This window comes from Amborella trichopoda, chromosome 12 (genome assembly GCF_054954075.1).
Source record: "Amborella trichopoda isolate Santa Cruz 75 chromosome 12, AtrichopodaSantaCruz75HAP2 v2.0, whole genome shotgun sequence".
In the NCBI taxonomy this organism is placed as follows: Eukaryota; Viridiplantae; Streptophyta; class Magnoliopsida; order Amborellales; family Amborellaceae; genus Amborella; species Amborella trichopoda.
The window spans coordinates 10,874,713-10,946,801 of record NC_142347.1 but is presented as its reverse complement, the minus strand read 5'-3'; the positions used below and the strand labels follow the sequence as shown (position 1 = coordinate 10,946,801).

Genomic DNA, 72,089 nt, shown 5'->3' with positions numbered 1-72,089 from the left:
TTGATAGTAGTTCAATTGCCCTAGTAGTATAGACGAAAAATTTTCTTGCACAACACTTTGATATGAAGGATCTTGGAGAAGCTTCATATGTGTTAGGTATCAAGATAATAAGAAACGAGAAAGAGAAGACTATTCAACTTTCCCAGGAAACCTATTGTAAGAGGATACTGAAAAAGTTTAATATGGGTATGTGTATGCCCATGTCTACCCCTATAGACAAAAAGATGAAGCTAAGCAATAAAATGTGTCCTAACAATGATATCGACAAGAGAGTCATGGAGAGAGTGCCATACATGAGTGCATGGTCCCTTATGTATGCCATGACAGGAACAAGACCTGACTTGTCTTTCGTCATAAGTCTGGTGAGCCATTTCCAAAAGAATCAAGGAGATGAGCATTGGAAAGTAGTAAAAAAATTTTTCAGATATTTAAAAGGAACCATGAACTATGCGCTCACATATAAAAGGGGAACTGAAATAACAATAGAGGAATATTCATATGCAAGCTATCTTACGGATCCAAATGATGTGAAGTCTACATCTGAGTATGTGTTTATACTTGGAGGGGGTGCGGTTTCTTGGAAGTCAAAGAAACAATATATAATGGCATTATCCACCATGGAATCCGAATATGTGGCATGCTGTCTAGCAGCTAAGGAGGCTGTATTGATAAAGAAGTTTTTTAATCAACTTAATTTTCATCCTGTACGTTGTGAGCCAATGCCGATTTTCTGTGACAATGCGACTGCTATTTGTGTCTCTAAGGAGTCTCGGTTTCATAAGAATTCCAAGCATATCAAGCCATACTTTTATCACTTGAAAAATGAGGTGGGATTGAAAGAGATCGAGATAAGCTACATATTTATAGATTTGATGATTGCAGACCCTCTGACTAAAAGAGTTGTCCCTAATATTTTTATAAGACATGTGAAAAAGATGGGGATGAGAGAAAGCGAGGAAGAGATAATGTAAGGTTGTCAAAGGCCAAGTGAGAGATATTGGGTTTATGTGGCCTCTAAAGGCCTTATGAGTATGTAATGAAAAAACATTTATAGTGGAACATAAACTCAATAGGAATGTGGTCCCTTAGGTCCATACTAAGAAAATGATGCTTGCTGATACCAGACTGTGCTTGACGATTTAGGCCAGTCGGTTGGGTAAAACCCAAGGTACCTGAGCATAGAGAATAAACCGAAAAGGGTTCTGGGTTATCCCTTGATGAGGTCAGAGCTTATACCTGGATGAGTGAGCCGAGGGACTGTATGACCCTTATGTGTGATGGAAGTCCTACAAAGACGGGGGCCAAAACCTCATCTATGATCTGTCACACAGCATGTAGATCGATAGATCGTTCAAGAAAGTCAAATATCTACCTTTGGATGAAGTGTATGCATGTGCGAAAGATACCCCTATGCACCATAGAGCTGTGGTCGCATTAGGTCGTGGTGATATTGACTCGTCTCTACGGGAGGACATGTAATCCACAAACTGGGATTGCAATCCTTTTGCTCATCGGTCAGACTTTAGTGACCCGCTAATGAGCCCTTGCTTGGACTATGGGTCATGGGAAACACTGGGTCGGTTCGATAAAAAAAGTGTGGTATGTAGTCCACAGTTGAAAGTGGAATACCTCATGATTGCAAATTGAATTCGTAAACCATATGGATCCATTTCCCATCAAATTTAATTTAATAGTGTTTGTTTTATGATATAAATTATTTTAGAATTATTATTTGAATTTTTATGAGTCTTTTGATATTTTATTTACAAATTTTGGATCTATAAACATAAAGTGGTTGGGGCCCACATGTGCCACATATGGGTGGCACGCCCCACCCCTTGCATGCTTCCTTCTCATTGCTTTGGAATCGAGAAATCTAATTTTTGGTGAGTATATCTTGATGCATGTGGTCAAATTGAAATATGGTATATTTTGACCATATCTTATCTAATTGAAATAACAAATACTAACATGATATCTTTTGAAATATTCTTATGGAATATATGAGATGGATTATGCAATTTTATAGAAAGCATGGTATTTTAATAAATTTATTTCTTTTAAATATATTGATGAGAAAATGGTTTAAGGAAAAGGGGATAATGGTCTATGCATCTTCCATAACGTTGATGGCCCATCTATGGAATGGATGGTTCAAATCTCTATGGATGGCTCAGATCTCTCACCCCACAAGTCACCTTGATCAACAGCTCATATTCATGTCAAAAAAGAAGCAAACTATGAGAAACCCTAAGAAACCTTAAACCTAACTTGGCACTAGAAATAGAAGTGTACCCCCCCTTATTCTCTACACCTTCTCTCTCCCAACTCTCTCTCATCTCTTTCTTAGAATGACACACCCCACTCTCTCTCATCAGGGTTTCTCTCTCTAATCCTCTCTCTCCTAAGACCCATGGGCGACACGCCCCAACCTTAAGCCTCCTTCTCTCTTTCTCTCTTGATTTAAAGATATCAAGGGTTGGAAAACTAGGGTTAAGCCTAAATTATTTTGGGGTTAGGGTTTTGTAGAGATTTAAGGGTGCTTACTTAGTTTGGCTGAAATTAACTTTTCCGATTCGAGATTGAAGCTAGACTGCTGATCCCGCGTCATTGGATGTTGGTTACTCAGTATGGGGTGTAATAAGCCCGATTGAGGTAATCTACGACATCATCTTTTATTTCATGCAAATTTATCTTTATTGTCAAGCATAGTGTTTAGTTGTATAAATGACATCAAGTGATTGAGTTTTATTTTATTTTTATATTACTTTTATTTTGAAATATTTTTTGGTTGTAGTAAGACCATCTGTAAGTGATCTTTTTGTCAAAACAAAAGGGGTGATTAAAAAAAATAAAAATTATATTCATCGGCAAAAGGCCACATAGGTCTTTCTTTCATTATGTCCACGAATAAGAGGCAATGATGCATTCACTATATTTAGGAAGAAATTTACAAGCTTAGGGTTTTGTAGAGATTACCTCTTACATAAAAAGAAAATTCAATAAAAATTTTCTATCGATAATCCCACCATCAGTCGAACCATTACTTTGTCTCCATCGACTAACATCGACGCTGCAAGGAAACCCTTATCAAATCCAACGAAATACAATAGCCACAATGGTGCTAGGGTTTATACAGGAAACCCCCAATCTTTAGCTCCCAAAGCTTCTTTACACATTTCTTTTCTCTTCTCGTCTCTCCTCATGTTTTTTCTCTAAAAATGCGTTTGATATATCTCCATAAAAGGCCTATTTTTTATGAAAAAATGACCTTTAACAAAAAAAAAATACTATATGGAGTGATATTTACATCACATTCCAACAGGATCCCCAAAGTACTTTTCTTTTGTTTTTAGTCAATTATTTCTTTTATATTAGTTTAATTTCCTAGTTGAAATTTAACTTTTAAAGTTGTTTTGATGCATAAAACTCCCTGAGAGGGTTGATCTTTCGTGATCAAGATTTGTATTTGAATCATAATTTGACTGGTCCCCACAATCTTTACCGACTATAAATTTTAACCATTTTGAGCATAAATCCGAGGATGTTTCACGTGAGATCTCTTCAGATTTGGCTGTAACATGCAATTGTTTCCTCTTTTTTTCCTAGAGTTAAATGTAATATTTTCTTTAGAACTTTGGATATAAATCGTGCTCACACTTTAATGTTCATGTCATGCACATGCATATTGTAAAAAGCCCAATTTGGATGGTTAAACAAGGCCATCTATAGATAAAGTTATTTATAAATAGGGTAAAATATTTTTTTTTCCATATAGGGAGACCAAATAGGGCTGCTTTTCACTCAGTGGGTAGAGCAACATATGGTTCCATTTCCAAAATGTGGTATGCCCAAACGGCCTAATACCATTATTTTTGCACGTTTTGAAAACTACACACAAAAATATTTGCAACAAAAAATGTTAGGAAAATTTGTGTCAGATGCTAGTAAGATTCATTGCCCCAATTTGCCCCAGCCCATTAAATAATACTTTGAAGCAGTGGCCCAGCCCAAAGCCCGGAACTATAGAGAAAGACAGATACCATCGTACCAGAACAATCCGCTTCTCAATTAATGTAACAATGTCACACTAGCACAAGACTTACAACCAAATAGAAAGAAGAAGAACAACTAATATGAAGAGGAAGAAAAAACATTTGTTAAAGAAAAAACATGGGGTACATAAAGGTATTACAATCTTGATACCCAAGATTAACCTTAATCCATGTGACCCAAGGGTATACTAAGGCATTACAGTATTGACACTTAAGCTTAACCCTAATACATGTGACCCCCTTTAAAACATGTGACCCAATATTCTCACCACACACCTTTCTTTAAATAAAGGTTTTTACAACTATATTTCCTACAAAAACTACCCACTTGCAACAAAAACTACTAACAACAATAGCTACTAACCTCCTAGTAGTTTCATAACTACCTCCAACACAACCTTACAACTACAACCTCACTACATCACTCATAATAAAATAATATAAAAACTACGAAAAATGCTGAGATTAGCCCACTAGCTCATATGAACATATGAGCCCAACGACTCAAATTAAATCTGAGCCGATCTAACGATCACGATCTCATTTTGTATGTGAATTTGAATTTTCTTTTTTACAAATCCCATAACTTGAAATTTTAGACATCCATTCTTCTCATCAAGGCACACAAAATAAAAATAGTTAAGAAATAATTCAAAAAAATAAATCGACTAAAATATCCCAAAAACTTTTCAAGGTTTTTTGGTCAATTTATTTCTTGCAAATTATTTTTTTAATATTTTTATTAGGTTCTCCTATTTTTTAAGAATATATGCCTATGTTCGTATGAGCTAGTAGGCTAATCTCAATATTTTTCAAAATACAGGGATTAGCCCACTAGCTCATATGTACATATGAGCCCAACAACCCGTATCGAATATGAGCCAATCTGATGGTCACGACCTCATTTCATATTTGAATTTTAATTTTTTTTTCTACAAATCTAAATAACTTAAAATTTTAGGTGTCCATTTTTTTCTACAAATCCAAATATACTTTCTAGAAAATACACTTTAACAATTTTAGCACTCCATCTTAAAGTAATTTTCTAAAAAAGAGATCATGCATACAAGATCATCTTCATCATTTCCCAAAATTTGAAAATCCCACCATTTAGCATGCCACTAAAGAGATTCTCAAAATTCACCAAGTAGGGCAATGTAGCCCACCCTTGAATAGATGTATTATTGGAAATATACTCCATCTTTAACTGGCGAATGATAAGTCACTTCGTTAGTACCTCCAAATAGGTTCTTCTACATCAATGGGAGATCTCCAAATAAATACTCCAAACTGCATCAATGGGAGATCTCCAAATAAATATTCCAGATCTTTAAGAAGAATTGGGAACTATAAAGACTGTCTGAATTGAGTTCCCAACTCAACATTAAATCCGTTAGACATTCCACCCAAATCCATCTTCAAAATAAACAATTGATCTTCTTCATCAGGGGAATCAAGAGAACATCACCACTACCCTTGTGGCTCTGATACCATGTTGAGAAAGACAGATGTCGCAATGCCGGAATAATCCGCTTCTCAATTAGTGTAACAATGTCACGCTAACCCAAAACTCAACCAAATGGAAAGAAGAAGAATCAAGATGACGTGGAAGAAAAACATTAATTAAAGAAAAATATAGGTACACAAAAGCATTACAATCTCAACATCCAAGATTAACCTTAAAACACGTGACCCAGGGGTACACAAAGGCATTACAATTTCAACACACAAGATTAACCTTAACACATGTGACCGATGGATACACAAAGGCATTACAATCTTGACACCCAAGATTAACCTTAATACATGTGACCCCCTTAAAACATATGACCCAATTTTTTCACCACACACCTCTCTTTAAATAGAGGTTTTTACAACCATATTTCCTATAAACACTAACCACTTGCGACAACTACTACTAACTTACAATAATGACTACTGACCTCTCAGTAGTTTCATAACTTCCTACTACACAAACTTACAAGTACAACATCACTACATCACTCATAATAAAATAACATAAAAACTAATATACTTTCTAGAAAATACACTTTAACAATTTTAACAACATCTCGAAATGAGGCTATCATCAAGTTGATAGCAGTACAAAATCAGACCCGGCCAGGACCATTAATAGCCCTACGTTTATGACATCTTGGAATGAGCTCGTCATTAACCCAAAGTTGATTACTTGGTTCATTGACAAGGCAAATTCAAACATAATGCATTAATTTTTGCTATAAGTTATTGTTTTCGGCCACTATATCTCAAAGATTTATCTGCTTTCCATATGAGTAAATTTGAAAAACTGTGGTCTTATGCCATCACAATCATATCGAAGAACTCTACTTTTTTATGAAATGGGGGAGTATTTTCACAGTATTTGGTGCAGTGGGATTACAAAAAGTAGGCTCACCCTTGAATAGTGGCAGACCAAGTTAGAACACCTATCATATTTAAACTGCCGTATTGAGAAAGCGTCGCCTTTTGCTAAAATTTAATGGGTCCAAATATGACATTATTAAGCATTTCCATAGTGATGCTCATGACCGTGTGATTCATGGATTGGGGAATTTTTTTTTTAATTGAAAACACTTACAAATACTCATGAGCGATGTTTGTAGTATTTTGCTTGTGCCTCATTACCATCCAATATTCATAAACAGTTACGATTGTCTGATATTATTGAATTTTAATAATTTTTTTGTAAATCAGATTCATGTGACATCTAGAGCAATTGTACAAATAACCAACTCACACCTAAATAAAATATTTAAAAATAATTATCAAAAAATAAAATTATGAAAATGCCCATAAAATATTTATAGGGTAATTTGGTTATTTTTATTATTTGAATTATTTTTATATTTTATTTAGGGATGCCTCACTAAGATGCACACATCCACAAATTTCAGGTTAACAGATTCATATAAACAACATTAAGACTCAAACACTATTAGACAATCGAGACTATCTAATGGACTTTGATAATGATTAGCCATAAATGAAGTATTGTAGAAATTCGCAGCATTTTTAGATGTTTTTCTTTAAATTGATGGAGGATACTTTTTAAGTGAGGGAAAATTGGGCTAATGAATATACCAATATCATCCAAATTCACTTTTTTTTTTTTTTAAGTAGGATTTCATTCAGTAAATGAAAAGAGTACCAGCATGTTAATATTTGTTATCAACTTGACTAATAAAACATCGAATTAGCTTAGGCCTTTTTTTTAACAACGGTAACTATTATATTGCAACGGTAACCATTGTATTGCAACAACCAAACCAGCTATAGGTACAAAAGAGAGTATTGGAAAAACTTGAACAAGCCAACAAATTGGAAAAAAAAAATAATTATAAAATAATCAGTACTTGATGCAGGGAGAAAATAAAAGCAGAAAAATAAAAAGAAAAGCTTAAGAGAATATACATTCTCTCAAGGTGGAATCCACCCCCAAAACAATCTCTTTCACGAGACCAATTTTTATTCAATTCATTGACTGTTTTACCATGAAAGGAAACCTCTATTTAAATAGACTAAAAAATAAGATAAGAAAAAAGAGAAAAAAAACCTCCACGCACTCCCTTTTTTTTTTTTTTTCTTTCTTCCCTATTTTCTCTCGTCTTTTATTTTTCTCTCTTAACTTCACATGCTAATAGATAGCTACGTTTTTATCAAAGCAAAGCCTCTCACGTTTTAACCTTATCCTATTTATATCCCAAACTAACGAACTCAAGCCTATTTACTTTCCAAACAAACCAACCCAATCAATACAAGATAAACACGATATAAATTTATGTCATCCTTGTGTACTCCCTATTCTTATAAGAAGAATAAAAATTAAAATAACCCTAATAATCTAAACTAACATAATTCTTAAAAATCCCCAAAATATAAACCTTAATTAAAGTACGTAAAAAAATTTAAATTAGGTCATTCCATAACTGCATCAGTACTTCAACATCAACTCCCCTTTTGGCTGACAAATCGCATCTATATTACTCTTGTTATATACATGCACAAATACTCAAACTAGATTTTTGTAATACTCAAACATTTAATGCATCAGCTCATTAAACACCCAAGGAAACCCAAATTTCATTTGTATCCACTAAATAATATTTAAGGAATCCCTTTCAATTACCACAAGTCTATCCATATCCTTTACCATCTTCACAACTTGCAAAACAACTCTTAGTTCAGCTTCATTTTCTGTAACACTACCCACAGGACCATAGTACTTCACAAGCGCTAAATCTTCATGATCTTTAATAATTCCTCCAATACCAGCATGCCCCGGATTTCCAGCACAACTCCCATCGAAATTAAGTTTAATCCTGCTCTGTGGAGATTGTTTCCAAATTCCAATCCTAATAACTCTTGTTGACCTCTCACCTATAATCAGATGTAAGTTATATATCAAATCCAAATGAGATACACCCATCCATTCTTTCTTTGTTTGCTAACCACTCTGCTACTATTACACTAACCTTTTCTTGTAACTCAATGGGTCGTTTAATCATATTTTCAAAGGTTTTATGATTCCTTTCTTTCCTAATTCCCAAGTAACGAAACCTTTAACCACTTTCCAAATGATTTTGCCCTTCATCCCATACCTATCAGCTAACCAGTTATTGAAAAAACAAGCAAACTGAATATGCTTATTCACATTGATACCTAACCGCGCCAACACCCACCTCCATAAAGTTTTGACATAGCAACAATTAAAAAAGAGGTGATCCACTATTTCCTCATCTCTTTTACAAAGGATACAAATATTGGTTATGAATTTTTCTCTTTTGTGTGACATGTCTGTTAAAGATAAGAAGAGACCAAGTCAAAGTTACTTGGTCATCAAGTTAGTTTGGTGATAAGGCATCCTACTATTTGCCTCTACCTTCAAGAATCATACCATATTTGTCTCTTATAATTGTGTGATTTTTCTTTATATATAGAGGTACTTATTGATGTAAACATTCATCCAAAATCAGTGAAGATGTAGCCCGTTGGGGCTTTGGATCCGTGGACGTAAGGTTTGGGCCTGAACCACGTAAATGTTGTGTTCTCTCTTCTTCTGCTCTCCCCATTCAATGTCTGTGCATGTACACTCTCACAAATCTTAATATGGTATCGGAGCAATAAACTTCTCGGCTCAGATTACGCTTTCTCTCACCACTTTATCTTTGGTCTTGATTTTTTTTAAGGTTCCATCTTGCTTTGACCCTCCATCTCCGTTGTTCTTATCATCCCCTTGACCCCCACCTTCTCGATCTCCAACTCCATCTTTCTCTTTCCGCTTTTTACAAGAATGCAAACGCCCACTCTTTTGCCTCTGAGAAAATCATTGGTTTGGCCCTCTGTCATATCGTTATTAATCTCAAGAATTCACGCCTTTAGAAGGAGCTTCTACCTATCAAGCCTTGCTTTATTCTTTTCACCAAAAAGGGTTATTGGTTGTTTGAGAAATCTCAATCTTCGAATAACCTCAAGCCTAGGGAGGTCGAGCTTGTCGATCTTTTGCTCATCAGAGTTTTGGTCTTTAGCCTGAAACTTGTAGGTTTTGAGTAGATTTCTCGTTAATGACGACTTTGGATTTGAGCTCTTTCTTCTGCTCTTCTTCACATAGTTGTTGGCGCTTTCTTTGCTCGATCTCTGCTCACTTAGTAAATTTGTGGACACCAAAGTCTGAGTTTAGGCTCTGCTGCTTGCGCTCCAACTCTTTCTTCAAAGAGATCCATCCCCTCTTTCTCTCTCTAGAATCGTAGAGATTACCCTTCTTTCTCTCTCTAAAACCAGGCAGGAGAAATAATCCCCTTCAACTTTCTTTCTCTCTCTCTACAAGGGTAGATGTTATCGTTTCTTCTCTATCTAGAACCAGGCGGGAGGAATCATCCCTTCTACTTTCTCCCTTCTCTCTCTAAAAGCTCCTTTAGCCCTTTGGCAATAAGGAGTCCCAAAAAAAAAAACAACACTTTCGGCCTTAGAGCTGCGAAAAAAAAAAAAAACAAGAAATGAAGAAGTGGAAAATAAAAGAAAAATGAGTGGTACTTTTTTTTTTAAGATGTGGGCTACTGTCTAGAAGCCCAATTTCATTGGCATTTTTTTGATATCATTGTTCACAAAAAAAAAAATTGTATTTTGCAAGTTGGGTGTTTCTTTGCATCCACACCAACTTAAGGGGGAGAGTATAGGAGATATGAAGATGAGATGAGCAGAGATAAAGTCAACATCTCTAATGTAACAACTATATGGACAAGAACATCAGTTCTTGCCGGTATTCGTATATTTTTTAGTTGTCTCGTGCGCTATTTGCTCCTAACACCTCGCCATGTGTAGAGGACTTCGTCACACTATTTTTATAGTGATATCGTCAGGGGGAGCATGTTCATGATTAACGGATTTTTCAAGAAAAAATTTTCACGAATCTTTAGTGTTCGTTGCCACTTTATTATCGCATAACCGTCTTTGTTGTGCCTTTTTAGCACGTTTAGTGGTCTTTAGACCAAGTTTGGTGATCACATGTCCCAGATCACATTTCTTAGCTCTTTTCAGACTATTCAAGCACACTAGTGAGAGAAGTGCAAGTTTTTTTGGCAACTTTTTGGTTTCAAGACTCCAGTTCCAGTTTCAGTTTGGCAAGTTGGCCACTTCGCTTCATATCTCTGTACACCAACTTGAGGGGGAGTGTTGAAGATAAGAAGATACCAAGTCAAAGTTACTTTGTTATCAAGTTAGTTTGGTGATAATGCCTCTTACTATTTACCTCTATCTCCAAGAATCGTATCATATTTGTCTCATGTAATTGTGTTATGGTCCTCTATATATAGAAGTACTTAAACATTCATCCAAAATCAGTAAAAATGTAGCCCGTTGGGGCTCTGGATCCGTGAACATAAGGCTTCGGCCTGAACTACGTAAATAATGTGTTCTCTCTTTTTCTCTCCCCATTCATGTTTATGCATGTATGCTCTCACGAATCTTAACAATATCAATTGTTAATGACATTTTTTAGCTTCATCAACCATAAGAAACCATATACCTTTAAAAGAATAGTCCAAACCCATAATTTTGCAGCTTCTAAATAACAACTTGTAAGCAGAGTTTATAGAGAATTCTCCTTTTTTACATGGTTCCCACACCACTTTATTATCTATTTCTGACCAGTAGAAGTATTGTTGTAATAGCTGAATACATTGAATATGTTCATATGCAACAGCATCATCTACCTTTCTATAAGGACATCGAACATCCCAAGTTGTATTGAATCCATGACCTTCAACCATTTCACACATCAACTTACCTTTTGTATTTACCTTAACAAAAAGATGAGGAAATTTGGTTTTGAAGGGATAATCACGTACCCATATCTGCTGCCAGAACCACACACTTCACCATTTCCAACCATTGTTCTAGAATAGCTTAGGAAAAAGCTTCGATATGCCACAATACCTTTTCATAGAGATACCTTTTTTATTAGATCCTCTAGTGTGCAACGAGCCCAAAAGCTAGGAGGGCAAGCAACGTCAAAGCTCTCGGCAGCTGAAACTATTGATCTTGAAGCCTATGTTGTGACTGACGCCTCAATGGATGAAATTGTTCAATCCTTGTCTCAGACGAAACCGAAACTTCTTCATACGGTAAGATGATGGATTCCACTAAATTGTAACATGAGCCGAGGGTCGCCTTCAAGAATCTTCCCTTAGGAAGGAAGGGCTCTTTCTTGTTGTCGGGGAGGGCGGCAGAGCATACGGACAAACTTTTGATGTTCCATTTGACTTAACCGCCGTATCGCTATCCCTATCCTTCTCGGCACGTTCCCCATAAGCCGTACAATCCACCCTCCTTTTGTTGTTGGTGAGAGCCTACTAAGCCAATCGCCTACCTCCAAAGTCGATTCTTTTCATTTACGCACCTCTTCCACCATTTTGTTAACGAAGCCATGATTTTTAGTCTTCTAACCCCCATCCCCCATCCCACTATTCACAGTAGGCGTGCACACTTTTTCCCATTTAACCAAATTGTAACATTTCTTGTTATCACTATTACCCCACAAAATCATGCTTTCCAATTTCTTTGCTTAGGCCTTACTGAGAGGAGAGGAAGAGATTGTGTAGTCTCGTGGTACCAAAATGTACATGTATGCTACTGATAAAGAAAACTACGTTTAGCGATTATCTGATGCCAAATCTCCCAAATCATTCGTATAAAGCCACTATAAAGATTTTTTTTGGACAAGACCATAAACTTTTATTGAAACTTACTATAGAGAAAGTTTTTATTTTTTAAAGAAAATTGACTTAGAGCTTCAAAACTTCTGCAAGTCAATCCGATCGACCATCATAAACTAAGTCAATCCAATCTACCATCATAAACTAAGTCTAGATTGTGCATTTGCAGGACAACTAGATCTAGTATTTTCAAACAACAAAAGCCTTTTCTTCACAAGGAACACGTTTATAAAAGTATCATATATTAAGTTAGGCGTACCTAAAACATCCAGAAGAAAATGGTGCTCCAATACTAGGAAATATTCCATTTGATCATCACAACCTCAAGATGATTAGATATGGGGGGTAAAAAAGAAAAAGATTCAAGTTCTGAAATGGTGCATCCTATAACATGTTATTTGGACCATCCATTTTCAAGATTTTTATTTATCTGCAGTATTTTTGTAATTTAAAATTCATAATTAGAACTAAAGATAGATTTTCAGGCCATTGTAGGATTTGTGACACCAAAATTGCATCTTTTGATAGGGCTTGGAGGTACGCCTTATTTTGATTGATTAAAATTCACACTTTATGTAGACCGTGCCCTTCTCAACAAATAATAATAATCAATAAGATGAATCAAAGATGATTTAAAAATAATATTAAAAAAATCCTGCTTACCTTCCCTCTCGGTTGAGGTTTCTATAAAGCCTAGGCTTTATGAAAACAAAATAAAGCCTCACCTCAAATCCTCATCCAGAAAGCACATTTGGCAATGAAAATCTTCATGATGACTCTAAAATCAATTTCCAATACCGACAATAAAATTTGAAACTCAAAAAATGGCAAAGATCTTATAGATCTATCAACAATTATTTTTAAGGAGAAATACACGGTCTCGATTGTTTTTAACAATATACACTTTTTAAAACTTGAAATCTTAAATTTTTTTCTACAACCAAAATGTTCAAGCCAAGATGATCGATATAAAGATTTTTCAATACTTGAATTGTAATTTCTGATGAGTTATGAGGCGTGGTTTTACTTATTTAGATTGGGCTGCAGTCCTTTCAAACCGTTATCCCTTTCTTAAACAACAAAACACCTATGTACCCAAAAAATAAAAACCAAAAAAAAAAAAGGGTGTGTGCACAAACTAATTAAATGACACGTAATTAAAAATTTAAAGCGCACACAAATTAATTAAATAACATGTAATTAATTTCTTAATTAGATGGACAATTAAATTCGTGTACGCTACTTAAATTTATTGGCATATGGTACACTCACTAAATTTGTTACCATATGACACGTAAATAAATTAAACGATAAATATAGAAATTATGGGATACTTGAAGAGAAAAAAATAAGACTAACTCATATCACATTATAATCTATTTTCCAATTGTTTTATCAATTATCCCATATTTAAATTTATTTATTTTTCTAATTTTATTAAAATATAATCACAAATTCATGTTTTTAAATCCTATATTTTTATCCAAACTCATTATTACACATTAGATTTATTTATTTGTGATTGTCAAAGTTTATTATATTATTATAATTAATAATTATACTAATTACAACGATAACCGAATCTTATATTTTATTCGTTAATTTATTTACATTATATATTATACAATATATTATTTTTTGTTATACTTGTAAATTATATTTTTAGATAAGATGATATTACAAGACAAATTTTAAATTTATTCTTATTTGTATTGTAAAATGATTATAAAATATACTTCTAATTTTAATGTGTAATATTATAATAGTTTGGTTGTTTTCTTAAATCATATAACATGGAAGAGTTACATACCCTTCCTTTTATATAATATGAAAAAATTTTCTAATATTTTAAATTATTTTGATATAATTTTATAACTACATCATAATTAATAATTATACAAATATCCATACATAAAAACAAGGTCTCAATATTTACCTATTTTTACAAAATAATAAAAATACATAATACATCACTACTATTTTTTTTTAGAAACTAAAAAAATACTATTTTTAAAGATATATAATGAGTTTTTTTAAAAAAATTGAGACAATTTGCCTATTTGGCAGATTCTGCGATCCGATCCACTGATACAACATGGGTACTGATGTAGACGATTCGGGTCACTGGTCCGTTTTTTTAAACCTTAGTTCAACCCCTCAACCAAACCCGTTGCGTTGCCAAGGGTTCAAAACATAACTGCACAAACGAGAGATCAACAATCCAACCAAGCGTATCAATAGCTCATGCTCCCAGAATAACCTAGATGTCCAGACCTAGAGATCAGTTGCTGTTTGAAAAGTCTGTCATTCTCCTCGAAACCCACCTGAGTTGTCTCACCATAGGGCCCGAATGAACAAGACAACCGAAAATATAAACAGGCACAATTCGAGAACTCTGTATTTCTACTCGAGACATGGAGCCCTGCAGGATCAACCTGAAAATAGTGACTCTCGCTGTTTCTATTGAGACTCAGCTGAGTCAAAAAGGACTACGATTGGGACCATGCTGAGTCCCGATCCAACTCGTCTTTACAATCTCCAACACCAAACCTTCCAGTCAGTATACATTTTAAAATACAGTAACATGGTCACTATATAAAATGTCAAACCCACAAGCAAACCCAGATTTAGTTACCGCAGCTCCGATGAATTCCATTAATTATCTAGCAGGGCTCCTCTACAGCCAAAATCGAAGCTTCAAAGCCAGAGGACTTTGTCCTCTCCAAAAATTCTTTGTTCTGCAAAGAGACAAATAGAAAATTAATATAAACACGTGGTCTAAGACTGGCCTATAAGCATGTAATGTTCGTTTAGTTCTTCTACCTTTATCCTCCTGAATTCCATAATCCCCTCGAGTCTTTCAAGACTAACGGCCTCACAAAAATTCTCTTCCTCCAATCTCTCCAATATCCTTTGTACAATAAATGTACTTTCATGAATGTGCCCCTCAAAAAGTTTTTCCTGTTTATGAATGGGTGAGATGACGAGAGAAGAAGTGGACAAAGAAAAACTAGTAGTTGAAAAAAGGAAGTGCAGAACATAGAATCAAAGAGCTCACCCACAACGAGTAACACGATTCACTGTTTCCCAAGAACCAGATAAAAATGTTGATCCATTCATCAGAGAATGTTTGGTTTTCTGTTCAGTAAACAACATTCACAAAACTTCAAACCCGTTGAAAGAAACACTGTTAGAAAATTTGAATACTGTGCAGTATGCGTCCAATCACAAGTATCTCTAAGCCTGTGGAACCTAGAGCAGACAATGATTGCTTCCAGCTCTACATTCCACTGCCTTCTCCCATTAGCCAATTCATTTGCGTGTAAAAGCAAGTTGCAAAGAGAGAATTGCTCAAATAATGGACTGAAGAGCAGCAGAGGGTATACCAGTTTTCTCTGCTCAACTCTAATTGTAGAGAAAGGGTGTGTGTGTGTGTGCTGCACATGCACGAATCTCTTCAATACATGACAAAAGAAAGGGATACGCCCAATGCTTTGTAAGGTGAGTGGCAGAGAGAGAAAGAGAGAGAGAATACTTACTTTGACTTAAAATGTTGAGTGTCAACCCAAAAAGTTTTGCTTCTCTTGCCCATCCATCATATGAACTTTTAAGGGGGAAGCACGTTTCAAGAGCCAGCTCCAATAATGGATAATCCGCATTCAGCTTTTCGGTAACCTGTACAAACATAAGAGGAAACCACTGCTTGGACTGAAGGAAACTTGTAGCTTCTTAACCATGCACCTCAACCACCCAGCAATGAACTATTAAGATGAACTGTTCCCCTGCTCAAGTCTGTCAAGGCCTACTTGAGAATTGGGAACGGTTCATCTCAACTGTTTCATAGTTCTCAACAAACAGTTGAGGTGACACACGACACCATGTTTGTGCACTGACCCTTAAGAGCAAGAAATAATCAGAGATGATGAGCTCCTATAGGACCCACAAAACCCGGTTACGACCACATAATCCCCTATCATGAATGGTGATGGCAGCATAGCTCTGCCCAAAATTCCATGACGTCTCTGCCAAGAGAAGCTACAGGGCCATAACACCACAAGTTTTTTGGAGAAACGGTTAACTTGACCATAACACCACAATGTGTGATAGGAGTCAGACAATCACAATCAGGTTCTTGTAGGGATCCCTTTGGACCCAGTCTTACACGATTTCATTTATAAAAGGCCTAAAGATGTACTATCTCCCTAAACCATTGTGTTATCTTCATAAACAAATGTATTAGAGGTAACATTACCTCTTCAACCTGTGTGTGTGAAGGTCTCAAGTGAGTAGTGTTCAACAAATATTTGAGCAGCGGAGGAAGCAATTTCCACCCTCTCTTGTCCTTCCCACACTAAGTCAGACATTGCATTTGGGCGCTCATAAATTCTGCAAGGTCACAGGTGTGAGATAGTATGAGGTTAAGCATCAAATATATCCAGTTCACCTGTTTCTACAGCAATATCATCTCAATAACTCGATTAGGTGCCATTATCTCAGCATTTCATACAGTAACTTAATGGTAATATTTTAGGTGTACCCATTATGACCGCGATTACATAAATTCCATCACCACTAGAAGTTAGGTGCCTTTGGGAGCAGAGTGTTAAGTAGATGGCAAAGACGCTAGTTGAAGAAAAAGCTTATTTAGGAGGCTAATTTCGCTATTTTTTTAATTAATAGGCTAGAAAAACCATAGGACTCTTCCACATTTTAACTGCTGTGCCAATCGAAAGACTCTAATTGGATACGTGGTTAAGTGTCCTAAACCTCCACGTAGTTTGAGAGAAATTCCATCTAAGGTGGTGCTTCCTCTTAGAGCATGGTTTCATGGTTTATGAGCATACAACATCCCCAGCATGTTCCCATCCTCTGAGAAACACATTACTTATCTTCTCTAGAGAATTTTCACAAATGCTGTCAAACAAAGAACCTCCTCTTGCCCTTAGGCGAGCTCATTTGTTGGATCTACATGATGCAAAAAAGCTAAATATGGGTTTTAAAGAGTGAACTACATCGAAATCTTTTGATTTCCTTTTTGAGGTGCATCATATTTTTAGTTATTTAGGTACTTAATATTTATCATATGTTGCTCCCAAACAAGGGAGCTTCTTCAAGCAATGATTTCCCCCAACTTTAGTTTTATGTGTCGTTGTTACTGAAATTAAGACTGTATGGGACCATCTGATTTGGGTTGGAAACCAATGAAACGGTGCCCCTATAGTTGGTTCGGGGGTATTGAACCCAGGGAAGCATCAAATCAGACAATACACAGTTAATAGCTTGAAGCAGCTGACGAATCCTAATGGTGAATAGAAAAAACAAATGAGGCCCTGTTTCAAAAAATTTAATGATTTTGGATCATTTTTAGGTGAGTCTTTAAGACTTTTCGACAATTATGTGGGGGTATTTTGGTAATTTTTACTACTTGGGTTGGTTTTGGGTTTAAAAGCTAGGCTCAGAGCGAGAGAGAGAGAGAGAGAGAGAGAGAGTGTTTGGCATACTTGCGCACACTATCCACAAGAATTAAAAAAAAACGCTAGATTTTGAATAAAATTCTCGAGTATCAAAGCATATTATGGGCACAATCCATCTTTCAATCCCCAAAGAAGTTCAATTGGTTTAATAATTTTTATTTATACATTTTTAAAGTAAAAAACAATAGGATAAATTTTTTGGGTCTTTTAGAGGTTTTGGAAATGAATGGTCAAAAGAAGAATTGTGACCACCTCATACCAAAGATAAATGGTCTCATGGTATACTTTTCCATTTGCTTATCTGCAGATTTGTGCATTATTTACACAAACATTATTAGTTTTCTCTTTTTTTTCTTTTCATATTATCATCATTCAAGCCTTATCCCAACTATTTGACGTCAGCTACACGTATCTCGTCCAACCATTCTATTCTCACAAGGGCCATACTCTTAGTAGCATAAGTCACATAATTTCTCACTACTTCTATCCATTTCCTTTTCGGCCTTCTCCTGACCCTTTTAGAGCCTTCCATGTGAACCAAATCGCATCCCCCAATCGGAGTTGTATAGGTCTACGCTAAACATGGTAAGTCTACTTTCCCTATGCTTTTCTTATTTATTTTTGTTCGTAGTACTTCAATGGAACTAAGAGTGTTGATCTATGGAAATTGTTCCCTACTTGTCATTTCGTAAACTTTCGGTTCCCTTATTTTGATATGTAACACTGATTTTTTTTAATCCACTTTTATTGTTTAATTTTAAATGCAGATACAAAAAATATCAAAGATGTGGCTCAATGGATGTATCCTTGGAGTCCTTCGATTACAGTAAAGTGATCAGAGAATCTTCTCGGTGAAGATCAGTGCATCTTCACCTTTTTATGTTTTAGCAACAACTTATCAGTTTTCAAAGGGAAAATTATAGATACCCCAACTATCCTACAATTCTCAGAGTTTATAGGATACCAAGATTCTACCTATGCGGAAACCATGGCCCTCTTGGTTGGACTCAAAAAGGTGCTTCAAGTAGCACATGAAGCTATTGGGATCTTGGTGGTCAGTTTCCAGTAACATAGTGAGATGGGCTACAAAAGAGCAGTTGCCTCCTTGGAGGCTTTTGTCCATCTTTGATAACATATTCTACATTTGCAATCTTTTGCCGCACGTTTCCTTTTCACATATTCTCAGAGAAGCAAATTTAGAGGCAGACCGTTTGGCTAGGGAAGGAGCCTCTTTCGGTCTAACAAATCAGCAACCAACATGATATCCTCAACTTTCTCTCTCCTTTCCTCTTCCCCAACTCTTTCTTCTTAACCCATGGGAACTTACTCTTCCCCACCCCACCCAAAAAAAAAAAAAATCAAAAAAAAAGGAGAATATATATATATATATATATATATATATATATATATTTTTTTTTTTTTTTTTTTTTTTTTTTTTTTTTTTCTTTGAGGTTATATTTTTTCTCATGTCTGTTGGATCTACTTGCTCAGTTTCAAGCCATTGGGCCTTTACCTAACTTAGCCTTCTGGACACTGTCATTTCTTCAACATCAACTGCCCCGATGGCTGAAGTCTTCACGTCGATCAGATACTTATCTAAGGTACGCATCTTTGTAACTTGTATCCCCCAACCTCACTCTCCTCTTCCATTTCTACCGCCTTTATTCGATCTATCATAACTCTATCACAGTGGTTGTGTTCTCACACACCCATCTCCATGTTCTACCTTTTTGTTATCTCTAGCTCCAATCTTTCCACTATATTCAATGTTGCTCCTCTACTCTTAAGTAGTGAGAATTGAAAATCGAGGGAGGGTTTTATACTCCCTCTCTCATCCTCTCTCTTTGCATCCAACACCCATTTACACTGAACTCGAAGAAATGCTAGCGTCATTCTAGGGAGGAGTATTACCCTATGATCAGTGGGTGTCCCTTGGATTCATCTACAAGGCACCTCCTCATTCCTCCTCCTTGGAAGCGCTACACTCCTTGTTTTAGGGTGATCCCACCATCACCAAATATCAGAGTCAACACGTTCTTTACCATTTTGCAGCGGCCCGAAGCTTTCACCTGATCCTCTTGGCCGCTGTGGTCCAAATCTCACTATAGTATGCCGGGAGAGGACTCACATTCATCATGGACAACAATCGATACTGGTGGCCTTCCTTTAAGCTGTAGTGGTCCAAATCTCACCATTGTAAGCCCGGCGAGGTTCCGCAACATCATGAACAGCTACTACCACTGGAGGCCCTCGCCTCAAACCTTATGGCATTATGTTTCACGTTAAGAGATTTCATCTTTTTATACATATGTACGGCTCTGCCCATTTTTTCTTCTTTAGGTATTTCTTTTCCTTTTTCTCCTCTTCTCTTCTTATCTCCCCTACCCCTAATATCTCTTTTACATTTGATGGGCGCAGCCCATGCTCCCTCTTTAGGTTGTTCTTATTTTCTTCTCTTCTTCCCTCCCTATATCTCTAACTCTTGTTGTCTGAGCACCCAATCTATGGGATCGCCTTCTTTAGATTTAGAATATTTGTAATACTCTTATTTTAATGCAGTTAACCTTGCTCAAAAAAAATTTATATATACCCTCCCAAAATCAACTTTCTATACATCCTACCCCCAATATTTTTTGTATTATATCCTAAACCCCAATATTATATTTCCATGTATTTACCCCCCCAATCAAAAAGTCAATGAGTTTTGAGACAAAATTGTCTTTTTCTCTCTCTTCCCCTTTTTTCTCATTTTTTCCTTTTAATGACATGACGCTTGCTCTCTTTCTCTCTATACTTGCCCTCTCTTACTTTCTCTCTCTACCTCTCTCCACCCGTCCTCTCTTTCTCTCTCTACCTGTTTCTCTCTATCTCTCTCTACCCTCCTACTCTTTCTGTCTCTACCCTCCCTCATCGTTTCTCTCTCTACCCTCCCTCACTCTTTCCCTCACTCTATTTCTCTCTCCATTTTTTTTATGTGATCCGGCACAATCCTTGTCGGACCGAAATATTTTTTTGCAGTCCGGACCGCAAAAAAAAATCGATCCGACAAGGAGTGTGCTGGACCACACCTTGCTAGATTGATTTTTTCTGCGGTTTAACACAAAAACGTTTTTGTGCCAGACCGCAAAAAACATTTTCAGTCTAGCAAGGAGTGTGCCAGTTCGCATAAAACAATGGACAGACAGAGAAAGAGTGATGGATGGTAGAGAGAAAAAGCGAGATAGAAAGAAACAGGTAGAGAGAGAGGACGGGCTGAGAGTGGAAGAAAGAGGACAAGTGGAGAGGTAGAGAGAGGGTAAGAGAAGGAGAGTAGAGAAAGGAAGAAAGTAAAGTGTCACATCATTAAAAGGAGAAATAGAGAAAAAAAGCGGGAGAGAGACAAAAAAGGCAATTTTGTCCCAAGTAATTTCCACATATAATGTTTCTAAACTTTGAATTTTACCTACGGGTGGCAAGTGGGTCAAGTTGACCAAAACCGAGTCCAAGTCCAAGTCCATGTTTTGGACCCAGAGGGTCGGGTCTGAGTACATGTTTTGGACCTAGAGGGTTGAGTCTAGGTCGAAATGACTTGAACTAACCAGCAGTTCCCAAGTCCAACATTGACCCTACTGGGTTGCAGTCAATCCGATCCCACCCAAAATACATAACTTATGATCGAAATATACATAAGATAAATTTTATGTTTTTTTTAAATTTCTAGACCCGAGTCAGGTTTCAGATCCAAGTCACTTGGACCCGGATCTGGATTTGGGCCTGGGTCCGAGTCAGTTGGAACGGGGTCTAGTTCTAGGTCCGGATCCATGTCCGTGTCAGGTTCTAAGTCCAGGACCCGTTGTCACCCCTAAGTCTACCTAAATGTTTGTATTACATTTTTATGCTTCCAAAATTATGTTAGATACAGACGTTTCCCTTCTTACGTTGCCAAAGATCATGCATCATTTCTGCTGAAATCCAAGTACAATTTCTAATCAAAGATGTCTTCTCAATAATATAGCCCATCAAAATTCCTAGCAGATAGTATCCCAACAAAAAGTAGGTATAACCAAAGTATAAATCTACAAAATTGGAGTTAAAAAAAAAACTTAAGTGGGACGTACCTCTCAAGAAAATAAAAAACCTTGGTCCTAGAAAAATGGTCACTTGACTTGCCCAAAGCCCTAGGCAAGAGAAGTTGTGCCAACGTGTGCACCCCCACAACCAAATCTTCTTCACAAACCTGAACAACCATTCAATTTGTAAACATTGTCACAAAAGCATCAAGATTCTAAGCAAGGTTTTCCACTCCAATGAACTGTTGAAAATGATAGTCCCACAGGGGCATCAGATGAAATGATGGATGGTGATATCCAGAGAACTTGTGCTACCTACCACAAGGAAGGGACATAACACAAGCAGTCTGACATAGTGAATCCATCACTGCTCATCATATTACAATGGATACAGCTTTTCAGAGTCAAATGAACCATATAATGCATTCCCAATATTAAAATTCATCAGCAATTTCAATGCAAGTCTGCACCAAATTAGCAAAAGCGATAACTATTTTTTATTTCTTTTACCTGCCCAACCATCCATAGAGTTAATAAGAGTTCATCTTCTCCACAACAATTCCATTCAAACTTCAGTTTTGGTAAGAGAATCATCAGTATACCCAGAGAATCATCAGTATATCAGGTTTCTTCGGTAAAACCAAAGAAATAACCACAAGCGTTGCTGCTTCCTGCAGTGACATACATAAATCATTGATCATGCCCACAAATAAACAAGGAAAGTCATTAAAGACTTCCTTGGTGACGTCAAACAATAGAAGATATTCCAAAATTTAAGAAGTAGTAATTGCAAAATCACATTATAAAATATAGTAAACCAGAAGACCTTTATACTAATATACAAAACAAAAAACCCACATAGTTATAAAGTATAACTCTTTCATAAGACGTGAAGAGCAAAAAGTGCATCTCAAGCATTTGGAAGTCAATCTTGGAACTTGACATATACAATGTTCTGCTGCCTATCAAGCACACTTGTTACAATAAAGTAAAAATAATATAAGGCAAGCAGTGTTTTAAACTGAGCAAGGCATTGCGTAGGTGGCCTTTTTGGGAAAGAGAAAAGGGTAACCCCCAGGGGCCGTGGGGTGGGGTGGGGTGGGGTGGGGTGGGGTGGGGTGGGAGAGGGGAGGAGAGAGAGAGAGAGAGAGAGAGAGAGAGAGGTTGGATTTTTAGGGCCCAAGGGGGTATGGGCTCGAAACCCGATTAATTAGAAATATTGAAGATTGAAATTTCGATTACTATACATCCAAAATATTGAATCCAGCAGCAAACTTGGACTTGGAATAAAAGAACAATAACTTCAGGCTGCATAGCCATTATGGATTAAATCAATGATTGCAAAATCACCAGCCGAGATCAGGATCATTGAAGACCATGCCAATTTTTTGTCAAAATCGGTGACTCACTAAACATTCAATACGTAAAGAAATACATCAAAAACCCAATCTTGAAAGTACAAACATACAAAAACCCAAATTCGAAAAAATTAAGAAACTCGCCCTGCACTATCATGGTGGTTCCCACTCCCTCTCCATAAGCACATTTTTTAGATTTTTAATCTTAGACATTAAGGCAATTATTTTGGTTCTTTATACCCTGCTTATGCAAGACCAGCACCGAGTTAAGGCCTATTTTGGTTCATTATACAATGAAGATTACTACAAATTTTTTTTGTTTTATTTGAAAATTTCACATGCAGAACACAAGAAATTAATTTAAAGTCGACTATCTTTTGTATTTCTAAGATGATGTGCCACCTAAAATAAGTGTAGTTTTGAATAGAAGTTTGGGATAAAATATGAATAGGGTGGAACATCTTATAAGGGTACTTTGGGTATAAATTATCATGCACGCTCCTTCAAACCCTCTGTCAGTAGTACTAGTGGGATGCATATGCTTTGTACATTAAGTAAAAGCCAGAGGGATATAGAACCCAATTTCGTTCAAAAAAAGGATAAAGAACCCAATTGACTTCAAATCTTCAACTTCCTACATTAATTCCAAATATTGACCTGAAAAGTGGTATATGCTCCTGCAGGAGCAAAATGTACAATAACCTCCTTCCTGGTGCCAACTTTCAAAAAGACAAGAAAAAAAGGAATGCAAACTCTGGAAGTGGCACAAAAAATAAGCACATCCTAGGATTGTACAAAAAATGTCCATGTTTTAGATAGTTAGATGTAGGTGTATAAGAACCCAAAGTCCTTTTTTTAAAAACAATTAACTTAAACCCTCTCTCTATAAGGTATCCTGCAATAAGTACCCCACCATAAACTTTCTCTATTGATAGGGGCCCATTCTAGTGGCATGCCATGAATCTATAGTTGTGGCTTAACAACATAAATAGATAAAAAATCGGTTTAATATGTAAAACTGTAAGGTGTACAAATAGGTCGACATTTCCTCTCATCGATCTTCTCATAAAAGGACTGTATGAATCCCATGTTAATGGCAGCACGCAAATCAACCTTGCAGCATTAAAATGTGACCGATAAAACCCCTCTACCACCTCTGAGATGTATGAAAGTCTAGAAAAAATTGAAATTTTCGCAGCAAAATGGTGAAACCAAGTTGAAAAAGAAGTATTCGATTTCCTAGAACATCGAAAATTTCTGAAAGGATAAAAACAAACGAACATCCATTAAGACTAGAATAGAGACCCATTGCTGCCCAAAAAACAAATAGGGCAACACATGCTACTTTAAGGACGAGTATAAAGCAATGAACTATGAGAGATAAAATTCCATAAGGATAATAACTGTCCAAGAATACGATGGACACGATTGTACAGAGAGTGGGACAAATAGAATATGGCATGACTCCAATGCTAGGTTCCACTCTCTCCACATAACCCTTCGCATCATTGGATGGTGTGTAGATAAACGCCCAATAGATTGTGCCTCTCCATACTCCAGCGCATGTTAGTACACTATTCCCTTAATTATATTCAATTATCAAAAAAATATTAAAACTCTGATCAGGATATAAATAACGAAATTCCAGTTACCTTGGACCATGATTTTGATGCTTGATTCGAACAACCTAAGACTGTAGTGGCTCCTTGTTCCATCTTAAGGGCAGCAAGGCTACATTGCAATGCCGGCCAGACAAATTCTTCACTATTATTATAGCATCTCAACCTAGCTTAACTATCCAATCAGCTGCAATTTGCTGAATATTCTTTGGAACATGACATAAGGGCATCTGTACAAAAAAGAATTTAACACATTTAGACATGGAAACAACATTTTCCTATCAATCAATTAACAGCACCTAGAACTAAAAGAAATGAATATATTGTTTTTTTCCTTAAAAAAATTCAACATATTGTTTTTTTCCTAAGTCTTGCATAAATTGAGCAAAAATGTAAAAAAAACTTACACACACCTCACTAGATGCGACATTGCACCAAGCGCAAAGATCAACTTGCACTTCATTGTTTTCACTATTTTTCTTTTTAAACCCCTTGCGTGTAAAGTGCTGGGCTCTTGTGAGTTGCCATACTGAGGATTTTGTTTACTATTTCTACTTATCAAATACAGTCAACCAACTCCAACCAAAAAAAAAAAAACTCACACAAATAAAAAGAGGGACTAGAAAAAAAAATGCATATAATTGGTCACAATACCTGAGTAGCCATATAGGTAACTCACAACATAAACTAATAAAAATATGTTATCATGCAGCAACAAAGCAATAACCATATTTTGGTCTAAGAGATTGCTGATGTTTGGCAATCTAGGCTCCTCTATTTTTTTTAATTTTATTTAAGTTTGTTACTTTTTTGGTGAGAATGGTGGAATATACTATATTAATATTTAACAAAAATTACAAGACGTCCCACATTCCCCTTGCTGGCAGCCCACAAGCTGGGTGCTCGAAAAGCAGGGACAAGAAAAAGAGGGAGAAGGAAAAAAGAGGGTAGTGAGAAAAAGAAGATGGAAATATGTAAGGCACCCACTCTCAAGTGCTCACACTAAGAAATAACCAGAAGGCCCCAAGCTTTAGAAGGGACGGAGACCACTTGTGATTGAACTAGCCTATAAAAAATAGACTAAAATGTTTGTTAGGTGAGTATGGGAGGCGAAGAAATTGCTTTATTTTTCTTTCTTTTTCTTTCTTTTTTTTTTTCATTTTATTTTTATTTGCTTGGTTGTTGAGGATTGAGAGAAGAGAGGAGAGAGGTGAAGAAAGAGGAAGGTAAAGAGTAGCAAAGGGTGCAAAGAAGACAGTTGAGATTATAAATATATACATGAGACACATAAAGCCCGTTTGGCTCATTGGATTCAAATTTTCAGGAGTCACTTTTCCTGGAAAAGCTGGGCCAATTATGTTTGGTTTGCGTAGAACTGACATTGCCGTTGGAATTGAAATTTTTGTGAGATTCCTAAATGCGCATTTTAAGCCTAAATTTTGGAAATCTCAATTCCCCCAAAATAGGTGGAATTGACACCTCATGGAAATGTTCCATTTTGCTGCTTAAGAGAAAAAAATTAAAATTTGAGAGAGAAAACATATTAAAGTTTGAGAAGGAAACTATATCAAATTTTAGAGAGAGAAAATATATGAAATCTTTTAGAGAGAAAATATACAATTTTTAGAGAAAAACTATCTCAAATTTTTAGAGAGAGAAACTATCTCAAATTTAAAGTTTTAGGGAGACCACATTAAAGATTTAGAGAGAAACTATCTCAAATCTTACATTTTAGAGAGAAAGTATCTTAAAATTTTAGAGAGAAACTACATTAAATTTTAGAGAGAGGAACTACTTAAAATTTTTTAGAGAGAAATATCTCAAAAAATTTAGAGAGAAATTATCTCAAATTTTAAGTTTTAGAGGGAGAGCATATTAAAATTTTAGAAATTATAAACTATATCAAATTTTAGAGATTAGAAACTACCAAAAAAATTTAAGAGAGAGAAACTATCTCAAATTTTAAGTTTTAGAGAGAGAAAATATATTAAAACTTTAGAGAGAAACTATATCAAATTTTAGATTGAGAAAGTACTTGAAATATTTAGAGAGAGAAACTATTTAAAAAAATTTAGATAGAGAAACTTTTCTCAAATTAAGTTTTAGAGAGAGAGTATATTACAATTTAGCGAGAGAGAAAGATTTGCATTTCCAAGAAAAAGATATTCCAGACAATCCAAACAGGGAATTTGCATTTCCTTACTTTCTACCAGATGCGATCCAAACAAGGAATTTGCATTTCCTTAATTTCTACCAGATGCGATCCAAACAGGGAATTTGCATTTCCAAGAAATGTCAATTCTAGTAAATCTCAATTCCAGGATTGAAACTCCAGGGATCCAAATGGGCCCATAAGGAAGTATGGGCGACATATGGGGTCACAATAATGACAGATTTATGGGGTGATAGACAGACCTGCAGTATTACAAACTTTATGGTTATTATCCCTTAGGGACAAGATTCCTTAGTTCTGTAGATGCATCTGATAACATTCATGATGCACAATTCATTTTTCAAGTTGTAGACAAGATTATGGTTCGAGTGATCACGAATTTCGCCGCAACGAGATTGGTTGCAGGCTGTTTATTTATGAGAAAGAAGCCCCTTTTTTTTTTGATGCCATACACAGCACATTGCATTGACCTTATGCAGGAGGCCTTTTGCAAAGAAAAGCACAATACAAAATACCCCCATCAAAGCAAGGAAAGTATCAGTGTTCATATATAACCACAAGTGGGTAAGTCGATTTATATCCTTTCATATTACATTTTACAATTTCTGGACTTCCTTATATATAATCAACCAGTTATTTTTCATGATATGAAATAGTAAGTTAATAACTTACTGCTCTTTATGCTTATGTAAATAGGTATTGGCCCCATGAGGAAACAGACAGAGAAGAGCGAGTTGGTGAGGCCAGGGGCTAAAGATTTGCCACTGCATTTCTTTGCCTCCGATCTATCCTAAGCCAAAAAGCAAAGCTCTTTGTTTGAGAGGAGTGGATCCAAAACAAGCGGGCCAAAACTAGCAAGGGAATAGTAAGGGAAGGAGATTACAAATTTTATTCTGGATGTTCAATTTTGGAACGGAGTTAAATTGGCCCATGCTGCTAAGGGCCCATTGGTGGAAGTGTTTAGAATGATGTATGGAGAAAAGCCGTATTTATAAGACATTGGAGTTGGCCAGCAAGGAGATAAAGAATAAATTAAACAATGAAGAAGAAAAGTATGCCCCATTCTTGAAGATAATGGATGATGAGTGGGAGAAGCAGTTGGAGAGGCCCTTGCATCTATCTAGTAGGGTGTTTTCTTAACCCTACAAACTTCTCTGCTAACCCACAAGTGTGAACTCAGAATTGTTTCATGGAAGCGATTAATGAGTGCACCATGAACTCATAAAAGACCAGACGTACAAGAAAGACTCTTTGACTGATCAAGAAAAGTATGGGCTATCTATAGGATCACTTGGCTGAGAATTGGCAGTTAGGCAAGGGGCAATGATTCCTGCATGTATTAATTCTTAAAAGTATTTTCTATCACTCTATGTTCAAGTTTTCTTTGAGTTCTACATCCTATGCTCTTTCTGTTTTTTGTCTATTGCTAGCTTCATGGTGGGTAAAATCATGGTGGATCAGCCCATGACCTACAAAAGATGGTTACTCGCATTTTTAATTTGACTTGTAGCTCATCTGGTTACGAGCGTAACTTCAGCACATTCGAGATGCTGGATACCAGATACTACATAGTAATTTTCAGTTATGGCATAAACTCTACATTTTTTAACATAATGTACTGTATTTATAGTCTAAAAGTATATTTCAGATTATTAAATATTCCACAAGTGCATACAAAGAAGAGTAATAGGCTCAAGCAGATAAAAATGAACAAAGTTGTGTATGTGCAGTTCAACCTAAAGCTGAACGAGCATTATCTTGAAAGATACGAAATTGAACCCATGGTACCCAAGAATATGGATGATACCAGTGAGTGGGTGATAGATAATAATGATGACAAAGAAGTCTTCCCTGAAGAGGAACTGATGTGGTATAAAGTCTAGGTGCTATTAATAAAGCTGAAAAACAAGGCGATTTCAATACAACTCAAGAGAGAGCACTTGCTTTAACAATGCAAGTATACAATTACATCACCATGAATCGACCTTACAAGCACTTGAGGACTTAAAACACCGAAATAAAAACTCTAAATAGTCCCCTTATGGGGCAATTACATATCACTTGAACAAGCTCAAAAATTACACCATTGAAGTACTAGATTGCTCAAACACCTTCACACAATCAAATTACATATGACAATTGTAACATCTGAGATATCAGTAAATAAAAACCACTAAACAAAGTTATTTAAGTGCCAAACTAAGTGGGGAAGCCAACAATTCGAACCCCATGTGCCCAGGCCACAAATTCGAGCCTTTTAGGGGCTTAATTGTGTCCCAATGAATAGTACAAGAGTGGTTTATAATCTCAAGGGTGTCTAATCCAATTAGGAAGCTCTTACACTTTTAAGACCACTTCTTAGAATCCACAAAATCAATTTAAAACAGTTTGCAAGAATAATGGAGCAAATCGGATACACTTTTAAACCCACTTCTTAGAGTGCACAAAATCGATTTAAGAAAGTATGCAAGAAGAATGGAGCAAATCGGATCAATATGGAGCAAGCTAGAGCAAAACTATTTGTGGAGGTCCACCACAACAACGTTTCATGCAAAAGTTCCAACTCTAAATGAGAAAAAACATTTCTAAGAGGATCTAAATATCTCTGGAATTTGAATAACAAGATTTAGAAATGTTCAAGAGAATTCGTGCAAGGTAGATCAAAGGAAATTATGCATAATCAAAGGCTTACCAATGCATAAAACACATAAACAAGTGAGGGATCACACTATGTAAGAATGGCATGAAGATAATATCAAAATGGAGGTCTAAGGAAGCTAAAACATGACTGTAAATGAAATTTCTAGGAACCTTTGATTAAGAATAAAATTATCTTTGATATAAAATAACTTAGAGAGATAATACCATGATCATGGTATGAGATAAGCTTGATCTTATGGAGTGAAAGATCACCATCAAGCTTCAAAGATCATCAATAGGGGATGGGAACTCTCAAAGGGAAATGGGTGGAACCTCAAGGTTTGCTCTCTCTTTCTCTCTCTATTCAATTCAAGAGAGATCGATTTTTCCAAGTGGGTAGGGTTTGGGACTTAAAGAAGTATATATACATAATATATAAAATTAGATATCATCAATGCCCTTGATGCACCTATGAGAGGCTATTATACCCTAGCCACCCATCCCCATCCAACCACTAGGAAGAAAGGATGGGATTTAGCACCCTTATCACCCACATTAAACCCTAAATAAGGCCACTTTAGTTACATATGTGGCATGGGATCCCAACACATATCAAGAAAGATTGCGAATGCCAAAAACATGCACGACTACATATCTGCATACTTAAATCACCAAAAACCTCCATAATGACATGAACAAACACAAATCACCAAAATCATACATGATTGCATAAGAATCACCAAAAATCCTAAACATCTGCATCACTCATCCCAAGCATTTTTCTTCAAGTACTTCCATATTTATTTCAGATATTATTTCCCTCTTAAAAAGATTAACAGAAAAAAACAAAGCCAAATAACAACGACTCAGAGAGATAGTGAGAGGAGTTCATGAAACTCTTAAATGCATACATTAGAATCACAAATACCAGTCACGAAAAGCCAGAGTCCTCGAACTACCAAGACTGCACGGAACATGAAAGAAACTCCAACATGAAACATAGGAAAGGCATGTGTTGTAAATGAGGAATACAAAATGGGGTAAGAGATGAATTCTATCTTACTCCAATTAATCGGCAATGTCTATAACGATATGAAGTCTCTCCTATATTTGTTTATAGATCTCAAATCTATCCATTTTTTGGTTTTCTTATATATTTTATAAATAGGAAGATTATCTTCCCCTAAATTTTTCTCTCATGTAAAACTTCTAATCCTTCTCTCACCCCTAAAGATCACATCTTTTTCGCTCTCAAACCTATCCTAAAATCTCTAAACTAACCCTAAAATCTCTCATTTTTCTCCTATTTGTATATATATAACATAAAATATAACCTCTCTCATGTAAATCTTACTTCTTCCACTATATCTTTTACCTCTCTCACACGTAAATTTCCTCATTCTCTCTCCCTAAAAATCAAGATTCCTTTCTCTATGTAGCCTATCCTAAAATCTTAATTATATCCTAAAATCCCTATTTTTTCCTACTTGAATTATACATGACATTACAGATTGCATCCCTCTGTCCAACGTTAATCTCTCTACTTTCTTTTTAAGGTCACCTGCCTCAAATCATCTCTAGGGATAGGCTTCCCCCTTTTATTCTTGTGACACATGTCCTTACATCTCTCTCTCATGTGAGCCTTCTCATCTTCCGCTTTCTATCTCTCACTTTCTAAAATTTCTAAACTATATCCTAAAATCCCAATTTTTTTATACTTGAATTATACATGACATAAAAGATTGCATCCCTATCTCCAACGTCAATCTCTTTACTTTTTTTTTAAGGTAACCTGCCTCGAATCATCTTTAGGGATATAGTCCCTTTTTATTCTTGCAACACATGTCAACCCCTTAACTCTAGCTTAATAATATAATACATATATTTTCCAAAAGCAAGTCTCTCACTAATCTCTCCATTCACATGTGGGCAATGGGTAATAAGTCAAACCACAAAAATGGGTCCTTGGGGGCAGTCATCATGGACTCGAAACGTATATATGCAATGCTAATTATTCCCGACCTCTCCTTCTCACACTCAAAACATTCTATGCTTTTGTGATAATCTCTCTTTAAGGATTTGGGGGCTGAGGTCTTATTGTTTACTGATGGCTCACTCGTATAATATCTAGGGCTGGCAATGGGCCGTGGCGGGGCCGGGCCAGCCCGGCCCTAGTTCCCATAAAGCTTGCACCAAGCCTAGCCCAACCATAACCAAGCCAAAGAAGTCACGGCCCAAGCCCGGCCCTAGCCCTATCAAGGCCAGGCTGGGCCGAGCCAGGCCAAAAACAATAAAAAAAAATACAAAAGGATAAAACAGTAAAAAGAGGACCGGGCTAGGCTGAATAGGGCCAACCTTGGCCCGGGCCCCGTTGTACCCTCAGGCCGTGCTTGCCCACCCCTGGCCCGACCTTGGGACACATTTTGTGGCCAAGGCCCTAGACTTTGAGGGGTGGGCTGACCGGGCAGGGCCACCGGGCCCATTGCCACCCAAATATTATTAGAGAACAGTCTTTCTTCTCTTGGATTTAGAGTTTACTATGTACGGCATTGCAGGGTTATGAGGACAATAGTGTACTTCAACTCCTCAAACCAACGGGTAGCAATGAGCTCTTCAAGATTGTCTCACGGGCAGCAGGTAATGTGTCCATGAGTTTGACAGCAAGTTCAACAAGTTGCACATTTTTAGGCTATCAACAACTTGAAAACTCAAGCTCATAAACTATAGTCTTGAAAGTCCCTCCTCCCTCCATATTCAAGGAGATTACATGCTCGAGCAAGACACGCCGAGTCCACTCCGGCTCACTTGAGTTATTCGGCAAAGAGCAAATGACCGAGTCCCACACCAGAGCTGAGTTCCCAAACATGGTTTGAACCATCAGAGTTTTTCAATCTTAAGGAGCTCAACGATAAAACTCTTGGAAGGCGTGACATATACAAATCTAAAAATAAAAACGGCAGCAACAAAAGAAGGCTCTGATAGCAGTGCGACTAGCGAGGGATGATCCAAGTATAACTAAAAAAAATTATTATATTGTTATTCTCTATACTTAGAACCCCACATTACATGTGCTGCCGTGTGCATTTTCCACGATCATGATAGAAGCGAAATACATCGAGAAAATAAAATAAAATCACCAAGACAATGCTTGCTGCTTCGTTCTCCACAAACCAGGCACATGCTAAAACTAAAATTCAGAAACAACATGAAACAGTAAACCCAAGAGCTGCCTAGGATTATCTCCAAGGATTTTGTGCACCCGACAAGATCTCCATGGATCAATGACACAACTCATGCAAAGTTCTGCTAAGCACCTCTTGGGAAATAAAATGGCTAAAATGGTTAAAATCAAGTGAATAGAGAAGAAAAACAGATCCCTCTCCTTAGGGTTTCTCTCCCTCCACTAGAGTTTTTCTCTTTTTGTAGGGATTTTTTATGCATACCATAAGATTCCAATCCTCTCTCACCCTCACGCCCAAGGCCTCTCTTTCTCTAGGCTCTAACAGACCTCAGGTGGTGATGTCTTGTGGGAGAATCTGTGAAGGCCTTCATATAAGGGTAGATGACACAGTTAAGGTTCGAGAACGTGAAAACTTGTCATATATTGAAATTCATTCTTCAAATCGGCCATTGTGATTGATGAATAAGAATCACACATACCTTTGTATTTTCAACTCTTTCTCGTGCTTTGATGTACACAAAATATCTTGGTTGGGAGTTGCCTTTAGCAAGTTTCCTTTTGTAAAATTAGGAGATGAGTGAGGAGGATCTAGTGTGGTCACCTGGCGTAAAGCTGCCAGAGAAGGGTAAGGGGTGGGTGAAGTATAATTTTGTGGGAAGCCTATGATGAGTGGTATTAATAGCTTAAAACATCACATCACCACATACGAGCTGATGTGTAGACTTGTCCGAGTGTGTCTGTGCAAGTGAAGGAGGAAATAAAGTGATATATCAAGATTGCAAGGGGAAAAAAATGTGCAAAAGATAGATGATAGCGGAAGAGTTATGGAGTAAGTATTACGCACCTTCTAAAAGGAAGATGAGGCAGAGCAGGCTCATATGGAGATGACAATGAGGGCCAATGTAGAAGATATGCATAGAGTGTAGGCCCATATAGAAATGAGATGTAAGCTAGATGGGTAGCAGCCTCAAGTAATAGGTCAATGCCTTTTGGCATGGGAATTGTGTTGTCAGGACTCTTCACATCTTCTACTTTTCGAAGACCACCTACACCCTCTACGACTTCCTGGCCCCCAACCCCAACCCAACCTCAACCCACTTAGCCTACCCAAGATCGATTTGACACCTCTTTCATGATCCCGTGGAAGGAGAAGGGTATTGCACAGATGATCAAAAAGAGGACTACCAAGTGGTTCTATGGCAGTGGCATCTCCATTCAATGCAGTGAATAGTGAATATTATCAATCAATGAGATCCACTAAAGCACAAGCGTGGATCAGATTTAAGGGCCCAACTTCTACAAAGCTTATAGGCCGTAAGGCCTTTACTGTATGAGAAGGTGAATGAGGTTAGATTTATCCCTCGATGATTACAAGCGAATGTGACATAAGACTAGAGTCACAATTATGTTTGATGCTTGGATGGATGGGTCAAGCAGGCAAATTGTGAATTTCTTGGTTATTGCCCAAGAGGAATTGCCTTGCACGTCAAAGCTTCCACAAAAAGAGGCCGCAAAGCTTTTGTTTAAACGGTTCGATAAAATAATGGAAGAGATTAGGGAAGAAAATGTAGTTTAAGTCATCAATAAAATGTAGTTTAGATCATCACAGATAAAGCAAAAAGCTCTGTTAAAGAAAGGGAATTGCGAATCGAATAGGAACAATTAGTTTGGAGCCCCAACCCTTTTCACTACAAGATCATGTGCTCCAAGAGGAAAGAGCTCCGTTAAACATGGGTGAGGATCCTATCGATATCGAGAACTTTAAGTGTGTTGAGGGGGATGTGCAGTCCTAGAGGACAGGAGGCAAAGGATGTGGACGGAGAAAATAACGTTTCCTTAGTGGATGGAATGGGGTCATGGGCGGGTGACACCTGCCCACCAAGAACCATGCTTTCCAATGGTGATGATGGGACAAGATGGTGAAAAGGAGGCAAGCTCCTCAGAAATCGAGGTCTTAAATACAGCTACCACATTACAGCTTTCATCCTTGACACTTCAAGCTCGAGGTTGATGTGTCTCTAGGAGAGGAAGAGGATACAGGGGATGGCAAAGGAGCTGGCAGCAAAGGGTGACCCTGAGCTCCTTAGGGAACAAAAAATAGGTGGCATTCTATGTAAAGATAACAGAGGTGAAGAGGTGAAGAGGTGATGAAAGGAGTATCTGTCCTAAAAGTTTCTTGCGGTGTCAAGTTTACAACCATGATGAGTGGCTAGGGTAGGGAAAGAGGCTCCTTGACAGTTGGAAGATCATGATTGGCCAGCACGAAAGTGTGCAATTAAGAATTGCATTAAAGGTTGAGTTGACAGGGTGATTAGACAGGTTACATGCCAATTGGGGTTGGACGTGGGGCCAAAGTTGGTGACACATTGTGTACCTTGACATGCATCAAACCCTCCACATGTCATATTGGGTTTAAAAGGCTTATGAACCACCATAATCTATTTCATCTAACTAAGATTTGGAGAACTAGGATTGGGGACACTATGATCCATAGGGCCAGTGGAGAAGGATTGTCGGAATGGTACAACAGCGTCCGCAGGTTTATGGAAGTTTGCTTCTTGAGAAGGAATGAAATTTTTGTAAGATTGAATCACTAGAAGCAGATAAGCTAGGAATACAATCCAGGGAGGGAGAATGATCTAAAACATCGCCATACAGCAAATTACCAAAGTTAGAGAAGGAATATTTTCATTCTAGATCAAATGAGAAAGAGAACTCATGTAAAGATTTATCTTGTTTTTCAGATATTTTTTAAGATTTACTACATTGGTAATTTTCAAATAGGGAGCTTTCATCACACAACAATTCCCGCTCACAATCCCGCCCCCAATAACTATATGGTGTGAATAGACTACTATTTGATTGATGGTTAATTCTAGGTTTCACGAACTAAAAAATATATATATATGACAATAATAATAATTTGTTTAACTGGGGAATCGGAGGCATCTTACAAAATCTCATATTAAACGGGTAATCCTTAGTAAGTTATTGGCCTGTGAAGGATATGTAGAATTCATTCCCATATGTTTATTGGAGGATATATATGGTACTTTCTTAAGTATCAAATCATTTGAGTTGCCGTTATCTATCAAACTCGTCCTACTGCAAGTGTTCTACATGGTCTATTCAAAATACTGACAAATTACTTGCTCAAAAAACAATTGACAATTTTTTAGGGAGCGATATTTCACACAGAATTTCATTATTTTCTAAAGTTTCACAACCATCATTTAAATCCTATTTCTAATCAACTTTTATCTCTTGCAAAAAATATTTCCTTGAAGGTTTTCTTTTTACTTCATATTTTCTCTCTTTTCTAGCCCATGCATGTGGGTGACTAGTGGTGACATGATAAAGGATGAAGACGTGTGTTTCAGAAGCATTATTTTCTTTGGCAACCAATATGGTCAGTAGCTCAATGTAGAATTCATAAAGCATGGGTATAAAAAGGTTGGACCATCTTCTTGGTTCTGCCCCAAATTAACGAGGAGCAGCCTATGCACTAAGCCAGTCGAAGAGCAAAAGCCACTTCATTGGGCCTTTGCGAATAAGCAATAAACGAACCAATAACATGAAATTTACACATGATTTTTAGTTCAAGTTCATATAAAAACTTACAAAAGCATCAACAAAGTATAATGTCCATAGTAGTAACAAGGAGGTGGCTCCAAGTAGACTTCCTTTTGCAGTTCCCAGCAAAGAACTACGCCATTTAAATCAAGTTAGGAAAGAATGCAAACTTGAATAAGTAGCTATTGTGCTGCAAGGGGACAACATTATCTTGGCTATCAGACTAGTTTCTAGGAGCATGTTCAAACTTACGAACACACCAAAAAACTGTATCAGAAAAAAAAAAACTAGTAATATCACAATACGACAATTTAAAAATGATAAAAATTTGATGTTATTCACATATACTCTCTCAAAGTATCTTACAATCTAATGTTAAAAGGAACAGTATTATATTTTCTAATTTTCTGGTGCAAATCCAAATTAGTCCCATTAATTTCCAAGTTCCCAAATATTAAAGACTATACAAGAGCGATATACACTATAGAGTGACAATATCATAGTCACAGGCCCAAATATCACAGTCACTCCAAAAACAAAAGCATCACTCTACACAGAACAACCAATAGGACGACTTAGAGGGACATAATCACCATGGATTTCAGGGAAAGGATCCTCTGAAATATCTGCTATCCTAAAATCATTAGCAAAATTAAGTTTAAAAGAACTTTAGAAATATCAATACAAAAAGAAAAAATTACCAACATTAAGTTCATAAAACTACAGAAACATATTTTAATGCATCAAAAAATATAAAGAAGAGTTTACTTACTACATTTTTGACAGGAAATACTAGTTTCAAAAAATTCGAAGCATGCTAGATTCATAAAAAACCACATACGATCTATAATCAGCATCATCAAATAAAAAAACAACACAACAAAATCATAGCAAAACACATCATCACTAAAAAAGTTAAATGTCTCCCTATATACATGAAAATCAAAAAACATTAACTCTTAGTCATTTGTTGGAGATAAAGCAACAAAAATACGGAACTAACTATATACTATTAGACCAAGAGATCCCAAACTATCAATCAAATTAATTTGTGATAAGAATAAATGGAACGTGAATTTAGTAATAATAAGAGTAAAAACAAGGAAATATTCAAGGTTATAGCCAAGAAACCCCTAAAATATATTGTTTTCGACATCTTGGGTTGATAATCCAAGAGAAAAGAGAGATTGAGGAAGATGTCGTGCATAGAATTAGAGTTGGTGAGTGAAGTAGAGATTTGCATCCGGAGTTTCTTCTGATCGCCGCATACTAATAAAACTAAAGGAAAATTCTATGTGATAGCCAACCAGGTATCAACTCTGCTTTAACAGAGGGAATGTGGCAGTCAAGAAACAACAAACGCATAGGATAAGTATAGCTAAGATGAGGATGTTGAGATCGATGAGTGGCAAGATAAGAAAGGTTAGAATGCAAAATGAGTACATTTGAGAGAACTTAGTTGTAGCTGCAATAGGCAATAAGAAAGTAGACTTAGATGGGCTGGCCATGTGCAGCATAGAGCAAATACAACACCGGTTAGGAGGTGTGATTTCGTCCAAGTGGAAAGCTCTAAACGGGTAAGGGAAGGTCCAAAAGGACAAAGATAGAGTAGTGAGAAAAGATATATAATATTTGGTCTTACTGAGGGTATGGCTCTTAATAGAGCAGAATGGGCAAAAAGGATTCCTCTAGCCAGCCCCAAATAGTTAGGATAAGGCTCAGATGATGATGATTATGATTTAGAAAAACAAAAGTCACCCAAACCTTTGAAGCAGATCCTCCAATGTTTGTTCCTAGCCCGAATTAATGCACCAAATCTTTGTCAAAGCATCCTCAAATACCAAAAATTGAAACCCCAAAGACAAATTTGTTCAGATTCACTTGACTCAAGCTCTCATAATTTTTGGCAAACAATGTTTGATTTAAAAATCTCGCAAATCTGAGATTTTCGAGTGCTTTAGTGCATAATAAGCATGTGGTTAGATGACATGCTAATATAGGTTTACGTAACAAATTCCAACCAAGATCAAGCTAGGGTTGCAAAAAGATTCCAAGTTTTCGAACTTAGGACAAAACCTACTTCGAAAATCACAATCGGACAAGGCAGACAAATTGTTAGTTCCTCAACTAATCTTTCAACTAGATAGAATGCAGAAACAACCCTAGACCCTAAATTTCAAATAAAACATGGGTTGGTTGACGAGAAATTTGGAAAATCAGGATCAACCCTCATATGTCTGAAACAACGGTTATACATGATGATTCCTGACAAATTCAGCAAGTATGTTAGAAATTCGCTAAGATTCTAACAACTCACCTGAGTACTACAATAACTCGAGCAGGTACAGTATATCAAAAAGCGGGCGCCTGGGCGGCTGCTGAGGCAATTCTGGGAGTTTGGGCACATCGCCCAGGCCTAGGCAGCAAAAACATGCGGAAAACACTGGGCAACCGCCTAGGTGCCCAGGAATCTGCCTAGGCGGCAGCACAGCACCCAGACCTGGGCGACCGCCCAAGGACTGCTCCCCGCCCTGAGGCAGAAAACAGTATCGATAGGGGCATTTTTTGTCCTTTTCTTTGACACAAAAGGGCCAAATTTCTTGTTTTCAGGTTTATTTGTAACCTAAAACATATTAGAGACCATTTTAGAGAGAAAGAAAAACCCCAAAAGACCAATTTTTGGTGATTTCTTTAGGATTTAAGGGTTTCTCAAAGTTATGAGAAATAGATCAAAACATCATCCATTGATATTAGATTTAATTTGTGATGTTTAATAAATCTATTTGAAGGTTTTTTAGAAGATTTTGAGTCTTTAGAAGCATCTTTGAGAAGGAAGTTTGGAGATTGAGCAATTAAAGTAAGTGATTTTTTTATTGCTTGTATAAGTTGTATTATTTTGAAATGTCTTCGTCGGGATCTAATAGGAGTGGTGATCCCGGTTGAAAATATGGCTACAACCCAGATCCTAATGAGAAAAATTTTATAAGATGCAAGTTTTACGAGAAGCATACAAAAGGGAGCACAAATCGATTAAAGAAACATCTTACTAGTATCAAGGGGGATGTTGCCGCATGTAAAAAGACTCCTAATGTTGTCAAAGAGGAAATAACCAATTTTTTTAGTATGGTAAAAATGAAAAAAGATGAGAAATTTGCCTCCATAGCAGAGATTAGGTCTGGGGTTCGGGTCAGTTATGATGATGATGATAGTGATGAGGATGGGGAGGAATGTCAAGAGATAGAACAATCCATTATTAGGGAAAAGGGAAAGGGAGTTGTAATTGTTTCTTGTTTTGGTTTTGATTCTAGGAGTAAGAAGCCTCGAGTTAGAGGCCTTATGGATAGTTTTTTGCCCCGGCCTGACCCTTAGGTTGCAAGAGAGAAAACAAAGAAGCAAACCACCATTGAAAATATAATGAAGAAGGAAGAGAGAGATAGAGCTGCTTTTTATATTGCTACATGGTTTTATAAGGCAAGCATTTCATTCAATACCGCTCGACTAAGCAGCTTCTATGCCTTGGTAAAGGCAATTGGCCAATTTGGACCTGATATGAAACCCCCAACCCCATATGAGCTTTCAGAGCCACTTTTGAAAAAAGCAGTGAGTGTCATGAAGGATGTTATAGAAGTTAAAAAGGATGCATGGGCTCAGTTTGGAGTTTCCATTATGACTGATGCTTGGAGTGATAGGACGAGAAGAAATCAGATGAATTTGCTTGTGAATTGTCCTTTAGGCAATATTTTTTTGAGGCCCATTGATGCATCTGATTATACCGATGATGTCCATACATATTCCAAGTTATAGAGAAGGGAATCAAGGAGGATGGGGAGCATCTTGTTGTACAGGTTGTCACAGACAATGGTGCTCCTAATGTTGTTGCTGCTAATTTGTTGTGCATAGCTTATCCTAGAATCTTTTGGACACCATGTGCAGCACATTGTATAAATCTAGCCTATTATTTCCCCCACAAAAAAAGAAAAAAAGTGGTATTGCACTATAGTTTTTCATTATTTTAATAAAAATCAATAAACATTGTGAATAGATTGTTTTGGGAGGGGGAGAGAATTAAAAGGAGATCACTTTTATTTTAATTTTTTTTATGAAGGATGTAAAATATACAATTTAATTTTAAAAGAGAGCAATAAATTAGGAGAGCATAGAATATTTTGGTAAACAAAAAAAAAAAAAAGTTGGATTTGCAATTACCACATAATGCACAAAGAGAGAAAGAATATTGATGAGAGAGAGAGAGAGAGACACGCTCAGAAGAATATTATAGGTAAATTTCTACAAGTGATCTTAAAAGTTTAGGTAACAAGAGCGAGAGAGAGATGTTCACAAGGCAATGATTTAATAAACATTGTTTACTTTGTTAAGAGTTTAGACTATAGATGAGCAAGAATTGCCAAGGCTCTTTCTTTAAAGGTACATGGGGTTTAATCTCACATCGGGTATTTCTTCTATGTTGTGGAAGGCCAAGAGCTACAAATGGGAGGCAAGGGATTTCACTCACGATGTAGTTTGGCTGATGCTCCTCTTCATGAGTTGAGCATGGGGGCCAGTCACAAAAAGATGTGGGGACTGGTGAAAAAAAAAAAAACGGATGTAAAATATACAATTTAATTTTAAAAGAGAGCAATAAAGTTAAAAAGAGAGCAATAAATTAGGACAGCATAGAATATTTTGGTAAACAAAAAACCAACCAACCAAAAGTTGGATTTGCAATTACCACATAATGCACAAAGAGAGAAAGAATATTGATTAGAGAGAGAGGGAGACTCGTTCAGAAGAATATTATAGGTAAATTTGTACTAGCGATCTTAAAAATTTAGGCAACAAGAGAGAGAGAGAGAGAGAGATGTTTACAAGGCAATGAGGGATTACGTATTTAGTAAACACTGTTTACTTTGTTAAGAGTTTAGACAATAGATGAGCAAGTGATGGCAAGGCTCTTTCTTTAAAGGTACATGGGGTTTAATCCCACATAGGGCATTTCCTCTAGGTTGTGAAAGGCCAAGTGCTATAAAAGGGAGGCAAAGGATTTCACTCACGATGTAGTTAGGCTGATGCTCCTCTTCGTGAGTTGAGAGTGGGGCCACTCACAAAAAGATGTGGGGATCGGTGAAAAAAATAAAAAGTTGAGAAAACAATGGGTAATAAAAAAGCCTAATGAATAAAAAATAGAAAAATAAAAAATATGGTAAATTAAAAAATTTATGGAACCAGTTCAGCAGGTAGGATCGCCCTGTTCCCTAACAAAACTGGTTGGTTCTGTCAGAGAACCGTCCAGCTTATGGGGGGAACCATCTGATTCTTGATATTTAAAGGGAACCGGGCTGGCCCTGGCAATTCCCAAGTCAGATCTGGCAATTTCAACCCAACTCAGCAATTTTAATACCTTGCTTCCAACCATCGGGATCTTCTAGCCCTTCACGATCCCTTGCTCCCGATCTCAAAAGCTATGTATTAGAAAGAGATGGTACGAGTCTTCACATGGGGTCCTTGAAGTTCAGGGATTTAGTTTTTAGCTTTAACATTTTTTTGCACCAATCTTTGGCTGGCTGCACCTTCGTATGCAACTTTATGATTGCCTCTTTTGTCAACGAAATGTTGACCATTAAAGGTAAAAGAAGAGAGTAATGTGCATGGTACCTCAAATTATTCATGTAAGGCTACTGAGTCATACCAAGGTTTCAGGTAACTTCATTTCACTTGGGGATCTTTAGTGTAGGTTGAAAACACAACTCAGGAATAGGCCAATGTGTCCTTGATAACTACCTCGTGCCCATCTTAGTAGTTTGTGGTGAATATGTGCCACTTGATTTTCACATAGCTGCTTAGCAAACCAACAAACCGAAACATATCAACCCCCTATTCTGTAAAGAATATGATTTTACTTTCCAATGACAATATTGTATCAAGGACAACAGCCTTTAGATACCAGATTCTATTGCAGATTAGATGCCGGGAAATCTGGATTTATCTCATTTACACGTGTAATTACACTCATAGATGCCAAACCTTGCCAATATTCCAATCTATCACTTCTCGATGTTTACAATTCTAGTCGTGGAGACAATCGCCTTGAGCACATGATGCGGCATCTTATGCGGCAGTGAACACAAATTTCATTTGGTCAGTTGGGATCAGGTATGTAACTCAGTGTTTCAAAAAGCGGACCGTGCAACACTTGGGCAGCCACCGAGGCGGTTCTGGGGGCCTGGGCGCATCGCCCAAGTCTAGGCACCCAAAAATAGCAGCATGCCCTAGGGGCCCGTCTAGGCCGCCGCCGAGGGCCTGTGCCCCACCCAAAGGTGGAAAACGCACTTGGTAGAGGCATCTTTTGTCATTTTTTGGATACTAAGGGGCCAAAAATGTGGGTTTTAGGTTCATTTGAAACCTAAAATTCTTTAGACCCCATCTTAAAGAGAGAAAGCCCCCAAAAAACAGTTTTGGTGATTTCTTTAATATCGAAGGGTTTCTCAAAGTTATGAGAAATTGATCAAAACATCACTCATTGATATTAGATTTAATTTTTTATGTTTTACAAATCTATTGGGGGCTTTTCTAGAAGATTTTGAGTCCTTAGAAGCACTCTTTAAGGTGGAAGTTTAGATATTGAGTAATTAAAGTGATTTCTTTTTAATGCTTGTATAAGTCGTATTATTTTGAAATATCTTCTTCGGGATCTAATAGGAGTGGTGATCTTGGTTGGAAATATGGCTACAACCCAGGTCTTAATGATAAAAATTGCATAAGATGCAAGTTTTGTGTGAAGGATACAAAAGGGGGAATGTTGCCCCATGTGAAAATACTCTTGATGTTGTTAGAGAAGAAATAACCAATTTTTTTACTTTGGTTAAAATGAAAAAAGATGAGAAATTTGCCTCCATAGCAGAGATTAGGTCTAGGGTTCGGGTCAGTTATGATGATGCGATAGTGATGAGGATGGGGAGGGATGTCAAGAGGTAGAACAATCCATTACTAGGGGAAAGAGAAAGGGAGTTCTAATTGCTTCTGGTTCTAGTTCTGGTTCTAGGAGTAAGAAGCCTCGAGTTAGAGGCCCTATGGATGGTTTTTTGCCCCAGCCTGACTCTGAGGTTGCAAGAGAGAAAACAAAAAAGCAAACCACCATTGAAAATAGAAAGAAGAAGGAAGAGAGAGATAGAGCTGCTTTTTATATTGCTACATAGTTTTATGAGGCAAGCATTCCATTCAATACCACTCGACTACACAACTTCTATGCCTTGGTAGAGGTAATTGGCCAATTTAGACCTAGGATGAAAGCCCCAACCCTATATGAGCTTTCAGAGCCACTTTGAAAAAAGCAGTGAATGTCACGAAGGATGCTATAGAATTTAAGAAGGATGTATGGGCTCAGTATGGAGTTTCTACTATGACTGATGCTTGGAGTGATAGGAGGAGAAGAAGTCAGATGAATTTGCTTGTGAATTGTCCTTTAGGGACTGCTTTTTTGAGGTCTATTGATGCCTCTGATCATATCCATGATGCCCACTACATATTCCAAGGTATAGAGAAGGGAATCAATGAGGTTGGGGAGCATCTTGTTGTACAGGTTGTCACAGATAATGGTGTTCCTAATGTTGTTGCAGCTAATTTGTTGCGCATAGCTTATCCTAGAATCTTTTGGACACCATATGCAGCACATTGTATAGACCTCATGCTTGAAGCTCTTGGCAGTTTAACCGAGATATCAGGTGCAGTGAAGAAGGCGAAGTCAGTTACAAATTTCATTTATAACCACCATCTCATCCTCAGCATGATGCGTAAATTTACAAAGAAGAAAGAGATTGGGAGGCCTGGGGTCACAAGAAATGCGACCTAGTACTTATGCCTAGATAGCATACATTCGAGGAGAGTGCACTTGAGGCAGATGTTTACCTCGAATGATTGGAGAGCATGCAAGTGGTCCAACGATCAGGTTGGGAAGAACGTGAGAGATTTTATCCTTTCTAAGGCTTTTTAGCGAGGGGTGAAGGCGCTCTTAAGGTATTTTTTCCTCTTGTCAACGTCCTTCGCACGATTGACAGTGACAAGACTCCTATGGGCTACATATATGAGGCTATGGAGAAATGCAAAAGAGAGATAGCCCAAAATTTTGATGATGATGAGAACCGCTACAAGCATATTTGGGATATTATTGATAAGACGTGGGATAGGCAGCTACATCGACCATTGCATGCAGCTGATTATTATTTGAACCCAGCTTTTTTTCTGATAAGGATATACACACAAATGACACACTTATTACTGGATTTAATAAGTGTGTAGATGTGCTAGTCCTTGAACCTAATATTCAGGATATTATATGAGCTGATGAGCTGATAAATTACAAGTACTCATTAAAGTCTTGTGAGAGTCCAATGGCGATGAGGCAAATGACCAAATTTGATCCAGGTAGTAATAATAATCTTAAGTTCATCAAGTTAAAGTAATCAAGTTTCATTTTTATAATTCTATTATTTATTTATGATTTTATTTTATCTGACTATATCTTTGCAACCAATTGGTAGAGCCAACATGGGTGTACTTCTCCAAATTTACAAAAGTTCATCATTCGAATCTTAAACCTAACCACTTGAGCGCAATTAGAGTACCTTTGAAGAGGTATGGTCGTAAGGGTAATTTGTATAATTGTATTAATAATAAATGAACCATAGATATTAATTAGTTTCATTTGATTTTGTTAGATTCATACAAAGAAAAGGAACAGACATGAATCAATAAGGCTCAAAAACCTAGTCTATGTCAAGTATAATATATTCTTGAAACACAGGTTTGCTAATAGAGATAAGAGAGACCCCATCAAATCAAAAAATATGGACAATGCTTATGGAGTGGTTAGTTGATGAAGATGATGATGAGGTCAAGGGGTATGAAGGATTGGCATGGGACATGGTCATGGATGCTTTAGGGACATCAGCCGACTCTCCTACGGCCACTAGATCTTCTACACAGAGCACAAGGGTGGAGGAAGAGGAGGAAGAAGAGGCAGATTCAAAAGAGATGGAGGAGGACAACCAATATGACGAGGAGGGTGACGACTCCAATGAATATGATACAAATACAGCTGACCCTATGATGAATGATGAATGATGAATAATGACTAAACTTTGAACATTGATTGAAAATTCTTTTGAGTCTTCAAGTATTACTTTCATTTTTGTTTTCTTCCTCTTGATTGTGTATTGTGGATAGTGGATTTGTAGTTCCACTGGTTTGGTATTTGGTAACTTTGGTTTGGCAATTTTGTTGCCAAATTTTAAGTTTCAATTGGATATGGGTCAACTTATGGTTATGCTTATGGAGTGTGTGCTAATGGGTAGTAAACTTTGAATTATGATGTGCCTTAAATACCTAATTTCTATATTTTATATAATATATACTGTTCGAGACACTAGAACTTTTTTTGGATTCAACTGGGTCGCCCAGGTTTTGGGCGCCCGCCTAGGCGTTGGGCAACTTGAACCCCCCTGGCCGCCTAGGACGCTCCTAGCGCTTTTTGAAACACTTGGCAGGTAATCAGCACTCCTCCCAAATGGGGTTCGAATACTGGGAGGTTGTTCAGCCCAAGTGACTAGAGTGAATCTGAGGGGACTCGCACAATTTTTCATACTAAAAATAAATAAATACAAGCAACTACGGTGAAATTTTTTTAAGGGAATTAAAGAAGCAGAATATACATATACTTTTCATAAATGACCAATCGATGTGTTTTAGGATAGAAAATCTCTAGAAATAAAAATAAAAGCAACGCTAAGACTCCAGTGAAACTTTCACCTAAATAACAATGATCTCGACAAATTTCTAAAGAACTTGGACTCGTTCTAAAGATTTCTACATATACCATGAAGGCAAAAGTATCTCATTAATCAAGTCGCAAAACCATATTTGGAATGACCCTCACAAAATTTCTAGTGAAGCACTCCATCAAATATTTTCTCAACCCAAAAGAATGGATAAAGGGGTTGAAGATTTTTGAAATTCTTGCGTTCAATTAGAAGATTTCTCACCTATATGCTCTAATATCAAGAGAGAAGATAAATTAGGCATCAATCCAAATCCCAATAGGATATACAACGCCATTCTAGTCCAAGTGGCCAATATAAATATAAATATGTCAAGCCAATCAAATGCATTGAGTACAATAAATAAAATTTCTACAGCCTTAATGAACAAAATGCTCCTCCTAAAATTTCTTTCTAGATATTTTCAAGCTTCTCCTCCTGAAAAAAATATAAGCCAATCAAAGTACCAACAAAGCAAAGAGAACTGCCAAAAATAACCAATTTCTATAGAGTGATTCAACAATGCCACCTCAAAAAAATAAAGAGATTAAACTTAAGAAAACATGGGTACAAATGGAGTTTCAAAAGCAAAGAAAAAAAAGACGTTAAAAAAATCCAAACGCTTTGCAACTACTTACCCAAAAAATGCTGGCCGACTACATACAAGGACAGGACATGCAAAGAGAGAGAGAGTGAGATTCGGGTCATGTATGTAACAAATGTACTCACATTTATCATCTCAGACATATGCAGTGTCTTGATGGTACTCCACAAGGAGAAATGACAAACATCGAGTGCATCAAGTGAATCATCAAACATGGAATAAAACGCATAAAAAAGCATCTCAAGTAGCTCGATAGGCGGATCGTTCAAAGCCTAAGATTAGAAGTCAAAGAATCCACAGAAACCAATTCAGAACAGGAACAGCAATTCCAACACCAATTACAAAAAGAAACATAAAAAGGAACAACAACAAATGTAATATTTAAAACCAATAAAGAGAAAACCAATTAGAACCCAACCCAAAATTGCATGTATTTATCATTAAGAGCCCCATTTGGTTCGAACGATGACACACAAAAAAAAGAGGCACCTAATACATAGGTAGTAACATGGATGCACCAAGTAGAACTCTAGGAGGGGCATGCCAAAAAGCGCAACCCAAATTTAGGCCTCACCATATTGTATTTATCATTAAGAGCCCCATCTAGTTTGAATCTGGATTAAAAAAAAAAGGTACCTTATACGCAGACCAGTAACAAGGATGTACCAAACAGAACTCGAGTGGAATGCCAAAAAGTACAACACAAAGGTGGGCCCTCACCATATATGGCCCCAAAGATTGGGATCCACGAGGAAGACCTTGAGCTACATCGATGGGGTGTGTTTCTTTACAAGGAACTATAGAAAAATAAGGCCCCATAAATGGGCCATTCTCGTGGACCAATGGGTGTGGGGAGTAGTATTAGGAACTTCATGGTGCACTGCCCAGTGAAGACAATACTTTTATAGTCCACTGATGCACCGGATGGAACACACAACGCAGCTTACATTTTAAGCATAGTGGATAGGTCAAGGTATAGAGAAGGAGGGGAGCAACATGTCTAGATAGTCAAAAACATGATTGCAGCAAAGACGTCAGCTGCCTACCTTTGGCCCATGAAGACAAATTGGTGGCAATGTCTTTAGACAATGAGAAGAACAGAGTGGGCCAAGAATACAAAAGAGAAGAGGCTGTTTGTTATTCCCAAGTTTTGAAATGAGGTGGTGTGCTTCCTCCACGCATTCAAACCATTGGTATAGGTGTTATGATTGGTGGATGGTGAGATACTAGCCAATGGTTATATTTACAAGCGAACGGAGGATGTGGGTTCAGAGGTGGAGACAACATATGGGCATGATGAGCGAAATATGGACCAAATTGGAACATTGTAGATGAAAAGTGGGATACAAAAGCAACATTGTCTCTTGCATGAAGCCAGGTATCATCTCAAAGAACAACATTGTTTCTAGAGCAGCAATACTTTTTATTCAGATCACGAGATTTTCAAATATTGTTATCATGGATGGATTTAATATGTTACATGTCCAACATGATGATCACTACATACCTAAAGCTACACCTCATTAATTTAGAGTTCGATATATACAAGTTTTTGATGGAGTCACTTGGCATAGGTATAACAATATTTGTCTTTTTTTTAATTATTATGTCTGATTATTATTATCACATAATAATAATCCGAAGGATTATAGTCCCTCCAGGCAATCTTTGTGCTTTCTTATTCAATGTGACTTGAGCTATATTATACTAGAACAACGTCGTTATACCAATATCCTACTAGTATAGTCCTATTACATTGATGTACGACTATACTGATGAATCTGTCTTTATGAAATGCCATTGACATATAATCTAGCGCTATGCTGGAGAACACACGTGGGTAACACAAGCACTCGCAAGGGATCACCATTTACATTTGAACCTCAAAAAGAGTAGCTCATCCGGTTGAGAGCCAGCTTCTGCTCATTTGAGCATAATTTTTTAAGTCCAATCAGTCCTCATAAGCCTTCCACCGCTAACTTGAATTAGTTATTCTAAATCACTCATTCACATATTATACACCAAGTCCACATGAACATAGAAACAAATTCTAGTAAAAGAGACAAAAACGTTTGGTACACATGTAGGATAAGTTGTAGGAGAGCTATCATGGACATTTTGGCAATGACCCCATTATTCTGCAGCATGAATGATATTTGTGAGGGGGTGATCCATGAATAGAAGATGACACGACCCTGAAAAATGGATTGAATTGGAGAGAAATTCATGAGGCTACGGGAACCTCTTCCAATACAATGCAGGCCACTAGACCTTCAGAAAGTAGCATGATGACAATAAAAAAGAAAGCAAAGGAGGCCAACTAAGAGGTGACAACGGAGGATGAAGATGAGGATGATGTAGATGCTCATGTTGAGGATGGGATGACGACGATAAGACTCGGTTTAAAATGTCGTTACTTTTTTGTTGTTGTTTTTGACTTGGAAGTGGACACACATGCCCTATGAGACCAATGTTTGTTAGTATGTTATTTAATAGTCATGTGCCTAGTATGTTGTATGATTATTCAATATTTGATTCAAGTTTGAGTAAGTATCAAAATTTAACATTACAAGTTTCATCCTTCTAGTGTTTTTAATTTGATGTTCATGAGTCATGACTACAACATGCAAGAAAGATTCAATATCTTGCACGGACAAAAAGTTGCACGCACCACCCTTGTCCTTCTTGGAGAGAGAAGAAACAATGAATTGAATTGGAGGGGAGTCGGCATCCAACATCAAACCCCCTATGTCGTATGCAAGGATTTTCATTCATGAGACGCCTGCCTATGCAGTTAAGGCTCAGCTTGGGCAACCAGTGCCCTTGCCCACCTAGCTGGCACCTTTCGCCTTCCCAAACAATGACTAGAATTAGGAATGTCTAAGTGTTTCTTTTCCTATTCATTGTTAAGAGGAACTTCCAAGTTTAGACAAAGTATTCTAGAAGATGTTACGTGCCTTTTTATTTAGTAAAGGAACTAGTTTCCCACTATACGTAATTTTAGAACAGATAAAGCTTGGTAAAGTGAGATTAGCATCAGTTGCAAGTCAATTTTATTTCGTAAAACTGGGACTTCTTTTGTTGTTGTTGAGTCCAATATGAAGTATTCCCTGGGCTGTTTATATCAAAGTTTGAAACAAAATTGCACTCCCTAGGCTGTCTATATCAAAGTTTGAAATAAATTTGGATCTTATTTTGTCGGCGTTGAGTCCAATATGAGGTGTTGATTCCTCGTAATCTGTTAGTGTTGACACCATGACCCGTATTCTTAATTCCAACCAAGTCTACATCTCCCACTTTAGATATGGTGTAAATCCCCCACATGATATAGGTCCCTTCATTAGCTATCCCACCCCCTCAAGTCTTCCCCAAGACATGAGGCTTCATCAAGTACCAACATCATTTCTCTGCATCCTTCTTCCTCTCCCAATCCACAATACCCACCATCAATCCCATCCTCACCAACCACCCAATTTAAGCTAGCAATTCAAACCCTCATACCTGATCCAATCCCAGAAACTGTGACCAACAAAGCCATCCTCCTTCCCACCCCTTCTAGGCATCATAATGCTCTAAAATGCACCTCCAAAACAACCTTAAAAGCTAATCTATCAGGGTGCAATTCTATTACGAAATCAAGTAAACAGAGCAATAGAAAACTAAATAAAAATAGATAAACATCGTTTTCTTCACAAATTTGGGAAGGATTCTATTATTGTGGAAGAGAAATCACAACCATGGGAGTAGATTAGCAAATTGAGGGGAGTTAAACGTGTGACAATCAGTAAATATATCAAGGAAATAAGGGGAAGAGAGAGAGAGAGGCTCCTCACATTAATTAGATACTCGAAGAAATCCACCTCGATCATTAGGGGGGAGTATGGTAATCGATATCCCTTCTCCTCTTCTAAACGTTTCCTGAACCTTTTGCAAAATTTGAGTTTGACCTGCCAACCGATGGAATGTTAGAGAGAAGCCCTCAACCCAGGGAGAGAGAGAGAGAAAGAGATCAGCCATCTATTCATCATCATTTCAACCACAGCTATCACACAGAACGCGATCTCATTCTCCAAGGCATGCATACATACCGGATCAAAGTCAAACGGGCGGATGGAGGAAGAGGCTCGAAATCTCTTAAAACCCTCCTTAGTCAAGGTGAGGCAAGCGGCCTGAGAGCGCACTTCTGATTCTCTGCTCGCAACTTTCATGGCCACCAGAGAGCAAACCCTAAAAAATTAAGAAGGCAAAGATGCGTCGAGAAGCCTATCTACAATTATCTGTTTGACTTCTTTCAAGAGTAGCATCGTCGTGATTATCAGGGACGTCTCAGCAAAATATGACCGTCCCAATCCCTAGTATAGTTCCTTTCGAAGTCCTACTGATCATCCCGGATTGCGGAGACTACTCACTCAACAAATTATAACTTCCCTACACTCGGCACAATTCCCATTGAGATCTTATGGATCGTCCTTCCATTGTGTGAAAACTTCCCTAGACTTAGCAAAATTCCCATTGATATCTTATGGATCGTCCTTCCATTGTGTCTCTGATGTATACTTCTTTGTCATTTACATATTGTCTAAGGAATTACCCCATTTAATTTTGGCTAAAAGAATTTCCCATTAACCTATAATCTCGAACCTTAAAACCAAACCAACGCTAGCATAGTAGACCTCAGGACACTTATTCTTAATCCATTGGAAAACCACCAAATCTGCCCAAATATAGTGAAAATTATTAGATCAATATACAAATATAAGAAAACCTCAGATTGCGATCCTCAAAACGCGTAGGTTTTGGACGGACCACCTTTGCATGACTCAACAAGTTCTTCTCCACTAGTTGGAGGTTTTTTTGGGCTAGTGACTAGGGCCGCATCGCTACGCCCAATGGGCCTAGCGATGTGATGCGTGTTGTTGCCCTCTTTCGATCACCAAAATTTTTCAAAAAATCCCGAAAGATTCTAGAAGGCTAAAGATAAGCGTTGAATAGGTTATGACTGAGATTCGACCTAAATTCTAATCATAAACTAATTGGAAGTCCTAATCCTAATGGGATTAATGCCAAATGTAAAGCTTTTATATACGCCTCTCTAAAGCCTTTTGAATTTAAACTATCATGTCTTGGAGACCTTTAGGCCTGAGAGATTGAAGACCTCAGAGAAAAATTCTTAAAAATTAGAAAAAATTCCTTGGCTAAGAGCAAAGACCTAGAGCCTTAAAATCCTAGGAAACCCATAGTTCTTACCTTCTATAGCGCCTTAATAGCCATTAGAGGTTAGGAAAACCGTAGAAAATTCTCAACAAGCCTTTCATACGGAGAAAGTCAGCAAACTAAGAACGGCTTGATTTGGGTCCCCATTAAGTACGTCTCTTTTGTTTATAGTTAATTATTTCTTTTATATTACTTTAATTTCCTAGTTGAGATTTAGCTTTTAAAGTTGTTTTGGCGCAAAAAACTCCTAGAGAATCTTTCGGGATCACGATTTGTCTTTGAATCGTAATTTGTTTAGTCCCCCACAATCTTTATTGACTATAAATTTTAACCATTTAGAGAATAGATCCGGGGAGGGGATTCATCTGAGATCTCTTCAAATTTGGTTGTAACATCCAATCATTTTCTTTCTTTTCCCCCAAAGTTAAAGGTAATATCTTCTTTAATTGAACTTTGAGTATAAGTTGGGCGCCACACTTTAATGTTTATGTCATGCACATTCATATTTAAAGCTCAATTTGGTTCACTCAACGATGCCATTTGTAGATAGAATTTATAAAGGGTGTGGTTTCGATAAGGTTATAACCTTAAATCTGGTATTTCTATAAGCTTGTAACCTTAAATCATTCAATTAGGGCTCACTTCCAAATTTTATCATAACATGTAAGTTTGGTGTACAACATTATTAGGATTATCCCAAAATCTATTTTCATATCTAATTATAAAATTGTAAACTTTAAAAATGGTTAAAATCAAGTATATCTATAAACATATGAAAGTCTTGAAAATAGATGGTCTAGATAATGCGTTGAAAGATGCCCTATTTCTGGGACTCGAAGTATTCATACATGTTAATGTCGAGATGATCAGTTAGAGGATCTTTCAACATTAAAACAATTTTTTTTGATGAATTTTTTAGGTACATCTTTCATTTTACATTTTAAGGTTGCAACCTTATATAAACTTTTTCTATTTACAAGTAAGGTAAAACACATTTTGTTTTAAAGGGAGACCAAATAGGACTGCTTTCACTCCTTAGTGGGTAGAGGAAAAAATGGTTCTATCCCCAAAATATGGTATGCCCAATCGGCCCAATACCATTCTTTTTTCACATCTTTTAAAACTGCACAAATGTTGGAAAACTTGCGTGAGATGCTACTAAAATTTATTGTCCCAATTTTGTGTGTGCATGGGTCTTTTGACCTCTTGGAATATCCTCATCATTAACCCAAAGTTGATTACCCCGTTTATTGACAAGCCAAATTCAGACGTGATGCATTAATTTTTGCTCTAACTTATTGTTTTATGCCTCCATATCAAAAGAGATTTCTCTGCTTTTCCATATGAGTAAAATTTAAAAACTATAGTCTTTTGCCTTCACAATCAAGCTCTACTTCTTCTGAAATTGAGAAGAAACGTTGTTTTTTTTACAGTCTTACTAAGTATTTTCATAGTGCCTCCGCGGTAAGGAGGTGACCTTAATCCATGTACAGAGAGAACGAAACGGAAGTGCCGATGCTATTGCCATGGTTGTAGCAGTGTAATGTTCCATTGTAGTCTTTTTTTTCTTCCTTTTGATTTCCTTTTTGCTATTTCATTGGAATTCTTCTCCTATCAATGAAAAGTTACTCTTAATTGTTCAAAAAAAAAAAGTATTTTCATAGTGTTTGGGGAAGTGGGATTATAAAAAAGAAAAGTATATAATGAGACCATTTACTTTTGGTACAAGGTGATCACAAATAATCATGACCATTAGATGTGAAATTGAGTGGCTACCTTTAATCCATTGATTAAGCTCAAGTTCAAAAGAAAATTTTTCAAACTTTACGATATACCCAATCTATCACTTTTCGTATAGGATAGTTATAAATAATTGTCACGTCTTTGCACGAAAGGTCAATGCCCTCATTGTATATACAATCCTTGACGGAAATTAGGCTCACCCTTAAATAGTGGCATATTAAATTGGAACACCTATCATCTTTAAATGTAGAAACCATTACTATTTCTAACATTTAATGTGTCCAAAGATGGCATTAGAAGCATTTCCATAATGATGCTCATGACTAGATGATTCATTACTTGGGTTTTTCTTTTTTTAGAAACACTTGCAAATACTCATGAGCGAATTTCTACAATATTTTGTACGTAGCACATTATCATCTAATATCCATAAACACTCACGATTGTCTGATATTATTTGAATTTTAATAATTTCTTTGTAAATAAGATTCATGTGAAATTTAGAGTGTATGCACATATAACCAACTCTCACCTAAAATATTAACAAATAATTATAAAAAACTAATATGATGAAAATACCCTTAAAATAATTTTAAAATTTATCATTCTAATTGAACAATTTCTACCCCATTACCTCTAGGAAAAAGACTATAAAGATAGTCTCATACCAAACATTGCGAGACAATTGTGACCATCCGATGGACTTTGATGGTGACTAGCCATAAGCAAAGTACATTAGCAATTCGCTCACGAGTATTTTTAGATATTTTACTCATGGAGAAGAAAGATAAACCTTTTTAAGTGAGAGAAAATTGGGCTAATGAATGTAGCGAGATCCTTCAAATTCACTCACTTTTTTTTTTTCGAGTGTTACGTAGGATTTCACTGGGTAAATGAAAAGAGTACAAGTACGTTAATATTTGTTATCAACTTTAATAATAAAACATGGAATTAGCTTAGGCCATACTGAGAGGATAGGAAGAGATTGTGTAGTCTCGTGGTACCAAAAATATACACGTATTCCACTGATACATAAAACTACGTTTACCGACTGTTTGACACCAAAACTCCCAAATCATTCATATAAAGTCGCTATAAAGATTTTTTTTTCTTTTTTGACGAGATCATTAACTTTTATTGAAACTCACTATAAAGAATGCTGTTATTCTTTCCAAAAAAGGTTAGAGCTTCAAAACTTTTGCAAGTCAATCCAATCAACCATCATAAACTAAGTCTGGATTGTGCATTTGCGGCACAACTAGATCTCGTATTTTAAGACAACAAAAGTCTTACCTTTATAAGGAAAACGTTTATAAAGTATCAATAATATATTAAGTTAGGCGCACCTAAAAAATTCATTAGAAACTGTTGCTCCAATACTGGGAAATCTTCCATTTGATCGTCACGATCTTAAGATGATTGGATATAGGGGGCAAAAAAGAAAAAGATTCAAGTTCTAAAATGTTGCATCCTAAAACATGTTATTTGGACGGTCTATTTTCAAGATTTTTATTTGTCTGCACTATTTTTGAAGTTTTAAATTTCATAATTAGAGCTAAAGATAGATTTTCATGCCATTATAGGATTTGCAGTACCAAAATTGCATCTTCTGATAGGGTTTGGAGGTGCGCCTTACTTTAATTGCTTAAGATCCACATTTTATGTAAACTGCGCCCTTATATATATATATATATATATATATATATATATATATATATATATATATAAGATGAATCAAAGATGATTTAAAAATAATATTAAAAAATCATGCTTACCTTCTCCTTCGGATAAGGTTTCTATAAAGCCTAGGCTTTATGAAAACAAAATAAAGCCTCACCTCGAATCCTCGTTTGGAAAGCACTTTCGGCATTGAAAATCTCCATGATGCCTCTAAAATCAATTTTCAATACCGACAATAAAATTTGAAACTAAAAAATGGGCAAGAATCTTGTAGATCTATAAACACTTATTTTAGGATAAATGGACCGGCTAGATAGTTTGTTATAATATACACTAGTTTCAGAGTTTCAAACCCTAATTTTCTTCTACAACGAAAATGTTCAAGCCAAGATGTTCGATTCAAAGGTTTTCAACGCTTGAATTGCAATGTCCAATGAGTTATGAGGTGAGGCTTTACTTATTTTGATAGGGTTGAGCCCCTTCAAACCATTGTCGCTTTCTTAAACAAATAAACACCTATGTACTTTGGCCCCAAGGCACCATTGTAGCAGCTGATCTTTTAATCAATTGAAATCAGTGTTCGCAAAACTGGCCGGTTAGCTCGAAACCGCTAAGGTTCCGAGTCCGGTTAGGGCCGGTTTTAGGGTCCTAATGACTATATAATACTCTCCAAAAAAGGTCAGGACCAAAGCCGGCCGTTATATAGTTGAACCACTTGGTTTTGTTGCTAACTGGTTGGTATCTTACCAAACTGGACCGGTTTGTTCAAAATATTGTTTTTTAACGTTGTAACGGTGTTACTTAACAATTTTCGTTATTTGATATATGGCCTGTTATTTTTGACAGAACTCACAGGTTTTCTTTAGGTTCGGGATTGATTTGAATTTGCAAACTTTATCAGCCTTTTTAGGCTTTTATAGAGGATAATTTGATCGGAATTATTGATATTACTCTATAAAATAGTCGATTTTTGATAAATAAAAAAAAAACCACCGAATTTCAAGTTTTCTTAGGCGTTATTTATTTCTTCTAATATCAGTTTGATGAAAATCCGTCAATCTATAGATCTTGGCGTTGTTGTTGATTTTTTTTTATCAAAATGGAGGGCTTTAGTATATGAAAGAGATAATCAAACTAATACATTCCTGATTTCGATGAAATCCATAGAATTCGGGCTGGAAATTGCAATCTCTTGGCCATTATTTCAGTGTTCTTCAAAGTTTCATGAAAAATCCGCCAATCTAAGGATTTTGGCTTGGTTTTTTATTTGTTTTCAATCAAAAAGGGGGGCTTTTATTGATTACAGAGATAACAAGAGATTTCCAACTCAATTTTGAGATTGAAGCTTCATTTGAGTAGGAAGAAAACAAAGTGAGCTCCAACCTGATCTTTGCTTTATAATTTATTTCCTAATTTTTCAACATTTTTAAAGATTTTTCAGACACTGAAATTATTGATTGAATTCAATAAAATAACGGATTTGAGAACAAAAATAGACGTTTGGGGCTCGATTTTAGGGGTTTTTGAGATATCAATGTTTCCAAAAAAAAAATTCGCTTCTTATGATGAATATGTGCAATGCTTTTCTATTTTGCTTAATAAAATTATGTTTTTTGATAAAATTATATTTTTTGATAAAAATATATTTTTTGATGAATATGACACAAAATTGGATTTTTTATTTTTATTTTTAATGTTATATCTTTTTAACAAAAAATAAATAAGTGCATGATAATATTGCTCGATCTTTTGCTTCGATTGTTTTTTTCCTCTATATTTTTAATGTTATATTCTTTTGCTCGATATATACTTTTTTTTGCTCGATTTTTTCCATGATAATGTTTTTCTATTTTGCTTGAGTGCATGATGTAGCCGAAAAAAATATGCATGTTGACTTAGGGATGGCTTGTGAATGATGAAGAAAATATCTAAATTTTTTGGGATAAATGAACTAAGAGTATGTGATGCTCTCTAAGATGTTAATATTATGAAGGTTGCAATCACATAAAAATCCTTTTGTATCTCTACTTGAAACCTCTTTCTGTCTATAATTGTATACCCGTACTCTCGTATCATAATAATATCATCTTCAAGTGTTGTAAAACTTAAAACTAAATATCATCTTCAAGTGTTGTAAAACTTAAAATTGAAGTGCATAAACATATATGTGTGCTTAATTACTGATTGTGTGATCACGTATTTGAACTGTTTTTTTTATGAATAACAAAATATAATTTCTCTTTTTATCAATTGTTGTTTATCTGTTATTGAAACGAGTTGCTACTCACTAATGTGTCAACACTTGATCCATACTTTTCTTAATCGTCAGCAAAATGAGTCGGTGATTTGTCAGTACAATGCTAACATAGTATGCTTTTCTTAATCGTCAGCAAAATGAGTCGGTGATTTGTCAGTACAATGCTAACAGAGTATCAACAGAGTAGTAATTTGTTCTTTTAACCAAATCGACGAGAGTACCAATCCATGATAACCATATTTTATGTAGCTGAACCTCTACTGATATAAATTGAGAGTCAAGCTGTCTTAGCTGGAAAGCTCCTCTGGCTCATAAAACACATTACATTATTAATGTGTTATATATGTTTCATAGTGAAGTCCTGAAACTTTCACTTACCAAACGAGGGTGTACCTTACTGTAGTTGTTGCATAAATAAAATCAGATAGATTTAATTTCACCTAATGGTCAAAAAGTTGGCCAAAGTAGTTTTTACTCGACCGAGTTACGCGGGCTCTAGCCCTTGTCAAGCCCGAGTTAGTCTGAGTTGGGTGTCCAACTCGGGGATATTAAAAAAATTTCAAAAGTTTTAACGAAATTTTATGCTCAGGAAAATTACAAGAAAACAAAAATATGTGGAGGGCAGACGTGACATGGCAATATGACAAGGGAAAAGTTAGATGTAATTTTTATAACAATGAAATGGGTTGTGGTATTTATCGTCTAAAAGAGCACATTGCTTGAGTAAAAGGTAATGTCACGGGTTATAAAGAAGTGTCTCTCGCCCACGACCAAATTCTAAAAGTAGAAGGACAACAATAAGTTTGAAATGATGACTACCACATCCGGATGTAACAGATGTAATACTAAAGCATGGCCAAATTCTAAAAGTAGATGGACTGTGAAAAATCAGATAAGCACTCGTTTCATCATCACTCTTACATAATAGACAGACATTTAGCAGAACCTGCGCTCTTTTGATGAGATTATACCTTATCTTAAACAACCAACCAATCAGCCAACCACAAAAAATCAAAATCTTGTACTTTGAGCGGTAATGGTCACTTCCAGATTTTGGTTATTACTGGCATTGACCACCTCCACATGGATATTATTGGCATTGACCCCCTCCACATGGAACAATAAATGATACATGGATTTTACTGAAAATTTCCCATATGTAGTAGCAATATCCCAAACTACATCATCAACAACAATTTCCCATTTGTAGCAATATCCCAAACTACCCCATAAAAATATATACTCCATTGACTCCCAAACTACCTCATCAACAACATTATGAGGGATATGTACTCCATTGAGTAACGACAATAGGCCGAAAATTCAGAGAAAAGATCAAAATTCCGATAAAAGATCATCGAAAATCCTATGGTAGGGATAGGCCAAAAATTTTAGAAAAAAGATCATCGAAAATCCTATTGTAGGGAAAGTTGATAGTCCATACAGATTACCCCTAAATTGAAATGTCTAGGCAATGTTGGTATCCATTATTTGGAACACTTGCGGGAAGATATATTTCAATTGGGAAGAGCCAAGGCATTTATGATGCCAAAAAGAGATATTACTTCCATCACCCAAAATCTAGCGAACATCTATTAAATTTGATAGCTTGTCTATCACAAGGTTCAAGAAATTTTTTTTGAACTTTAAGTTGGGTCAATAGATTAAATGCAACTACCCAATTTTACTTCATTCTATGCTTTTTTTTTGTTTGTATCATGTTTGACTACTCGGGTGTGTTCACGTAACTCATTCTCGACGATTCCAGAGTTGGGTGTCTGGGGATCTTAAAAAAAAAAAAATTAAGAAGTTTATAAAAATTAAAAAAATTTCCATTTCTAACATTTTTTAGGATGAAGTTTCTACAAGGCGTAGGCTTTGTGAAAAACAATAAATCTAGGCTTTGTGAAAAACAATAAAGCCTCATCTCAAAGTCTCATCCGAAAAGCACTTTCGGCAATTGAAATATATGCGATGGCTCTAAAATTAATTTTCAACATCAAAAATAAATTTTGAAACTCAAAAGATCATACAAATTGTTTGGATCTATGAACATTTATTTTGGGCTATATAATATGTTACAATATACACTATTTGTAGAGCTTGAAACTCTAATTTTTTTTTAAATCCTGATGTTCATGGCTGAGATGTCCTTGAATTGCAATTTTGTGTGAGTATAAGATGAGATTTTACTTATTTTGATGGGTTGCAGCCCATCAAATCATTTTCTTTTTTATTTTTTGTTTGTTCTTTTTTTTTTTTTTACCTTTTTTTTAATGTGAGATTGGAATTTTTTTTGGTCATGAGTATTTATTTTTTATTATTTTAAAAATATCCTCAGTCGCACATTGATTTTTTCAAAATATAGTATTACTTTTTTAATATAACTTTTGTTTGATTTTATGTTTAATATATATTTCTTATTTTTGAATTTTTTTTATTCTTTTAAGGTTTTAAACATGGTTTTAGCTTGATCAGTACTCGGTCCAACTCAGGCTCAATTGCTCGGATTTTCCGGTTTGGGCTTAGGTCAAGTATTTGCCCTGAGTCACTCAATCGAATGCTGGTTTGTATAAAAACCATCAAAGTTGGGTGTACCTCCAAATTCGATGTGATTTTAGTGTAGGAAATTTTTAAGATAAAGGTAGAATTTATTTATATATCTAATTATAACGTTGTAAATTTCTAGATAGTTCTAGCACAATTATAAACGCATGAAAACTTTAAAAATATAAGTCTGACTATTTTTAGGACTTGAATTTTTTTTTCTCCTTTTTTTTCCTTCATACCTATACATCATGCTGATGGGATCATCAATTGGATGTTTTTTTAAAGTCAATGTAACCGTTTTCAAATAATTTTAAAGGTGCATCTAAATTATTTATTTGCAGTGTCAACCTTGTATAAATTTTTTGAAAAAATATCTTCATGCACCCTAATTTGATGTAAGATTCTCAAGAGGCCCATAAATTTAAAATATATCTAGCAGCAACAACTTTTAAGAAATCTTTCTATTAACCCCTTGGACCAATGAATCGCATTCTATACAATATTTACATCCCAAACAAATTTCAAAACGACACTATCTTTTTCACCCTTGCTTTTTACTTTTCCCTCTCTCTAGGTTATTTTTTCCTCAGCGTCACTCTCTCTCATATTCCCTCTCTTACTTCAAACCCGTCTCGTCCTCTCTCCCATGCCCTCTTTCCCTACACCTCCCTCTCTCTCCTGCCCTCTCTCTCTTCCCCCAAACCCCTCTCTATCCCTCTCCTTAAATCCAGCAGCCAAAAGGCTCTGACTCTCTCTTTCTCACTCCCTCTGCCCTAAACCTCTATGATGTTTTTGGAAGGTAGAACCGTAGAAGAGAGGAGAGGCTTGTTGCTGGTTGGATGGGATAGGGGATGTAGGTAGAGAGAACGGGCCAGTCTTCCATGGCTTGTTAGATTCATCTGGGGTATAGATATTGTTTGAGCTCTCATTTTCTCTTCCACAAATATGTCTTGTATTTTGAGAACACCCTAAGCACTCGTACATTCAAGAGAGAAATCATATAAGGATGTCATGCTAATTGAATAATGATGCAAACCAATTTTCATGGCAAAAGCTCATTCGATGGCCCATCGGGTCTAGATTCGACTTGTACAGTCACTATTGACGAATTTGTATAGCATAATACATGTACATCTTTCACAATGTTAAAAAAAAAAAAAAAAGACTTCGGCAATCGTTTAGAAATCATAGATAATTTATCATCTTTGGGAAGTTGAGGGAGCTTCCTTCTTGAATATGTCTAGTACCTGTGCCTTGGAAACCATGGGAGTTTGCTTTTTTGCTCTGCTGAAATTCACTGGTCTTTCGGCTCAGCGCAACTTCCCCAAATTCGCAATCGAGGAGGATTGCCTATCTGAGATATCTGTAGACTCAATAAAGAAGAAGGCAACTGGAGGTAGCGAGGGTAAAACCCAATTCTCAACCAGGAGTTGCCGCCTTAGTCTGTGGATTGGTTTGCTTCATGGGTGCAAAAAAATTGCGTTGATGACCAACTCTGCAGTTCTTCGAAGGACCTCAGTAAGAGGTTGAGAATTGACGAATCAGATAACCAAAAAAAGAGACTGAGTGATGGTGAGGCAAAAGAGGATAGTGAGAGAGATATGTGGCCCGGGTCATTTTCGAATTTGTTTGGGATGAAAATATATAATTAATGTGTCTAGGGGATTAGTAGAAAGAATTTCAAAAAAAATTTAATGCCGCGAGATACATTTTAAATGTGGGTCTACTAGGAAATCTAGATACATTTTAAATGTGGTTCTACTAGAAAATCATATACGAAATTAAGGTCTATTAAGATATTTTTTCTAAATTTTTTCTATTTTTTTTTTTATTTGTAACTTGACTCGATTGGGGTTGAAAATAACCTCCAAATCTGTAGCAGTTTTGAGCTGCATCTTATTGAATTTTAAGGTGTGCATCTTACGTCAATAATAGTGTCATTATATACAAACTTTTATTTTGTGCACCTTTTTTTTTTTTTTAATTTGCTGATTTGTCATGTGCAAATGTCTTAGAGCTATCCCGTGTACGGTGAATATCAATTTAATGGTAAAGTCATCCGTAAATATCATTTGAACGGAGAAATTGGTTTAAAACATTATTTCAATAGGATTATCTATAAAGAAACCATTTATTTTTGGATGAAAAATAAAATTTGAAATTTAAAAAATGATACAGGTCTTACGGATCTATGAACATTTATTTTTAAGGTAAAATTGCAGGTTTAGATAATTTGTTACAATATATAATATTTTTGGAGTTTGAAATTCGAATTTTTTTCACAACCACAATGTCCAAGTGGAGATGATCCATGTAAAGTTTTTTTAATGCTTAAATTGCAATTTTTGTTGAGTTATGAGATGAGGCTTTACTCATTATAAGAGGCTTGCCGCCCTATCATAATCATTCTTGTTCCTTCAATTTTAAAATGGGTGGTTGTAAGAGTCTCATTGACTTGACACAAATTTCAAAAAAAAATTCGAACTTAGTGACACACTCTAAGCCATCCAATTTGACATATAATATGCGAAAATGATTGTGACCTCTATGTATAAAAGATGAATGGTCTCTTTGTCCACAATCCCGAGGTTTAATAGGGTATTGTTTTTAAAATTTTATTTTACTACGAACTTTTTTGAATCTGATCAAATTGCAGACCTTCTATAATAAAGGGAATCTTAATACTTAGTTCAAGTAGTTCAAACTAACACAAAACTCTATGAATTGATGATAGTAACTATAATGCCGTGGTAGTTCAACAGATCAAATTTTTTATTTGTGATCCCTTTGCATGGTAATTATATTTTGGTGAGGTTTGTATACGTTGCCTTGTTGGAAGAGATCAACTTTAAGATGGTTTTTCAAGTTCAATCCTAATTATAAAATTTAAATTTTTTAGAAAGGTGCAGTTGGCAAACGGATGCATTCGTAGTTGTAGACGTAAGGTGCATCTTCAAATTTTATCATATTATATAATTTTGATGTAAAATGTTATTAGAATTATCTCAAAATCTATTTTTATATCTAATTATAAAATTTTAAATTTAAAAAATGGTTAAAATCAAGTAGATCTATAAACATATGAAAATCTTGAAAATGGACGGTGTAGATAATATGTTGTAAAATGTACTATTTCTGAGACTTAAAATCTTTTTATTTTTCATGGTCATACATCTCGATGTCAAGATGATCAGTCAAAGGATTTTTCAACATTAAAACTATATTTTCTGAATAGGTGCATCCGTAGTTCTCAATTATAAGGTTGCATCCTTATATAAACTTTTGCCTTTTAAAAATAGTGTTGATCGGCCTCAAACTTCGTCACCGGTCACCTTAACTTGAGACAAGTTTATGAGGGTTCATCACCAATCATGGATGTTTGGGGAGAGAAGTGATTTTCTCCCATGGCACTTTATGGCATTGGTTAGGCAAGGTATTGGAAGTTCGAATGCTCGAAACTTCAATTTAACTAATTACCGAATATCTCACATTCAAAACTGAACAGGTAAAATCGATAATCTAATAATAAGGTCAACGGATCGTGTATAATAATTTTAAAAAATAAATTAAAGATAGAAATATAATTATGAGAGGAAATAAAAAGAAAGCCAAACCATTAACATGGTTCACCCCGTAGGGCTACATCCACGAGCAAGCTGACAAGTAATTCTACTATCAAAAGAGAAATTTACCAGATGATATAATATTACCTCAATGGAAAAAACCAGTGAAATCCATCACCATAATAACTTCTTGTAATTGTTGGGTTTGTGTGGCTATTAAAGGCCTTATGAGTGATTATAATGAAACATTTGATATAGTGGATCACAAATTCAATGGGAGTGTGGTCCCTCATGGTCCATACTATGCAAACATTATTTGAGATATTAAACTGTGCTTTGACGGTCTAGACCAGTCGGTTGGAAAAAACCCATGTTACATGGGCATAGAATATCAACCGATAGGGTTCTAATGGGTCACCCTTTGATGAAGTCGGAGTATGCCCATATGAGTGAGCCGAGAGACTGTGCGACCATTATGTGTGATGGTGGCTTTCAGGGATGGGAGCCAAAGCCTCATCAATGTAGCATCACACAACATGTATATCGATAGACCGTTTTGGAAAAGTAAACTACCTTTCAGGGTGAAACGTATGCATGTGCGAGAGATACCCTTATGCATCATAGGAGCTATGGTCGCATCAGGTCTAGGTGACATTGACTCGTCTCTATGAGAGGACTTGACATCCACAGACTGGGATTGCAACCCCTTGGCTCATCGGCCAGACTTTGGTGATCCGCTAATAAACCCCTGCTTGGATTGTGGGTCATGGGAAACACTAGGTCGGTTCGATAAAGCAAATGTGGTTTATAGTCCACAGTTGAAGGTGGAGTGCCCCATGATTGTTGATTTAATTCCTAAGCCATATGGATCTATTTTCCATTAAATTGATTTAATTATTTTTTTTATGATAAAAATTATTTTAGAATTATTATTTGAATTTTTATGAACGTCTGGATATTTTATTTATGAAATTTGGATTTGTAAAATTAAAGATATTGAATTTACAATGGTTTAATTATTCAAATAATTATTCTAAAATTATTTTTATATAAAATAAAATTTCATTAGGGCCCATTGTGCACATGGGCCCACCATATTTTTAGATGGTGGGGTCCATGAATGCCTCCTTTGAGTGGCACACCCCACCTTTTATTCTCTTTCCTATTTCAAGATCTTGGTTTTTGTTGTTTCGTTGATTTTATTTTGAAGTACATACTATTGTAATAAGATCACTTGTAAGTGATCTTTTACTAAAACAAAATAGGTAAATAAATTATATATATATATATATATATATATATATATATATATATATATATATATATATATATATATATATATATATATTATTCCCAATAAAAGATCACATAAGTTTGTCTTTCAGAAATTGTCCAAAAGCTACCCTGTGTTTCACTTCGGATGATCTAAGGACATGAGCAATACACACTCATACAATTTTCCCATTAAAATTGGATAAGAAATTATTCTTTACCTCTTTCCCTTCTAACATAATAAAAAAGAGCCCTAACCCTTTTTTAGAGAGAGAGAAGAGTAAACCCCAAAAGAAAGAATCATGCCACCAAAAGTCGTTTTTTTTTACTTTTATATAAGTCACTTAATTTAGTGACACAAAAAGCTCCCAAACAAAAGGAAAAAAACAAATACATACTAGGTGATTTTCTAACACCATTCAACAATCTCCACCTTGATAGCAAATTACCTACTTGCCTTGCGGATAATCATCTTTTTTACTTCTTCATGAGGTTTAAAGAAGTTAGGTTCTATTCAAACTTCTCTACCAGAACCGTCTTCGTGAGCATATCAACCACATTTTCTTTAGTTCCAATTTTACCAATCGAACCAAACCATCTTCAACAACTTGTCGAACATAATGGCATTAGAGTAATATGTGTTTTGTCCTCTTATAATAAGCGGGATTCTTAACCAAATTATTGGCATTCATATTATCACAAAATTCTCCTGGGCATAGACTTGATACCCAATTTTTTCATAACGCCTTGAAGCCTAACTGCTTCTTTATTTGCTTTCATTACTACTATGTATTCCGTCTCGGTGGTGGACAATGCCACTGTTGATTGAAGCTTAGACATCCAACTTACCGGTCCATTTTTTAACTTGAAAATATAGCCGGTAGTTGATCTTCCTCTATCGAGGTCACCGGCAATAATTTGCATCAACATAGCCTTGAATGTGCTCCAAGCCTTTGTTAAATGTCATGGCATAATCACTTGTATCTATCATATAACGAGGCACCCATTTTGTACCTTCCCAATGAACTTTTTCGGGATTTGCCATAAAACGACTCAAGACACCAATTGAATATGCAATGTCCGGCCTAGTATTCATCATGGCAAATATTAGGCTTCCTACAATACGTGCATATGACATTTTAGCTATATTCTCTTTCTCATCCATGGTCATTGGACTTTGTTTGGAAGACAACTTGAAATGAGGAGCTAATGAAGTCTTCATCGACTTTGCCTGGTTCATACCAAACTTATCAAGTATTTTTTCTATAAAGCTCTTTTGTGAAAGTTGGAAAACCATTGTTACTTGGGCATGGAATAAAAACGGAATTTTATTTGGGCATCGAAAACATCTTTTACCTCAGTCATATGATCTATTTGGAAAGACTTTTACTGTTTTCCTGTTAAAAAAGTCAAAAGATATTATACTATATCGAGAGTATACTCTCCCTTTACTCCCTCGGGTAAACTCCACCCAAGGATTAGTTCTATTTACTCCCTCGGTGAAACCCCACCTTTTAGGATTCCAAATTTTGGAGATATAACGTCTTTAACCCATAGTTTAACCTCAATAATCATCTAGTGATTCTAAAGTAGTTACCAAATTTCACATTGAAAAACTCTTCTCATATAGATGATATGACGAACGGAGTAGCAGGAGCATAGTATCCTTGCGCACTATAATATATCATTGAATAGGGCCATGGGCTTTACAAACTTTTCTCTTAATGGAGCGGGATCCAAACCAGAAAAAGAGCCATAGATGTGGTAGTGGACAGTTGCAGTTGCTTAGGGAAGTAGAATGAGCTAGCATTCTCTTACAGTCAAACCTTGGTCCAAGGGGAAAAGGGTCCAAAGGGAAAAGGGGTGAGGTCGTGATAACACACCCATACCTTAGTTGCATGATTTCCATACCCGGTCTTGTGCCTTCTTTGGCAATTGATAGCTTTAAAAACTACTAATACTAACTAATTCAGAAAGGTGCAGGGGCTTGTTTTTCCCATTAAATTACAAAAAAAAAAAAAAAACTCTTCTAAGAAAAAGTGCCTGAAATTTAGAAAGATCCTAGCCGACCACCATTTCATCCATGTCTTATCCTAACATCTAGTGTTTCGCCAAGCTGCTAACGTACCATGACACTGATGGGGACTGAATTCCCCCTCTTGTCATCATGTAGAGCGAGAGAAAGGCAATAATGCAAGATTGTATGGGACCTGAACTGGACTCATGGAAAGAGCCTGGCCCTTGAAAGAAAAAAAGTTAAAAAAAAGAAAGAAAATTCCTATACGTGTCTCGACTTCAATGCTAGGGCCGGCCATGGTGGCTGAGCCCGGCCTTAAAAAAGGTAGGGCTTGGGTCAAAAATTGTAGCCCGAGTAGGGGTGGTGATGGGTCCGGTACGGCTGGACCTAAACCCAGAGTCGAATAGTATTCGGGTCCATGTTTTGGACCCAAACCCGATCCATTAGGTCTAAAAGTTGTACCAATACCCATACCCGTTGGTTCTCAGGTCTACCCCGTCGGGTCCATCGCCACCCTCACTATGAGCTTTTTTTGGTTTTTTCTTTTTTTTTTTTACAAACATATACCCGTATTATTGATAACAAAATCACAATCACTAGCCATTAGATTTTAAGTTATTTGATTCGTCGTTTAATAGCTAAAAATGACTACAAGTTCTTACTATATATATGATCTTTCATACACCCAAATGAATAGGGTTTGAAGTAAAATATTTTCCAACGGTTTGTGGGTGCGGGTCTGGTCCAGGTGGACTCGAACCCAAACCCGAATGGTGTTCGGGTTCAAGTTTTGGACCTGGATCCTACTCGCCGAGTCCAAATTCTGGACTCATACCTCTACCAGTGTTTGATATACCCAACGGGCTCTGGTTGGGTTCGGGTCCATTGCCATCCCTAGCCCGAAGGGACGGTCTAGGGCCAATACTAATTTTTTTCTTCTATTTTTTCATTAAATTTTTACGCCTGGCCCTATGGGAACAATGGCCGGGCTGAGGTCAAGGCCCCTTGCCACCCCTGCTTGACGCTCTTTCACCTCAGTTTTGTTTGCTTGTGCCACTATGAAGCTAAGGACAAAGAAGGCAAAGTTGTGGTGGCACCATCATAGGGAAAGAAGACGACTTGGTTCTCCACCTACGCCACAAAACGCATTCTCACCTTTGGCTCCACAATCCATTAAAACCAGACTTCAAATTCGGCTCCATTGATAACTTAGCTTATAAACAAAACTTGAAGCCCTTTTTTCACTTGGGGCTCGAAATGGGTTCCATGAATATGAGCCTAATGGGTTCCCTCTCATGGATCATCCTCAGTTTGATGTTCATGGTGGGCTCTTGCGCCAAGCCCTCCGGTCCGGCCACTGATATCTCGAAGAACCTTTGCTTCCCCAATTTCATGCTCCATCATGGTGAAATAAAGCTACTGGGGAGCGCCAAGATTGAAGAAAACCATGGGATCATTCAGATTCCGGACGCGAAGTCTGATCTCGCACGCCAAGCTGGCCGAGCTATCTGCTCGTCGCCGATTCGCCTCCTCGATCCCTACACGGGCACCCCGGCCTCCTTCAACACCACGTTCTCCTTCCAGATACAAAATCCTGGCGCAGAGGACCGAGGGGCGAGCGGCCTCACCTTCATCATCGTTCCGGACGAGGTGACAGTGGGTCGGCCAGGGAAGTGGCTCGGTATGCTCAATGACGCCTGTGACGAGGACTACAAGGCCTTCGCCGTGGAGTTCGACACATACAAGAATGAAGAGTTCGGGGACCCTAACGATAACCATGTCGGCATCAACCTGGGCAGCATTGTTTCTAGCACCACCATAGACGCGGCACTTGCAGGTGTCACCATCAGCGACGGCTCCGTGGTGAGGGCCGGGATAAACTACGATGGCGGACGCAAGTGGATCGACCTGCATTTGGGTCGTGAGGGCACCATGCGACCCCTTTACTCCGCGCCCCTAGACCTCACCCCCTTCCTAAGGGAGTACATGTTTGTGGGGTTCTCTGCTTCAACTGGGAACTTGTCTCAGGTCCACAACATCATATCCTGGAACTTCTCCTCAGTAAGCCCGGCCCATTTGAGGCTCCCCTCAGATGAGTCCTGTGAGAATAAGATCTTTGTGGAAGGTTACCGTGCGCCTTTGGTGAAGAAGAGGGCCCCAGATGCCTTCTTAATATTTGTAGCAGTGGTTTTCCTTTGCCTGATTGCCCTCCTCAACCTCTGCTGCAATGGAAAATTCTCCTCTAAGGAACAAGAAGTGGCGCCGCCCAAGACGCAGCGTCCAAGGCCGCCAAACAAATCTCGGAGGTTCACTCTTGCAGAGGTATCGGTCGCCACGAGGTGCTTCAGTGAGGTGGAGTTCCTTGGCCAAGGCTGTCGCGGGGCCTTCTACAGGGGAACGCTGCAGACCGGCTGCAATGTTGCCATCAAGCGGCTTTCGCCGCAGTGTCTGCATCCTGGGGTGGACCGACGCAAGATCTTGAAGGAAATAGCTGCCCTGAGTCGAATTCGGCACCCGAAGATCGTTCCCATGCGAGGGTGGTCCTGTGGTAGCAGCGGGGCGAAGCAACAGGAACTCATGCTTATCTATGACTACATGCCCAATGGCAGCCTTGACAAGTGGCTCTTCGCACCTGGGGTCCTCCCATGGACCCGACGCTACAAGCTATTGATAGATGTAGCAGAAGCCCTGGCCTTCCTGCACCAAAAAAAATTAGTGCACAAGAGTGTCAAGACCAGTAACATCCTCCTCGATCTCACTTTCAGAGGTGTTGTCGGGGACTTCGGGCTTTGGTATTTCGCCTCCAGCGTGAAAAATCAGCAGGCCCTTGTTCCCCCGGAAATGGGATACACGGATCAGGCTACAGACAAGTACGACATGTTTGGGTTCGGGATCGTGGTTCTGGAGATGGTGGTGGGGAGAAGGTGTGTGAGGAAACAAGGAAAGGGGGGGCTTTTGGAGTGGGTTTGGGGGTTGCATGAGGATAAGAGGGTGGAAGAAGCTGTGGATAAAAGGCTCAGTGTGTACAACTCAGAGCAAGCTCAGAGGGCTCTAGAGATTGGGCTCATGTGCACCATGGAGGACCCAAAGACCAGGCCTTCTATGGAAGAGGTAGTAGGATACATGAACCCAGAGGCCCCAGGACCACCCCTGCCTCCCTTTAGGCCACCAGTGCTGTTTTCCTACCCTAGTGCTACCAATGTGTGTAGCCTCCAATCTTGTGCACCACTGGCACTAGGAAGGTCAACTTTCACCATACACACCAGAAAGTAATGTGAGGAAGATGCTTTGATACTAGGGATTGTTTAGATCATTTATCTTTTGTACACTAAGATCACGATGATTCTTATTCCTTAATGAGTGGTTGTAAAAGCGTAATTGAATAGATATAAAGTTTTTAAAAAAAAGGAAGAAAAATTTTGGATTTCATAACTCAACCCAAGCCATCAATTTGACTTCTAATAAGTGAGAATGATTACGACTTCAATGTAGAAAACATAAATGATCTCTTTGTAAACAATCTCTTCATACTAATATATAATTTAACGAGAAGATTCATGGTTATCATCATCATCATTATCGTTCGAGTCTTATCACTACTGGTTGATAACGTTGATCTTGTTTCGTGGTTCGGTTCTATCAAAGACTCGGTAAGAGAATACTCATGGTTATAAGTTTTCAAAATTAATGTACAATACGGTAAATTGAGAAGGAATAAATTAATTAAATAAGAGACTCATCTCCCTCCTTGATCCCAAAGAAGAGTGTCTTCCAAGCATGTAAATGAGAGTGTGAAACATCTTCTTTTGAGTCAAGGATTTCATGTTTATATTTTGTTGAATTTGTTTTGCAAACATGCACAAATTGCTCGAATCCGTTGATAAAGCTTTGTGAAGAAGAATCATGACTATGATTAAGAAAGTCATGCGATTCAAGATGAGTAACAAAATTTCATTTTCCATTAAGAACCGATTAATGATACAAATAGAGCAGATCTATAAATAATTAAAGGTTTTGAAAAATGGATGGTGTAGATAATGCGTTTCAGGCTGCACTATTTTCATGGCTTGTAATTTTTTTTTTTTTTTATGATATCCGTACGTCACGAGGTTGAGGCTTGTAATCTTTTTTTTTAATTATATCTATACATCTCGAGGTTTAGATGATAAATTTCAGGGCTTTTCATCATTAAAACAAGATTATCTAATAGGTTTTCGAGGTGCGCGTTACTTCAACAATACAAGGTTGACAGCTTATACAAACCATTTATATTTCTAGTACCTTCATTGAAAAGACTCGTGTGATCAAGCTGGAGTATATAATTAATTTTTTTCTTCTTTTTCAATTTTTTTTCTTTTCTTCACGGCCTAGATCACTCACAAGTAGTCTGTTTATAATATAATAATTACAAATAAAATAAAATAAAAGAATACAATAAGATCTCAATAACTTGAAACTATTCAAAACTTCACTTTTCATTAACGAAAAAAAGCACAACCGATTCTTGGGAATAAAGAAGACAATAAGTAAATAAACATTAAACAAAAAAGGGCGCCGAAAATTACCTCAACCGGGCTTCTTACATCCGATACCGAGTCACCACCTTCGATGATGCAAATCTAATGGTCAACCTTCAATTTCAACAGGGAAAGTAAGTTTTGGACAAGGCATATCAATGGAACATGAATCCCTTAGAGCATAAACTCAAACCTTAAGTGAACCCCTTTTAATAACCTAGTTTGAGAGATGACAACTCTCTATAGCCTAAACCCCTTAGGTTTTTTGACAATGTGGGAGTGAGAGCAATCCCAAAGATGAGAGAGTGGGGCGTACCCTTTTAGCTAACTTGAGGGGGAGAGAGAGAAACTTTCTAGGATGGGAGAAAGAGAGATTTGGCTAGAGTGGGGCATGCCTTTTTGGCTAACTAGAGGGAGAGAGAGAAACTTTCTAAGATGGGAGAGAGAGAGATTTAGCTAGAGTGGGGCATGCCTCCTATGAGAGTTATGAGAGAGATAGAAAGTTGCGCT

The 72,089-nt window shown here is 36.8% G+C and overlaps 1 protein-coding gene and 1 long non-coding RNA gene across 2 annotated transcripts; one reads left to right on the top strand and one right to left on the bottom strand.

Annotated features, from left to right (window-relative positions):
* Nucleotides 1-14,658: 14,658 nt before the first annotated feature.
* LOC18431828 (uncharacterized) lies at nucleotides 14,659-51,097 on the bottom strand. The gene is made up of 10 exons (XR_966589.3): nucleotides 50,855-51,097; nucleotides 50,600-50,713; nucleotides 24,820-25,016; nucleotides 22,320-22,480; nucleotides 21,858-21,976; nucleotides 16,539-16,672; nucleotides 15,826-15,961; nucleotides 15,345-15,424; nucleotides 15,110-15,247; nucleotides 14,659-15,024 (listed from the first exon to the last, which is right to left on the bottom strand). It is a non-coding gene; the product is annotated as an uncharacterized LOC18431828 (long non-coding RNA).
* A 17,212-nt stretch (nucleotides 51,098-68,309) lies between these two features.
* Nucleotides 68,310-70,479, top strand: LOC18431825 (L-type lectin-domain containing receptor kinase VIII.2). The gene has a single exon (XM_006841940.4). It carries the CDS (start codon nucleotides 68,320-68,322, stop codon nucleotides 70,333-70,335), a length of 2,016 nt encoding a protein of 671 aa, XP_006842003.2. The 5' UTR covers nucleotides 68,310-68,319; the 3' UTR covers nucleotides 70,336-70,479.
* Nucleotides 70,480-72,089: the final 1,610 nt, after the last annotated feature.

Bases quoted from the DNA above. Each gene is read 5' to 3' on its own strand.
- LOC18431825 (XM_006841940.4), top strand. From the start codon at position 68,320: ATGGGTTCCATGAATATGAGCCTAATGGGTTCCCTCTCATGGATCATC.